Source organism: Rhinoderma darwinii, chromosome 4 (assembly GCF_050947455.1).
Source record: "Rhinoderma darwinii isolate aRhiDar2 chromosome 4, aRhiDar2.hap1, whole genome shotgun sequence".
NCBI lineage: Eukaryota > Metazoa > Chordata > Amphibia > Anura > Rhinodermatidae > Rhinoderma > Rhinoderma darwinii.
The window spans coordinates 340690312-340762400 of NC_134690.1; the positions used below are offsets into that span (position 1 = coordinate 340690312).

The window sequence follows — 72089 nt, forward strand, 5'->3', positions numbered from 1 at the left end:
CAGGGAAACCAATCCAGAAGTTTGTTAGCGCACTTAGTCCATCAGAACACTTCCTCCCCAGCCATTTTGAAAATCAGAAGCCCTAATGGTGTTATTCTCACCGCTACGTCGGATATACTTTCTGCATTTTCTGATTTCTACAAAGACTTATAAGTCTCTAGGTTTACGAAGTCTGCAGAAGAGTTACGGTTATACTGTGAATCTATCACCTGCCCCTCTGTAACTAATGAACAGAGACTCCTACTTGACGGCATGATCACGATAGAAGAGCTAAATGAGGCAGTGAAGGATATGTCTAAGGGGAAAGCCTCGGGGCCGGATGGCATACCTTTGGAGGTTTATTTGAAATACCAAGAGCAGTTACTTCCAAAACTCCTTCATACCTATCATAAATCTTTGGTAGCGGGGTCCCTACCTGACTCATTTTATGAGGCCACAGTAGTGGTGATACTTAAACCGGATAAAGATCCCTTGGATTGTTCATCCTATAGACCCATAGCATTACTTAACGTGGACTATAAAATATTGACCAAGGTATTGGCAAATAGGCTTAATGGTATTATGCCTTCTATTATCCACCCTGACCAGGCTGGGTTTATACAAGGGAGAAGTACGTCAGACAACCTACGCAGAGTCCAAATTGTCTCTCAGATTGCATCGAGACAGGGTGAGGATTGGGCTTTGGCATCTCTGGATGCAGCCAAGGCCTTTGATTCCATTGAGTGGCCATACTTACTCCATATTCTGCGTGGGTTTGGATTTGGTCCTGTGTTTTGTCAGTGGGTCTCCTTATTGTATTTACATCCCAGAGCGGCTGTGTTTTTAAACGGACAGCTCTCTCCATACTTTAATTTAGCTCGGGGCACCAGACAAGGTTGTCCGCTCTCACCTTTATTATTTGCTATTGCTGTGGAACCCCTAGCTATTTTACTTAGATCTGATGTGGTTTACCGGGGCATACCCCTAAGCTCTGCGGAGCACCGAGTGGCATTGTATGCTGATGACCTGTTGCTATTAATTTCATCTCCTGATGAGTCCTTAGATACCGCAATGACCATAATAAGTTTGGAGAATTCTCTGGCCTGTCTATTAATTGGGACAAGTCGTGTCTGATGTACTTTTCCCCGCCCAGAAACGGTATGGTGGGATCCTTGGTGAGTGGCTTGAGGGTGGTCTCTAGGTTTAAATATTTGGGAATTCAAATCACGAGATTGACATGGTACAGGCAAATGTTGCTCCCCTAATTCCGCTGTTTCGGGATAAATGTAAGATTTGGCCGGGGTTGCCTCTTTCCGTAGCAGGTCGTATCAACCTTATCAAGATGGTGGTTCAGCCTAAATGTCTATATATTCTGCAGCACATTTTTGTATATATTCCCAGGTCATTCTTCCAGGAGATGGAGTCGCAACTTATTAAATTCATATGGGGATCTTCTAGATCTAAATTACAACTGGCAAAATCGCAACGACCTAGAGATTTAGGGGGATTGGTCCTTTCTGACTTCTATCTATACTACCTGGCGGGTCAACTCAAGTATATGGCTGCCTGGGTGTCACCTGACGCACCAGAGGGATTGGAACTATGTCTGGCAAGCTATTTGAGCCTTCCTAAATTATGGTCTGTACTAGACCCTTTACTTCCCCTTGGTAGGAGATCCTTACCGATACATAAGGTTGCTCGTAATATCTGGCTGGCAGCACTTAAGATCTCATGGGATGACCAAATAATAGCGGAAACACCCCTATGGCAGAATGCGATACTTGATCAGTTAACTTCCTCACAGGATGATGCATTTTGCTCGATACTGGGGGTGAATACTGTGGGAAATCTATTTGTGAATAATGTGCTGCTTTCCTTTACCCAGGTTGAGGAGAATTATCAGGTTCCGAGACGAGCCTTTTATAAATATCTGCAATTGCGTCGCTCACTGCTGACCCAGTTTAGGGGAAGAGATGTACTTATTTCCACCTATCCCTTGATTGGCATTATTAGATCGCAGGGCTCTGGAGGCTTGATTTCATCCATCTATTCTTACCTTCTCCACGCGAAGGCAAATAAAGCAGCTTTCCCAGCAATGGACAGGTGGCAGTCCTTGATCCCATCCCTAGATGACTCCAGACTCTTTTGGAGTCGCATAGATTCAGATCTCCTGCTATTAACAATAAGCTTATACAGCTTTACATCATACACCAGAGCTATCTTACCCCGATCCGCCTTTATAAAATGGGTAGACGACCTAATCCCAGTTGTCACAGGTATCTCTATGAACCTGCTGATTTTCATCACATGATATGGGAATGTCCGGTGCTTCAAGTTTTCTGGACCGACGTTGCGGACCTGTTATCCCGGGTATAAGAGGTCCCAGTTAGACTGGATCCAGGGGTTTGCTTATTTGGATTAGCGGAAGATGGGATGTATTCTATTCCTACTCGTACGTGCCTTCGGGAGACGTTATTTATGGCTAGGAAGGCTATAGCTATTAGATGGATGAATCCTCGATCTCCTACTAAATCTATGTGGATAGAACGGATTAACTCTATGATACCCTATGAGCGGTTTACATTAATAGAAGATGCCCTGATAAATTTCATTGGGTGTGGGATCGTTGGTGTAATTCTGAGCTCACATCTTACTCTAACAATGCATTATCTATGGCTCTTAGAGCAATCCCTACTTAGGGGCTCTGCAAAAAATGCTGTCTATTTCTCTTTTTGGGTACTTTATGGCTTGGATTGGGATGCGACCCTATTGTCACCTTATGTCACCCGGATGGGCTCGGTATTTTGATGGTTCTATATCTCTTGCATATTCTATAATTACCTCCAAGCGAATACAGAAAGTCATGCACTGTATATGTATGCGATGTTTTATATGCTATGTTTTAGCTTATTTCTTGTATAAGTTTGAGATTTAATGTAATGCCATGCATTGCTGACATGATATTGTAACACGCACTTTTGTATTTCTATTGGGCATGTCCGCTGCACGGGAGCCCAGAAGTTTTTTACCATTTGTGTTTATGTACCTCCTTCAATAAAACGAGTTTAAAAAAATAAATAAAATCATGTGCAACATTTGCCACCCTCCTACCTTAAATAAAATGCCAAAATTGACACTGGTTATTCCAGAGAATGAATGACTTCACCAATTTAACTCCTCACTGCTATTATTTTGAACAAGCCCCTTTCAAATACCCAGAATGAGTGGCATGCATGTCCTAATTGTTGGCTCTGTTTTTTTCTACACTTGCAAGTAAATTCTTTGCTACATAGAAATATCACTTCTACCAAAAACTTTGATTTTTCAGGTTGATGTTGGACCGCTATTTATTTATTTTTTTTAACTCTCCTGCATATCCATATTCTCACAATTTACAGATTTATTCCATATCTTGACCTCTTGCTAGGCAGATAGCGTCGAAAGTAAAAACTCCCTTTGAAGTTAACCAGCGATTTACGGTTAAAATGGGTGATTACAGGCCTTGATTTATATAATCTATCAAAATTGGGATTATTTTTGGGGTGGGCATCTTGTATTCTCATTGTAATGAATACATTTCTTGATGGCTTCAAATCGTATCCTAGCCATGGCTGTACGATACATTGGGGTGTAGTAAAGTACATCTGTACTCCAGTATGCCCCAATAGATTTTTATTTTTTTACAAGTCCTATGCCCTGAAAATTACAGCTCTCCTGTGCATCAGTACGGGGCCCCTTCAGGACCTAAAATGACAGGGTTTTGCGCAATTAACTGGTTAGCACAGAAGTTGGTTTGCTCAACCATCAATGAAATGGAAAAAAATAAATAAAATCTACTTCCCTAAACCCTGTAGTATAAATATGTAACCCTGAATCAGCTCTAAACTTTGGGACCTGGGGTACAGTTATTTGGGGAAATCAAAATTAATTCACTTGATTGGGTCAGTGATACATTGACCCTGGGGCGTCTTCTGGGGGATTCATCCGATTCACTTGAGGCAGATGACAAAACTAAATATATTTCAGACTCCGTGTCTGAACACAATAACGTATGCCTCCTCTGCAGTAAACAGTCTGCGTCGGGCCATATTTTTGCTTTTTAAATTTGAAAGGTGTTATCCTATGGCTCTCTCATAAATGTCCCCAATGGGAAATCTCAAATGTCAGATAGGTGCGGGTCCCAAAAGTGGGACCGCACCGATCTCTAAAACGGGACTCCATTCTACCGCTCTGTGTTCCCGATGAAGCGTGTGATTTCCGACCATGTTAGATGTAAACCGCGTTCTCGCCGAGTTACACGGTTTCCATAAGTCCCATAGTAGTGATGTTATATAAGAAAAATATTAGATATTTCCACCCTGTAAAAATAAGAGTGTGATGGGGTTCACTGGGTCAGTGATTGAAAGTTGCTGGCCAGTAACTGGTTGATGCTGGGGAGGGGCTATATACTATCAAATGTGTGTAGTGCTTGGGGCAACTGTCAGAATCTGACAGGCGCTCTGAGCGACAATGACTCTCTGAATGCTTCTCTGACAGAAATGAAGCGATCAGAGTGAGTGCCGTCACTCCCAAGACCTAGACTCCTACCCTCCCCTGTACTTTGGTTTGTGAATTCACATACAAACGAAAGCAATTGCCAACCCAAGACTGTTCTGATTAGTCCTGAGCTGGTAGGCTGTGATTGGCAGCTGTCACTTTCTATATCAGTGAATAATGCTCCGAAAATTCTCACGGACCAGTCACCGACCCGGGACTGCTATCGTTGTTCCTGGGCCGGCTAGCTGTACCCCTCTGCTGTCTGACAGCACCCGTTCTCCCGCCACCTCATTTAAATAGGACGATGCGGATTGGTCTGTGAGAAATCATGATACGCTCATTGGTCCTGGACTGGCTAGCAGCGATGGTCAGCTGTCTGTCACAATTGGCACCAGTCTGTCACCGTGCACGAAGACAGTGACGGTTTGATGCCATGACGAATATATTAGTCATGGAGCATTAAGTAACACTGCTCCACAACTAACATACTTGTCAAAGCGTTAAGCAGTCAAATTAGAAAAATATTTTGTCATAGTTGTGTTTTGGTCCCTTGGGATTTGCATTATACAGATGCTGCACCCATTTCTATCAGTTTTCAACGGTCCTTGAGAACCATTATAATCTTCAACATATTGTATTCATTCAGGTGGTTTGGTTTTAGGAATGAGCCCGATTCAGAAATATAAGTTTGTAATAATTTATTTAGCTTAGTGCAAATATTGCACACGTAAATATATACATAAGGACATGACAGACATTTAGATACTGTATATACAAAAGCTCATGTGTCAAAATCCATAAAAACACACAAAGTAAATCTTGAAAGTAACTTTTGAAACAGCTCTTAAAATTTTTCAAACACTAAAAATTTAACATTTTCAAAAATACATATCTTTTTTGGTCACCATAAAAGAATGAGAAAATAAAAATGAACTGTAGAACGTGAAGATCCATTAAAACCTTAAAAAAAAAAATAAAAAAAAAATGTATTTGCTATTTTTCCATCATGCTTGTGATGGAAATGTGTGAAGGTAATGCCTATGAGAGATCAACAGTAACTAATTTAAAGGCGGTTGGATGCACAAAACAGAAATCCTGCAGTTTTTACTGTGGAAAATCCACAGCAGTTTGCAGTCCAATCCATGTGGATGAGAAATGAACAAATCTCATCCACGTTTTGCTGAACATTTTCTGAGCAGAAAGCAGAGCATGCAGTGAATAGTCAAATCCTTCATGCGGTTCTGGATTTCACCCTTGTTCATGTAGATGGGCTGAAATGCATGGCAACATCTGCATGTGATACATGCAGGTTTTTACTGCAGGAACCATGCATAAGATCTGCAGCATTTACTCCCGTGTGAATCCAGCCTAACTAGACTGCTCCCAGAATAGGAGTTTGGGAGCGCTGCATACTATGCCCAACTACATTTGGGAGGAGCCCTGAAAGGCAAGACCAATCTGTTGGCAATGCCGATCAGGCGAGAGCAGCTGAGAACGCTCCCCGCAATGGTAACTGGCTGAGAGATGCTGCCTGACAAAGCAGCTCACAATACACGTATCCTTTTCAGCTGCATGCCGGACAGTTTACAGAGCCCCATACAACTCTGCGGTATAGCATGTGTTCTTCGCGCCTGATACATTAAAAGGTACTTCAGTTACCCTTTTACAAATAGGATTAAAAAAAATCAAATTTCTATTTGAAATAAAAAGGTTTGCTTTTGCGATTCCAAAAGGAAATATTTCAGCAGTCCATTTTCTTAAAAGTTATAGCCTTCGCAAATGCTGTTTGCTCTTTTTACTTCCCGGAAGTGGTTCTGATAAGTACCTGTGATTTTGAGCTTTACTGGTTTTACATGCTTTAGAATAATGATATTTACAATTGCAGAGTGGGCAGAAGTCCAGCTGACAGCTTTCCCTGGTGCAAATTGCTCTGTGTTGGTAGGAATCATACTTTGCAGGAGAACCGCAGTCTATACACACTTTTAGGCTTTGATCGTTAGTTAGGGTTTTTGCAACCTATCAAGGAAACAAAGAACACATTGTATTAAACTGGAAACAATTCGACAACTTTAATATTCAAATCACAATGGACTGTAAGAATCAGTTAAATACAGTGTACTATGTGTTCACTTTACAATATAGCCTATACAGCCATTCAATATCCAAGAACAGATCACGGGGACTGTACCGGTTGCCAGCGGAGTTGTACAGGCAGATCGGTTTCTGAAAGTATATATATATATATATATATATATATATATATATATATATCTCTTACAACATGCAGTAAACACAAGTGACCATTTTAGCAAACCCCGGTTGCCAGGATTTCACATTCCGAAAGTCTTACCTCATTAAACTCAGAGTAACGACTGTATGAAGAAGATGGCTTATTGTTTTTATTACTTTTCTTCTTGGAAACACAGAGAGCAGAACTGGCTACTTTCTGAACTGAGGAGAGGGGTACTCGGAACAAAGAAGAGTTTCGTGTAGCAGCGTGTTCAGTCTTCCTTGCCTCTCTTTCCTGTTAAACGCAAAATGGCGTTATATAGTTACTTAGGTCGGGAAAACAAAACGACATGCCCATAAAGTTCAACCTTTAGGCCGGGTCCCCATGTAGCATAAACACTGCGAAATATCTGCAAAGGAAATGTGCGGAAAGTCCGCAGCATTTACAGTAGAAGCTTTAGAAAGTCTCATGCCCATACGGTGGAAAAAAACGCAGCGTAACAGTTAATAATTTGACCTGCGGTGCAGAGTTTAAATCCGCAGCCTGTCAATTTATGCTGCGTTTTCCCCATTGAATTCAATGGGAATGCAAAACGTGCAACAAGCCAAGAGTTGCGACTTTTGCAGTGGAATCGCAGTGATTCCGCCGCAAAAATCACAACTCAGGAGAAAAAAATAAAATATAAAGCTTACCCAGAACTCCTTCTTGCTGCAGGCTGGCTTCCTGGGATGACAGTTCATCCTATGTGACCGAAACAGCCAATCACAGGCTACAGCGCCAAATGGCCTGCAACGTCATCTTAGGAGGCCGGACTACGCGCAGGAGAGGTAGGGGGTTGTAAGCATGAACGTTGTTTTTTCCCAGCGCCGATTTCCGCAGCGAATACACAGTCTGAAAAACCAGACCACAGTGTGGTGCTGTCTTTTGGACGGAAGATGCTGAGAGTTGCAGGTCGGATATGCTGCAAAGTTTTTACGCAGCGTATCCGACCCGTGGGAACCCGGCTTTAAAGAGGTTCTGTCACCACATTATAAAAGTGCCCTATCTCCTATATAAGGAGATCGGCGCTGTAATGTAGGTGACAGTAATACTTTTTATTTCGAAAAACAATCTATTTTTGACCACTTTGAGCGATTTTTCACTTTATGCTAATGAGTTTCTTAATGTTTTACGTTAGACCAAGTGGGTGTTGTACAGAGGAGTGTATAACTCTGACCAATCAACGTCACGCACTCCTCTCCATTCGTTTACACTGAACTAGCAATATAGTTATATCGCTATGTGCAGCTACATACACAAATACTAACTTTACTGCAGTGTCCTGATAATGAATATACATCACTACCAGCCAGGACGTGATGTTTATTCAGAATCCTGACACTTCTGAATCTTTTCTGTGAGATTCCAGCAAGGCAAGCGTAATCTCGTTTGAAATGACAGGTTACATCGTAATCTCGCGAGATTACGTTTGCCTTGCTGTAAATCTCACAGACGCTACAGACATGTCAGGATTCTGAACACACATCACGTTCAGGCTGGTAGTGATGTATATTCATTATCAGGACACTGCAGTAATGTTATAGTGTGTGTATGAGGCTGCACATAGCGATATAACTATATCGCTATCTACAGACTAAATGAACGGAGAGAAGTGTATGACGCTGATTGGTAACTGATTGGTCAGCGTCATACACTCCTACAATAGCTCTCTTTCACATGCTGCTGAACATTTTCCGGATGTAAATCAGAGCATGCGGAAGACTTTCAAATCCAAAGCATACTCCTCCTGTTCTGGATATTCTCTGCAGATTTCACCCTTTTTAATGTCGGTCAAGGGGTTAACCCGTTAATGACCAGCCTATTTTAAACTTTAATGACCAAGCTATTTATTACGTTTTTCGATCGCTGCATTCCAAGAGCTCCAACTTTTTATTTTGGCATCGACATAGCGGTATAACGTCTTTTTGTCTTTCGGGACAAGTTGTATTTTTTAATAGCACCATTTTGGGGTACATCTTATTTATTGATTAACTTTTATTTACTTTTTGGGGGTGGCGATAGAAAAAAGCCCAGAAATGTTGCCACTGTTTTTTGCGTCCTAAATCTACACCGTTTACAGTGTGGTATAAATAACACAATAACTTTATTCACCGGTTGTTACGATACCAAATTTGTATAGATTTTGGATGTTTTACTACTTTTACACAGTAAAAACACTTCTTTCTCAAAATTATTTGTTTTGCGTCTCCATATTTGAAGAGCCATAACTTTTATTTTTCGCCGATGCAGTTGTATGAGGTCTTTTTTTTGCGGGACGACTTGTTTTTATCGGTACCATTTTGGGGGTAGATGCGACTTTTTGATCCCTTTTTTTTTTAAGGCAGGATTCACAGAAAACAGCAATTTTTCCATGGTTTTTTATGGCGTTCACCGTGCGGGTTAAATAATGTAATATCTTTATAGACTGGGTCGTTACGGACGCTGCGATACCAAATGTGTGTAACTTTTTTGCTTTATTTTGTTTTTTTAATAGTAAAGCATTTTGTAAAGGGAAAAAGTGGGTTCTTCATTTTTTTTATTTACTTTATTATACTTTTTTTACTAGCCCCACTAGGGGACTTTAATAGGCAATCCTCCGATCCCATTTATAATACACTGCAATACTTTGCCTCTGGCATGACCTAGTGGGAATTCACTACAGGCAGACCTGGGGGCCTCTATTAGGCCCCCAGCTGCCATCGGAGACAGACACTCAGTGGGATGACAGGGAGCTCTCTCTCTCTATCCAAAAGCACTCAGATGCGGCGCTCGCTATTGAGCGCCCCATCTGAGGGGTTAAACGGGTGAGATCGATACGGATATCGACCAGGGATGCCCCCAGCTACCTCTGGTATCTGAGAGCAGCGAGATTTAACGGCTTCCTGCTCAGTTTATTTATTCTGATGCAGCGCTGTGAAAAGGCGTATGCATCAGAATAAAGCCCATTAGTGGCCGCCGTGAAAAAGCGTATAGGCGGTCACTAACGGGTTAAAGCAACGGAGGCCTGCCAACCCAAACGCCAGTGTGGACAGATACTAACAAAAGCGGTTCAGATAAAACCATTCTTACTTCGACTTAAGTTTTCCATCATTAAAGGGGTTATCCAGTCGCTAAAAATTGATAGCCTATGCTCAGGATGGGCCATCAATAGCCATGGGGTTGGGTCCGACTCGTACGAGCACTGCTTCCCCTTAATTTCTACTTGCTCACTGTAAATAGTCGACACGCATTGATCGGCGATTCACAGATATTGCAGCCATTTCTCCCATTCACTTCAACGGGAGAAGGCGTCTGCAATACCTGTGAATCGCTGCTAAACGCGTGTCGGAGATTCACCGTGAGCAAGTATTAATAAAGGGGGAAGCAGTGCTCGTACGAGCGCTCTGTCCCCTTCAAAACAGTTGATAGGCTGGGGTCCCGGGAGTCGGACCCTAACCCCTCAGCTATTGATGGCCTATCCGGTGGATAAGCCATCAATTTTTAGCAACTGGATGACTCCTTTAACATATTATTGAAGGTTCACCAATATAAAACACTTTACTCGAATGCTCCATTTCAAAACCAGTTAAGTCTCCCAAGACCAGATTATTCCAGTTTCTCTAACTTTAAATAGAATACATTGAAATTATATTAACATACAAAGAATACTTACAAACATTTCTTTCTGACACGGTTTATAAAGACTGTAAGCCAAGTCGTCATTCTGCAAGATCTTCCTCCAAGTTGTACTGACACGGATGACACTAAAAGAATAAAATGAGGTTAACAACTAAAATCACTTCAAGTAGTGCACTTCTTCGTATGTATAAAACCAGCGCCTAGTAAATTCTTTTTTTTCTTTCCCATTTTAAACCATTATAACTTCTCATTGCATAGTGAATATGCATTATATGCTGAAACCCGACAACCCATTTATAGTGCACTTGTCACCTCTATATGCTACCCTAAGGCCGGGTTCCCACAGGACAGAGATGCTGCGTGAAAGCCACGCAGCGAATCTGACCTGGAACCCGCAGTACATTCCGTCAGAAAACAACCACATCGTGGCACGATTTTTTGGATGGAAAATACGCTGCAGAGAATAGTGGTAAAAGCCGCTCATACTTACATAAGACGTTATGGCGACGAGTACCTCCTGTGCAGTCCGGTCTCCTTGGTTGATGCTGCAGCCCATGTGACCGCTGCAGCGCCTGTCACATGGGATGTAACTTCAGCCCAGGAGGCCGGACCATTCCAAGTGACCGCCACTACAGCCTGCGATTGCCTGTTAATTGCGCACTGGTCAATTTATTAACGTTTACGCTGCGCTTTTCTTCTGCAGCGTGGGTATGAGATTTTCTGAATCTCGTTCACTTTGCTGCTACTGTAAAAGGCTACAGAATTTCTGCACAGAATTCCGTTGCAGAAATTCAGCAGCGTTTTCGCTACGTGGGAACCCGGCCTAAAAGGCAGAATATCACAGGGACAGGTCCGTTCAAATTAGGGTTGTCACGATACCAGAAGTTGGACTTCGGAACCTATACTTTGTGTAGTATTGCGATTCCGGGTACCAAAACGATACTTTACAAACAAACAAATATATATATATATATATATATATATATATATATATATATATATACACACACACACACACACATTTTCTGACGTGAGCCACTTGGTGTGATTAATTTTGACCCTCCATGTGCCTCACTTTATTTTTATAGCGTACACAATAAATGACGCTTAAATTTGTTGTGCAGGTTATTAAGGTCGCGACGATACTAAATGTGAAGATTTTATGTATTGAGACTTATTTTAATGTTTATTGTAAAAAAAAAACTTTTTTTTTTTACTTTAGCGTACTGGCATTTATCTATATACCAGTACATTAGCCTGTGTACTGATTGTACACAGGCAGTTGATACGGCATACCCAAGTATGCCCTAACAGGAAATATGGTCAGACAGCTCTGGGGTCCTTCAATGGACCCTGGGGTCCTTCAATGGACCCTGGGGTCCTTCAATGGACCCTGGGCTGTCTGCCCATATATGGTATGTCCCTCAATCGCATCACAGGGATTCCCTGTAACACGATCAAAGGAGTATCCCTCTTCTCATTTTTTTCTTTGAATGCTGCGGTCAGCTACGATCACAGCATTCAAGGGAATAGCGGCGGAATTCAGAGGTTCCTCTGATCTTCTACTTTAGAGCAGAGAAATACAGCCATTGCACCGCCCCTGACAAGAAGTGTGCGGTCAGCATGAGGTTGATGCGGCCGGCGCTGCACTAATGAGCGGCGGCTCTGGCACTGAAGACAGAACATGGGGGTGTTCTGCAGTGTCACCTGCCATGTTCTCGGTCTTCAGTGCCGGCGCTCATTAGTGCAGCGCTGGCCGCATCACATTAAGCTGACCGTGCGCGCACACTTGTCAGGAATGGGGCAATGACTGCATTACACAACCGCAGGCCCCCTCTCTGAATACATTCATGCGTTTCTGATACAGCTTAGTATCGAAATATATTAATGCTATTAAACAGTTTTGGGGTGCACAGCATCGATATTTCGATGCACCGTGCAACCCTAGTTCAAATACAAGAAAAAAAACAACGTGTCTTATGGCCAATAGGAGCGATCAAAGGATACACCGAAATCATAGTTCCAAGTCCACTATGTTCATGAGAAGAATGCTTCCCCCGCCTCTCTCAGCTGCTGTGTATGCAGACACACAACAGCCTGCCATCAATCATTATGAGGGTGGTAAAGCACTCATCAATACTCGGAAGTATGATTTCAGTGTATCCTTTTAATCGCTCTGTTGGCCCAAAAGCACAATATTTTTTGTGCCGTTTTGGTTAAAATAACAGACCTATTCCTGCAATATGCTGCCTTTACAAAGGGAAGAATATAGGTGACCATTCTGCTTAATATATTAAAGATACCACAAGCAAATCTGAAAAATGCAACATTGCAGTAAAAACAAAAACTCACTTGATTAAATCAATTGCCCTAAGATGTTGTAAGATTTCACGGAGCAGATGCTTAAAGTCCTTCTGGAAAAGCTCTCCAAGTATGTCCACTTTTTCCAATCCCATTTTTTTGCCAATAAGCTTATCAAGGCCAAAGGCCTCACAGGAAGCTACTTCTAGATAAGTGTCCCAGCCAACCATTGGAATTCCTTTGCGACTTTTCTTCAAAGTAGAACATACAACTTTCCCAAATTGGAGCACTGGTAATGAGAGGGTACCTGGATGGACTGGAGCATGTTTTTCCAGGCAGGCTTGCTGCTTTGGTGTTTCAAACAAAGGAATGGATGTGATGCTATTGCTAAAATCCTCATCTTGGCCCTGAGAGTCATTGAGCAGCACTGAAGAATAACCACTGTCCTGAAGAGGACTACAGTCCAAGCCATTTGTTTCAACCGCACTTAGCCTACGCAAAAGATTTTCCTTGTTATTCACAGGTCTGTCTACTTGAATGATAGCCACCCGACTAGGAGATAAATGTTCTGCACTCGAATATCCGGCCTTCGGGGACAGCTCATGCTTACTTGGGCTTGTTTCTGGTTCTAATTTTGATGGTGATAACTTGGTTGGTGTCTTAACGCCACACTTCATCTTAAAGCTTGTGTGACAGTACTAGAGACCTGTAAAGAAAAAAATATATTTAATTCAAATTGTATTAAAAAAAAAAAAGGAGACCCTGAAACATGCAAGTCATATCAAAACTACCGAAACAAATTGAACAATATATTTTAACGTGCATCTGAGATATTAAAGGATTTGTCAGCTCTCTGGACGGGTCCGTATTAATACTTTGGAATTGTTATATTATGAGGAATAACGTATAAATAAATATTCATGGACAACTGAGTGCTAACAATATTAGATCAGTGCTCTCAGACTAAGGACACACGCTTTGACAAGGGATGGCAAGACCAATCTGTCAATATATTCATACATTTCCAGGAGGAAAAACAGGGGAATGGCACAATGCAGAGCTCTAAGAAAATATGCTTTTGGTATTTCATGGGGAATACAAGTATTTACTAAAACAGACATGTCAGGAGAGATGGCAGGTTCTCTTTAAATAGAAATGAAAAGATTGTCCACTAATAAACCTAAGAAAATTACTATAAATATGATATGAAGAAAGGGGGAGGGGTATTCAGAAGGAATAGCTGTCGGCCGAACGAGCGTCATTTTAAGTGTATAAGCAGCTTTAGGGGAGATGGCGATCTTCTGCACACTTCCGTATTATGGCTCCATATACCTTATAGTTGCACGGAGCCATGACCAGACACCCATGAAAGGCTATGGGTCCCTAATGTACATTACCTTTTTTTTTTTTGGTCGTCTAAGCTTAAAAAAAAATAAAAATAAAAAAGTGATCAAAAATTCGTATCTATCCAGAATTGTTGCCAATGAAATAAGCCTCATCTGTAAGGACAGGACACTGAGGAGGTGTTAGAGGGTCCTTTCAAAGAGGCTCTGTCACCACATTATAAGTGGCCTATCTTGTACATAATATGATCGGCGCTGTAATGTAGGTAACAGCAGTGTTTTTTTATTTAGAAAAACTATCATTTTTGACGGAGTTATGACCTATATTAGCTTTATGCTAATGAGTTTCTTCATGAACAACTGGTGGGTGTTGTACAGAGGAGTGTATGACACTGACCAATCAGCGTCATACACTTCTCTCCATTCATTTACACAGCACATAGCTATATCACTATGTGCAGCCTCATACACACACTATAACATTACTGCAGTGTCCTGACAATGAATATACATTACCTCCAGCCAGGACGTGATGTTTATTCAGAATCCTGACACTTCACTAACAGAATTCCGAAACTACAGCACAGCAAGCGTAATCTCGCGAGATTACACTGTAAACTGTCCTTTCAAACGAGATTACGCTTGCTGTGCTGTAGTGTTGGGATTATGTTAGCGAAGTGGTCAGGATTCTGAATAAACATCACGTCCTGGCTGGAGGTAATGTATATTCATTGTCAGGACACTGCAGTAATGTTATAGTGTGTTTATGTGGCTGCACATAGTGATATATCTATATCGCCATCTGCCGTGTAAATGAATGGGGAGAAGTGTATGACGCTGATTGGTCAGAGTCATACACTCCTCTGTACAACGGCCACATTGTAAAACACGCCCAGTTGTTCATTAAGAAACTCATTAGCATAAAGCTAATATAGGTCATAACGCCGTCAAAAATGATTGTTTTTCTAAATAAAAAAACACTGCTGTAATCTTCATTACAGCGCCGATCACATCATGCACATTATAGGCCACTTATAATGTGGTGACAGAGCCTCTTTAAGTGGGGGGTGGGGTGATCTCTTGGTCAGGTGCCATCATGATGGGTGAGGGGAGGGTAACCCCGCCCTCAAAAAACCATACCCATCAATTTGGTTGTGTCATAATCCTATTGAACAGCAGAATAAAATTAAAGGGGTTGTACAGTTTAGAGGCCGTTTTGTGTATTGATGACCTATCCACAGGATAGGTCATCAGTATATGATGGACCATATACTGCACGGATCAGCTGTACCGACTACCTCCGGGAGCGAAGCAAGAGTCGGTGCTAGAAGCAGAAGGCGCCGACCACAGTATAGATAGTGGCGCTACAGATCTGCTCCTATTCAAGTGAAAAGGGGCAGAGCTGCAGTAACCCAGCACGTCCGCTATATTGTGGTCAGGGCCTTCTGCTTCCCGGGAACAAACCATGCTAAGCTACAAGCGCCCGGCGGCAGCTGATCGGTGCGGGGACCGGGTGTCAAACCCCCACCGATCATATACTGATCACCTATTCTGTGGGTAGGTCATCAGTATTAAACAAAAATACATGATATGGTACAATAAATGGTTAACAGCTCATCCCGCAAAAAAAAAACTAGCCCTAATACAGATATGTTGACTGAAAAATAAAAAAAGTCGGGGAGGAAAAAACTAAAATGATACGGAAAAATGGCTGCAGTGGCAAGGGATTCAAAATATATTTCCCCCTAGAAGCTTTACGCCATAATCCAGTCATACAGAAGACACTGCTGTGTGCACGAGGCCTTATTATCAGCATTACTGGGGTGGGAAAGTCCCATTAACAGCAATGTATTGAGGTAATGAATACAGCAGAGCGCGCCAGCTTTATTACATCCCCCCCTTTATACTAATAAATTGCTTGGGCAACACTAGAGGAAGTGGGTGAGACTTATCAAGTGTTGCAGGTGCACAAGCCTGAGGCAAAAACTGCGCACTTTTTTTTTCTCTTTTATTAGCCATGCCTCCATTTATAGACATTACTAGTATATATTATTGAACCGGATCTAACCAGAATAGTTTATGAACAGTAAAAGCAAAATAGGTCTTTGCTTTATGTGAGGGTGACAATAATAAAAGCGTTACATTACCCTATACAACAGACACCAGCTAATATACAGTATACACTACTACAATGCAGGGTAAACCCTGAAGTACCAGAGGCTGCCCTCCCCCCCCCCACTAGCGCCATTTTCAGTCCGCCTAAACTTGCTTTTGTCTCAAAATCCCAACGCACATAAGACATGACAAGAACAGACCCCAGTAAGGAACAATTGTCATTCCAACCCTGCGTCTCCATTACAGGTGACATTTTACAATTACTACCCCCTCCCCCACACACAAAATGGTGGGAAGCACCGGTTATGTTTTTGGCGGGTGCCAGTAACCGTATTATAACATGCTCACTTGTCATGCCGTGAGGTCCCTTTAATGCAGGACTATTATACACTCCGTAATATATATATATACATATATCTGCCGCTTAAATGTACAAAGTAGCTTTCCCACCAAAGCAGCCCCCTCCCCTCTCAGCGGTAATACGTTAGATGCCGCCTATAAATTCAACTAAACGACACGTTCCATTATTAGTAGGGCAATACACACGATTACGAGCCCATCGATAAAGGGAAATTAGACACTTACCGGCTCCCGGACCTTCCTTCCAGAGTGAAAAAAAAAAATAAAATCAGATTCCAGGCTGTGTTGCACTCAGCGCTTCACGTGTAGATAGATTATAAAAGTATTTTTTTGTTAAAACGAATCCTGACGAGACGACCCTTGAACTCCGTGCCCAGCATACAAGCGCACAGACTGCCTCTGCCAGTTAAATGGCGCCAGCTGCTGAAGCAAAGAGAAGTGTTTAAGTTTCGAGTTTAAATTTCGCGTCTAAAAGTTCTGTCCAATCAACGCTCACTTCCTGCCTTAGGCTGGGCAACCAGTGAGCGTCTGGCGCCCAAGCGGTCTGACCTTCTCATTGGAGGAGAGGAGGCACGTTATACTCCGGTCGCACACGTCCGCTCCATGTAGGCACAGACGGCCCCATGTCAGTGTCTGGCAGCAGTGTGGTCAGAAGCGAGACTGCTAAAGTTTCGGAGCGTAGTAACGGAATTATCTTATTGTATGGCATAGGGAGCCATGTAGCCACTATAAGAACGGGTATTTGGCAACTTACAAAAAATAGTTTCGGGAATAGATATAGCGCCAAAAAGCGTGCATATCCTGACCCTCCAATACTATACACACCCGTCGTCGTCGCCCCCCCCCCCCTGGATACAACCAAAAAGAAAAAATATATATAAAAACTTTTCGCACATGACTTACTTGCCTATGGAATACCATGTTGCGACCTAAACTCGATCAAACGTGGGTTTTTCGCAATTGGCGCAGTCGCGTTAGGTCACGTCGCTGCGCAACCACATAAACATTAGCTATAACGTTGCAAGCAACATAGCGATTTTCTCTGTCGAGCGACTAAGGCTATATCGAATGAGCGATATTCAATGCACTGACATTTGCCGCAACTCCACAGTACGAAGAAATCCGAACCTGCTGGATTTTTTGCGACTCATTTTGTGGCGACTTGCAGGTTGCAATGTGGCCACATTGACTTTCATTACCTGTAATGCAGGGAGGACGACGCAGCGATTTTTGCCCACGTGGCCGGTGTCACGGCCAAAGTTGCCATGTAGTCCTAAACTAATCAAAAAAATCCAACGCTGTTGGACCTTTTGTGGTCGCAATCACATGTACACATACGAACCCATAGGCATATATTACATGCGATATCGCAATGACAATTAGCTTACGTTTTACTTCTATTTGTCTAGTTCAGGGGTCTCAAACTCGGCCGGGTAAGTGGGCCGCATATAGAAAAAATGGGAAGTTGACAGGCCACATTACTTTCAAATTTGATACAATACAAAATTATTGTTAATAAATTACTTATTTGATTATAACACTATATTACTATAACATTAATACTACATTACTATAACAACACTACATTACTATAATAATACCGCTAGGTTTAAAATTTGAGAGAATTCTCCACGTGCTTATTCAACAATCCAGTTTAAAGGGAATGTGTTAGCAAAAAATGTATTTTTTTTTTGTGGATGATTAAACATTGTTCTAATTTTTTTAATTTTCTTCACGAGTCAGGAAATATTATAAATTGGATTCAATTTATAATATTTCCCATTGCTGGTCACTAGATGGAGCAATTCCCAAAATTGCAGCATTGCATGTGGTAAAGCAACCACATTGCTTTATGCTGCAAAATTGGGTAAAAATCCCTCGCTCTAGTGAGCTGTCAGAATCCCCCCCTCCTTTATCCTGGCTAGTGCCGGGAGAAACGAGGGGATTGAACGGTCTAACCTCCTACACTGTGTGTCGCCATTTTTTGTGCTAACACACAGTGTAGTAGGTTTACATACACTAGTAAAAACACAGTAAAACACGAATATACATAGAAATAACTTACCTGCTCCAATCGCCGCCGCTCCCTCCGGTCCGTCCGCTCCGTCTGCTGCCGCTGCTCCATGTGCACAAGTCCGGAAGCAGTAATCTTACTGTCCGGCCGCGACTTCCGGTCCACAGGAAAATGGCGCCGGACGGCGCGCATTTCAAATTGGACTGTGTGGGACAATTGGACTGTTCCCACACACACACGGCGTACACCATAGTGGATGGAACGGGCCCCGTTCGCATTCCCTATGGGACTGGAGCTGCCGTAATCCATGTCTGTATGTGTCGTTAATCGACACATACAGAAACGGAAAAAAAAATGGCAGCCCCCATAGGGAAGAAAAAGTGTAAAAATAAAAAAAAGGTACACACAAACACACAAATTAATACAAACGTTTTTAATAAAACACTAACATCAAACGGATATAAAAAAATTTTTTTTGGTGACACTGTTCCTTTAAGTGTCGCTAAATGCAGTCCGGCGGCTCGTTTGGCAGACACACATGTCAAGATTGGGCAGCCCCTTTTTTGATAGTGCCACTGTGCCCTCCGTGGATGCTGCCACAGTGATGTCAGGGGCTTGCCCAGAGCTGGAGTCCCAGAGCAGAGCCGCTTCTAGCACTCTGCCTGGGCCGTATATGGACAGAGATGTCAGGGGCAACCCCAGAGCTGGAGTCCCGGGCAGAGCGCTAGTAGGCTCTTCCTGGGACTCCAGCTGTGGTTCTGACATCAATGGGACTCCTGCTCTGGGGAATTCCACAGAGTCCCGGAGCAGAGCCTGTACTAGCACTCTACTCGGGACTCCGCTCTGGCGAAGACCCTGACACGCTGTCCATATATGGACAGCGATGTCAGGGATTTCCACAGAGTCCCGGAGCAGAGCCGATACTAGCGCTCTGCACGGGGCTCTGGGGAAGCCCCAGACATCGCTGTTCATATGTGGACAGCGATGTCAGGGAATTCCAGAGTCTAGCGGCTCTGTGTCCCGTGGGCCGCAGATGACAGCCCCAGGGGCCGCATGCGGCCCGCGTGCTTGAGACCCCTGGTCTAGTTAGATAGGTTAAAGGCAGCGCAGACCGACTAATGATAAAAACTGGATTAGCATAAAAAGCAAAAATTAGCACCAGACTTTATTATATAAATTATTGCATCCGTTTTTTTTCCCTAAATACTTACCATCAAAACAGACTAATGCATTTAACCCCTTAAAGGGGTTTTCCAGGCTGGGGGCTGCTTTTTTTATTGATGACCTGCACACAGGATAGATCATCAGTATATGATCTGTCGGGGTCCGCGCCCAGACCCACACCGATCAGCTGTCTCCGGAAGCTGTGCAGGAAGCAGATGGCTCCAGTCATTGTATAGTGGCCGTGCTGCAGTACTGCTCCTATTCAAGTGAATAAGAGCAGAGCTGCAGTAACCCAGCGCAGCCGATATGAAGTGGTCAGAGCCTTCTGCTTCCAGGACCGGCCACTGCATAACATCCGGAGGCAACTGGAACAGCTAATCGGTGCAGAGTCTGGGTATCGGACTTCCGCCAATCATATACTGATGACCTATCCAATGGATAGGTCATCAGTATGAAAAACAGCCCCATGACCAGACGATCTCTGGATCGGGCCAATTTTGGCCTTTAGGCCGAAAGCAATTTTTTTTTAAAATTCTCTGCATCCTGGTGGTCAGAAGTCTTAAAAAAAATTTGTTCGACGTAGCTATATGAGGCTTCGTTTCTACAGGAGGAGTTGTACTTTACATAGGTGTCGTTCTTGGTACATACGTAAGCGTTTTATTTATATTGTTATTTTGACATGACTCCATAATATGGAACCGTAGGAACTCTGAGCTGTGCAGTCTCTGTGCACAAGGCTTTGACATATGAATGAAGTTGTATTTAAAGCTCTGAAGCTCTTCTTAATACATGGGAAAAAGTCGGGTGAACGAGCGTTCATACAAATGCTCGTTCCCGATCATTACCCTGTGTAAGACTGGGGCTTTGTTTTTTATTGAGTGATACATGGTGGTCCATAGGAATGCATTAGGTGAGAGCAGGGGGTCTCAAACACGTGTGCCGCCCCTGAGACTCATCTACAGTCCTGCGGGGCCCCGAAGCTCCCTCGGAGAGGAGAGGGCAGGACGACGGAGGAGCGTGCCACGACATCATGAAGGCACGCAGTCCCTTTCCTGCGCTGCTGGATTGTTGGTGGTATGGCCACACAGGCCCCTGTAGATAGTGCAACACACACCACCCTGTTGACAGCACTACACCCCCTCACTGAAGTTCGTTCGATTGGGGCTCCATCTATGAGTGGATTCCCCAGCAGAGCGTTGCTGACACTCTGTCCAGGGATTCCTCTGCTGGAGGAGCCCCTGAAGTCAAAAACGTCTCATAAATGCACCCTAAACTGCCCTGTTCATTGGCTGATCACATCTTTTATGCAACCTAAAAAAAAAAAAAATGGTTGTTAGCAGCACATACCTCCATGTAAACAGGGAGAAGTGTTGCCGACATAATGGTGCATGGGGAAGAACAATCGTAATCAGACCGGCGGATTCTATAGTGCTGGCAGCCATTCTGCATACACGAGCTTGGGGTCTGTTCGGCCTTTCTCGGAAAGCCGATGTAACGGTGTACAGACTCAATAGAAAGTCTATGGGCCAGTACACCAACTGCTCGGATTTCAGAGAAAAGCCGAGCAGAAACGAAGCGTCTCAACACTCACCCAATCAAAACTTCTGACATGTCACTAGGACATGTCAGAAGTTTTTGGAAAATTTAGTTACCCTTTAAATTCAAGTCAATAAAATATACGTTTAAATAAACATTGGAAATATGAAACCTTAAAAAAAGTATTTGTTGTAATATTAAAAAAAACAAAACAAAAAACAGACAAATAATACCTACCTAGTTGTGAGATTTATGCCTGTAAAAAGAACTTATCACATTGAACAGGATACTGTATCTGCAGGCAGCATGTTTAAGGGTATGTTCACACAAAGGAATTTTGCCTCCTACTCACTTCAATGGGTAGTCGGACGCTTCTCTTTCCCCAATAGCTGATTTTTTTTCAGCTAGCGGGAAAAAGAAGCATCCTGCTCGATCTCTGGGCGTATTCCGCCCGTATCTCCCATTGAATTAAACGAAAGGAGGAATATTCCAGCTGACGGCAGGAATAATTCCGCGGCAGGACCTGCCGCTCTGTTCATTGCGGGATTCGGAACCCCCGTTCTCTTGATCGTGGGGGTTCCAGCAGTAGGACCCCCAGCGATCAAACACTGTTGTGGTGAGACAACCCCTTTAACCCCTTCAGGACTGAGCCTGTTTTGGCCTTCTGGACGAAGCAGATTTTTCAAATCTGACGTGTCACATTATGTGGTAATAACTTCTGAATGCTTTTACCTATCCAAGCGATTCTGAGACTGTTTTCTCGTGACATATTGTACTTTATGTTAGGGAAAAAATTTGGTCAATAAATTCAATATTTGTAAAAACACACCAAGTTTTGGAAAAAATTAGCAAAAATTAGCATTTTTCTAAATTTAAATGTATCGGATTGTAAAACAGATTGTAATACCACACAAAATAGTTACTAGTTTACATTTCCCATATGTCTACTTTATGTTTGCAGCATTTTTTGAACATTCTTTTATTTTTCTAGGACGTTACAAGGCTTAGTAGAACTTTAGCAGCAATTTCTCATATTTTCAAGAAAATTTCAAAAGGCAATTTTTTCAGGGACCAGTTCAGTTCTGAAGTGGCTTTGGAGGGCCTTATATATTAGAAAGTCCCCATAAATCACCCCATTTTGAAAACGGCACCCCTCAAAGTATGCTAAACAGCAATCAGAAAGTGTTTTAAACCTTTAGGCGTTTCACAGGAATTAAAGCAAAGTAGAGGTGAAATGTACAAATTATTTTTTTTTCTGCCAAAAATTAATTTGGAATAAAAAAAATTCTGTACCACAGAAGGTTTTACCCGAGAAATGCAACTCAATATTTATTGCCCAGATTCTGTAGTTTTTAGAAATATCCCACATGTGGCCCTAGTGTGCTAATGGACTGAAACACAGGCCTCAGAAGCAATGGAGCAAGTAGTGGATTTTGGGGCCTCCTTTTTTTCAAATATATTTTAGGCACCATGTCAGATTTGAAGAAGACTTGTGGTGCCAAAACAGTAAAGACCCCCCAAAAGTGACCCCATTTTGGAAACTACACCCCAAGGAATTTATCTAGGGGTATAGTTAGCATTTTGAACTTAGCTTTTTTGCGAAATTTATTTGAAGTAGTATGTGAGAATGAAAATCTACTTTTTTTTTTTTTTTTTTTTTACACGGAATAAAAGGAGAATAAATATGTAAAGTAATTTCTCCCGATTATAGCAATACCCCACATGTGGTAATAAACTGCTGTTTGGACCCACAGCAGGGCTCAGAAGAGAAGGAGCACCATTTGGATTTCTGATTTTGCTGGAATAGTTTTCAGTGCAGTGTCAAGTTTGCAATGCACTGGAGGGACCAAAACAGTGGAAACCCCCCAAAAGTCACCCCAGTTTGGAAACTACAGCCCTCAAGGAAATTTTCTAGGGATAAAGTTAGCATTTTGACTCCACAGTTTTGCTGAATTCATTGTAATTAGTCTGTAAAGGTAAAAATCTACTTTTTTTTCTGAATAAAAACTTAACCTTTTTAATTTTTACAAGGAATAAAGGAGAAAAAGCACCCCAACATTTGTAAAACAATTTCTCCCGACTACTTAAATACGCCATATGTGGAAATAAACTGCTGTTTGGACCCACAGCGGGGCTTAAAATTGAAGGAGCGCTATTTGGCTTTTGAAGCTCAAATTTAGCGGAAATGGTTTTCGGGTGTCATGTCGAATTTGCAAAACCCCTGGAGAGACCGAAACCGTGGAAACCACGCAAAAGTGACCCTATTAAGGAATTGATATTGGGAATTGGGTATAGTGAGCATTTAGACCCCACAGGTCTATTGCAGAATTTATTAGAATTAGGCCGTGAAAATGAATATCAAAATTTTTTCCGCTAAAATTTTGAATTTTCTCAATTTCACAAAGGATAAAAGAGAAAATGCTGCCCAACATTTGTAAAGCAATTTCTCCCAAGTACGGCAATACCCCACTTGTGGTCATAAATGTTTTTTCATTAGAAAGTAATTAACCCTTTCCGGACTGAACCATTTTTGCCTTTTCCCCTCCCCGCTTTCCAAGAGCCATAACTTTTTTATTTTTCCGTGGTATTTTTCTGGTGTGAGGGCTTGATTTTTGCAGAACGAGCTGTAGTTTTTATTGGTACCATTTTTTTTGGTACATACAACTTTTTGAGCACTTATTAAATTAAGTTTTAAATTCTTTATTTTTCAATAGTTTGGACCTTTACACATACCGCGATACCAATTTTGTGTATTTTTTAAAAAAATTTTTACATTACTTTAGAGACAAAAATGTGAAAAGGTTTTTTTTTTTTCCCCCACTAATAATTTACTTTTGTTTTTACACATTTTATTAGTCCCCCTAGGGGAGTTGAACCAGCAATCAGTAGATAGCTACTACAATACTAATGTATTACAGTATAGTCATTTTTACAAGCTCCTGTAACAGCGCAATCACTGTTCCTGTCCGTTAGTCCCGGGTGTCAGTTGTAATACACAGCTGACACCCGCAGCGTATGGCGCGGGCTCAGCGCGTGAGCCCGCTCCATACATCACCTCCCACCACGACATGTTATTAAGTAGTGGTGCGCAAAGGAGTTAATGAAAATTTTCCACTGATGTGCCATTTTAGTGCATTATATGTTATGCCCACTTTGTGCCACTGAAGACAAATACCTCATAAAATATTAACCGGGTTCTCCCGGGTATGGTGATGCCATATCTGTGGAAATAACTGCTGTTTGGGCACGCTGTAGGTTTCAGAAGGGGGGGGGGGAGCGGCATTTGGCTTCTGGAGCACAAATTTTGCTTGGTAGTAGTTCTGTTTGGCGTTTTGCTGGATTTCAGTTTATAATGTTGGGGTACATGTAAGCTGGACAGAGAACATCAGGGCATAATAAGAGGATATAATAATGGGGTAAATAAATAATACATAGATATGTGGCCAGCGTCGCACTGATAAATGGTGCACAATCTTATCCGCTTTTGAAACACTCTGCACATTTTGCATCGAGAGACAGAACTTTTTTATTTTTACTCCACTGGAGCAGTGTGAGGGCTTATTCGTTGCGGGACAATCTGTAGATTTCATTGGTACCATTTTGGGGTACATGTGATTTTTTGGTCACTTTTTATTTCATTTTTTGGCAAGCAAGATGACCAAAAAACAGCAATTCTGATGTTTTTTTACGGCGTTAGTCGTGCACTATGAATGACTATTTTACTTTATTCTGCGGGTGGATAGGATTACGGAGATACCATATGTATATCGTTTTTTTTTTATGTTTTGCTGCGTCTGCACAATAAAATCACTTTTGTTTCAAATAATTAATTTTTTTGTGTCACCATATTCTGAGAGCCATAACTTTTTTATTTTTCCGTCAAAAAAGCTGTGGGAGGGCTTGTTTTTTGCGTAACGGGTTGGAGTTTTTAATGTTATAATTTTGGGGTACATGCAACTTTTGGATCACTTTTTTATTCTGTTTTGGGTGGGGTAGTGACTAAAAAAACAGCGATTCTGGAATTGTTTATTTTATTACGGTGTTCACCGTGCAGGTAAAATAGCGTGATATTTTTATAGTTAGTGTCGTTACGGACGCGGTGATAACACATGTACTTTTTTTTATGTTTTCCGTTTTTTCCTATAATAAAAGACATGTGAAAAAAGGCTGTTAGTTTTTTTTAACGGGACTGACCAATTACAGCGATAGCCGGCCGGGGACTGCAGTGATTGGTCCCCTGCCATCTTACTGTGCCGCTCAACTGTCATAAACAGTTGATGGCACAGTGCTGTCACCCTGTCCTTTTAAGTCCCGGGGCCTTAAAGCACTGCAATACAGGACGTACCGGTGCGTCCAGGGGTTAAATATGTGAAAATATTTCTAAATATCTTCTATGTTGAGATAGAAATCTAGTAATTTCAAGAAATCCTGTCAGAGGCAGTTTTGTCATGGAGATCATGTGGAGATCTAAATCCCCAAGTACATCATCTAAATCCTAACTGGCTTGAACAGTGGCAAATTTGTGTTTGTGTGAATTTTGACTTGAATGATTTGAATCCACAGAACGTCATCAGAATCTCTTAAAGGGGTTGTCCATGACTATACAACTGATTGCCTATCCACCAGATAGGTCATCAGTATATGATCGGTGCGGGTCTGACACCCAGACCCGCACCGATCAGCTGCTGGATGTTTTTAACGGTATGCAGTAGTTAGAGCTGGAAGCAGATGGCTCAGGTCACGGAATAGCGACCGACCTGAAGTACTGCTATGCTCTGGCTGATTAAGGAGAAGTTTCAAGCGGGGAGACCCTCCTCTATAAATGTCCATATGCCCTAATAGAACATATGGAAAGGGGTTGTCTTGATGAGAAAACCCTTTCAGGCCCATTTACACATTACAATACTCTAACACCATATATTAGCGGTAGCAGATTCCTGAAATAGTTACAAGCAAACTTGCGTTGAAATTACAAAAAAAAAAAACTATCTCACAACTCTTAAAATTACGTTTAAAAAAGTACAAAGTCAGGAGCCTAAGGAATACAAAAGTTACTATCAGCACCTTTATTTACAAATGTTTGCATATTCAATTATTTCCATGAGATTTTCACAATCAGAAAATTCACTTAGAGCCTGAATCATCTCATCTAAAAGTTCATCACCAAATAAGAATCCTTCAATGTTATGCAAAGACATGCCAATCCGATGGTCTGTAACACGGTCCTGAGGGAAGTTGTAAGTTCGAATTTTTTCTGACCTTCCTTTTGTACCAACCTAGAGAAAGCCATTGATAATATATGAGAACATACAGGTCAAACATGCAAGACAAGCAGCAATTACATACACTACGTGGGCAAAAAGTATTGCCACACCCCTTAATCATGAAATTCAGGTGTTTTATTCAGTCCCATTGCTACGGGTGTATAAAATCAAGCTCCTAGCCATGCAGTCTGCCTTTACAAATATTTGTTAAAGAATAGATTGTTCTACAGAACTCACTGAATTGGAGCGTGGCACTGTAATAGGAGGGCACCGTTGCAACAAGTCAGTTTGTGAAATTTGTTCCCTCCTAGATCTCAGACGATCAACTGAGTGGTATTATTGCAAAGTTGAAGCGTTTAGGCACCACAGCAACTCAGCCACGAAGTGGTAGACCACGTAAACTTAGTGTGGGGTTGCGGAGTGCTGAGGCGCAAAGCACATAAAAGTCACTAACGCTCTGCTCGCTCTAAAGCTGTAGAGTTCCAAACCTCTGGCATTAATATTCACACAAAAGCTGTGCGTCGGGAGCTTCATGGCATGGGCGTCCATGGCCGAGCAGCTGCATGCAAGCCGTATATCACCAAGCAAAATGCCAAGCGTCAGATGGAGTGGTGTAAAACATGCCACCACCGGACTCTGGAGCAGCGGAAAAGTGTTCTGTGCAGTGACGAATCACGCTTCTCTATGTGGCAGTCTGATGGACGAGTCTGGGTTTGGCGAATGCCAGGAGAACGTTACTTGCCTGACTGCATTGCGCCAACTGTAAAATTTGGTGGAGGAAGGACAATCCTATGGGGTTGTTTTTCAGAGGTTGGCCTAGTCCCCTCCCAGTGATGGGACATCTTAATGCTTCAGCATACTAAGACATTTTGGACAATTGTATACTTTTAACTTAGAGGGAACAGTTTGGGGAAGGCCCTTTTCTGTTCCAGCACGACTAGGCCCTAGTGCACAAAGCAAGATCCATAAAGACATGGTTGGGTAAGTTTGATGTGGAAGAACTTGACTGGCCCACACAAAGCCCTGACCTCAACCCTATCGAACACCTTTGGGATAAACTAGAACGGAGCATGTGAGCCAGGCCCTCTCGTCCAAACATCAGTGTCTGACTTCACAAATGATCTTCCGGATGAATGGGCAAAAATTCCCACAGACACTCCAACATCTTGTAAAAAGCCTTCCCAGAAGAGTGGAAGCGGTTTTAGCTGGAAAGGTGAGGGGAGGGGGAACCAACTACATATTAATACCTATGGATTCAGAATAGGTCATAAAAGCTGCTATAGGTGTAAAGTTTCTGATACTTTTGTCCACATAGTGTATATGATTTAAATAAAGTTTAAAGCACCTATTAAAAGAGGGCTGATCTCACCTTACTGTGCTCCATTCTACTTTGTCTGTGTTCATCTGTGTAGCCATAGCAAGTCCCAGCTTCAGACGTGTAAAATCTTTAGTAAGGTCTACCTAGGGTCTGTATGCAGGTGACATGGAGCTTACTGTAGGGCACCTATTTCCCGAGATACAGTCAAACTACATATGGACCCTACGCAGAGACAAGAATACAGTACTGAAGATTTTACAAGTTGGTAAAGCTGGGATCTGCCAAGGGTTATCCCAGAGAAGGCACCATGGAGCTTACTAAACTATACCCAGCATGATATCTTTTAAAACAACTTTAAAAAGTTGTCCGGTCCCAAAAAATTCATGACTATCCTCAGGATAGGACATCAATAACTGATCGGTCAGGGGCTGAATCCCGGCACCCCCCGCCGATCAACTGCTTTGAAGGGGCCGCAGCGCTCATATGAGAGCTGCATCCCCTTCATTTCCTTTACTGCTCACACTGAATCGTCGACCCACTTGTAGCGGTGGTTCATAGTATTACAGCATTCTCCCATTGAAGTGATTGTAGCCCGAGCGTACGAGCCCTGCGGTCCCTTCAAAACAGCTGATCAGCGGGGGTGCCGGGAGTCGGACCCCAACCGATAAGATATGAATGGCCTATCCTAGGAGAAGACCACTGCTCTAAGAAATACAATCCATGAGGTAATCCTCCTGTTCAGGGCGCCAATGAAAACAATGCCCTATATGTTGTTTAGCATCCCATTATGCAGACTCGCTAAGCGGGACCACAAATCCAGGACACTTGAGTTTGAAATGGGGCTTCATGGGTGGGGGGGGGGGGGGGGTAAGTTCTCATAACAGATTCCCTTTAGGTTGGTCAGGCTATTCACCATTCAAAGGTCCTACCATCATTCACTATGGAAGGACGCTTGGAAAAGGAATATGTTGGCAGACTGCAGCAGTGGAGGGACGTACAACAGATTTCTTAAAGTTCTAGACTCCACTTTCAACACCTTTATTCCGAATATACCTCTATTTTAGGAATCCCTTCCTTTAGGAGTGATCTGATAATCAAATAGGGCAGTGACAGAGAAATCATATTGCCCACTGTTGCCTTCTGAGTCCACCACAACAATACAGGACAGCATTTTAGGCTTTTAGGATGGGTTCCTAAAATAACGTGTCTGTTGATTAGTTGCAAGGAAGCGGAGGGGAATTTAATTTCTTTGCTCTATTATTGGATTGCTCCTGCTTATTAGGGGATGGACTCCAATAATACAATAATAAAATATTAGGGAATTGCTATATATGAATTTGCATAAGCAAGTGCAGATACGCTTTTACCTCACTATTGGTGAACCTATTTGTCTGACCTGTGGTCTTGTCTACAAAGTGACTGAATGGGGGAGATTCACTATTAAAATTGAGCCAGTATTCTGCACGCTATATTTATTTATTTAATGGTTTTAGACACTTTTCGCATATTGCTCAAAAAGGGTGTGTGAATTAGCGGAAAGTCAAAATTTTGGCACAAAAATCATGTAAACTTAGCCAACTAAGAGGTAGTATAAGGAAGCGAAGACAAGAGTGTCTAACACGGCTAGCAAGATGTGCCAAATTTGCTGCATTTTCTGACTGCCTGATCTAAGTTTACACGGTCTAAAACAGGATTGGTAAATCTTCCCCAACCTCTGAATAGTTTCAGAATGGTAGTCCAATATCTTGTAGGTTCACCCTGTGCCTGGGTGGAGTTCAGCTGCCAGCTCCTTCTGAATAGCGGACTACTGTCCGTGACTGCACAGGCATTGAAATATTGCAAGTTGGTTTACTGGGGTGTCATCTAGATCATTATTCTCTTTCAACTAACCAATAATGGACTCTTATCCTAAGCCACACATTTTTCTTTCTGGTTCATTTACCTGGATCTTTCTTGCGTTCTGTCTCCTATTAACCTGTTCTTCTAATTTCACGTTGTATAGCTTTGCACGGAGAACTTTCATGGCAGTGTCTTTGTTTTTGATTTGAGATCTTTCTTGCTGGCATTCAGAAACCATGCCTGCAATACAAAAGGAGATCACTATCTATTACTAATTCCACCAAGGTACATATAAATCACTTTATGCACAGTAAGCACAAGCGCATCAAATCAGAAAAACATCATATTACAATTTACTTTGTATTTTTTTTTTTTTTTTTTTTAAGATGTAAATCAATCTTAACACCCCAAAATGTCATAACTAGATAAAACGGTGGTTTATTAAAATAAAAATAAAGTATTACATCAAATTGGCAACAATACAAAAATGCAATAGGAATCATACTGCAGTACCCTCCTATAGCCTTACACCCATATGTGTTTTCATGATGCACGGTCTCTCTTACTCCCTGTATGAATATGTCCTAAAGCTGGATTCAGTTTTATTTGATTTTTATTATAGCTAAAAACCAAGCGTGGATCCTAAAGAGAAGAAAGGAATATAGCAAAACGTGGATCCAAATGAAATCCACTTCTTAGGATCAAACCTTGGTTTTGCCTTAGAGTTTTTCCAGATTTTGACATTTATTTCCAGTTGCCTGCGTAGAGCCAACATACTTGAAGTGCAATCACATATGTAAAACAAAAGGAAGTCAATAGGTTGGCACTACTCACAGTCCTCGCTTTGTTCTAGGAGCGGGTATCATTCTCCCTTACACCTGGTCTATAGACATTTTATGAGCAGAAATAAAAAGGAATTTTATGCAGGATGGCGATTTGCCACCTTTTCTTTTAAGCTCTTCTTTGGATTGATGTATACGCTGAAGTGCTGTACAAAAATGGTCATCATTCACCTCAGTCTCTGTCCCCAATGGGGCTCACAATCTAAATTTAACCTACTTCAGACACAAGAGCGAATTTTAGGGGAGGCAAATTAATCTATCAGTACATTTTGGGATTGCGAGAGGAAACCAAGTGAAACACAGTGGGAATAAAACTCCATTCAGGCGATGGCCTTAGTAAGATTCAAACCTAGTGCCGCAAGGTAACAGTGCCAGCCACTGATGGCAGATTGTGCAATAGGTACAACCCCTAAGAACCTAATTGTACAGCAGAACGAAGGGACTAGGTCTTCTTCACTGTAGTCGTAGTCCACGTGCGTGCTGGCTGTTTCTTCCACTGATGTGGTAGAGCTCCGGAAGCAGGCACAGCCACATGGACCAAAGCATTGCTGTGTCACTACTGCAGTGAAGCCCCTTAGGATAGGCCATCAATGTTAAAACTTTGATAAACCCTTGAGGAGGATCGGTCACTCGGTCATATAATGCAAACTGTTTATCGGACCCGAATCCCAATGTCCACCTGATTCCAGTGCCATTTTTTTTACATTTATTTATGAGATATGCCCCCCCCCCCCCCATTGGGTTGTGTTGGAGCCCTATATGCGGATACCTTTTAGTTCGGCAACAGTGCGTGAACTACAGTGATTCTCCCAAAGTGGAGCCAGCTCACAGCCCCTGACGCTGTCCAATCAGTGTGAGGCAGCTTCAGACCCGCTGTGAAGTCTTCACCCAGCGTGTTCTCACGAGATAAGGTTCTAGCAAGAGCTGTGCCTGCCCAGTTTAAAGCTGTTTGGACAGCGTCAGAGGCTGTGAAGTTGGCTCCACATCTGGAGAATCCCTGTAGGTCACGCCCTGTTGGCTAACCACAGGAAATTAGCATATAGGTCGCCAATACAACAGGGGGGCCATATCGCAGGACTGCGTAGGCCCTGGAACAAACAAAAAAAAAAACCTGTGCTGGAGTCACGGAGACAGCGGAATTTAGGTCAGATAAACAGTTTGCATTATACAACCTAGTGACAGGTCCTCTTTTTCAAAATCAAACAAAAAAACATACAGGTAAATGACTTTTGTATTCCGATTTACTAATAAAAATCAGCGGATGACATATTGTAATGCTGAAAAAATAAAGTATAAAACCAAATAAACAACTATCTAGTATGACATGAATCACCTACCAGTTGGTATGTGAACAATCCTTACTGCGCTGTCAGTAGTATTTACGTGTTGTCCTCCAGCACCACTTGCTCTTTTTGTTTCAATACGTAAATCCTTGGGATTAATCACTAAATGAATCTGCAGAAAGAGAACAGAAAGACTTTTGTTTTATTACGTTGACAATTAAGCAGCTGCAGCCGCAGCCTTTTTCTCATACTCTCTCTTTGTTGCTAAAAATGTTATTCGTGCTTTTTAATTTAGCTAATAAAACAAATTGTCATCATTTATATTTTTCTTGCAGGTCATAAAAAGCATGGTTTGCAGTAGGCTTTCAATCTGGCGGACCGTCAAGCACTCACCTTCTGGCCTGGGTAACCCCTCAATCAGTACTGTAATGGTTTTGTACAAATACAGTTTATTCACCAACATAAAAGGTTATTCAGCTTTCTAATATACACTTTGCTTCAATTACTTATCGGTTTCGAAATCTTTGCTGACAGAAAACGAAAATATTTCAGGCTGAACTAGCAGTGACCACATTCTGCTCACACAGCTGCTGGGGTTGCTACAATGTATCAGAGCTGGGAGAGAGGTTTGCAATTATGATTGCCTACAAAGATATAGAAGTGTTATAGCGTAGAAATCAATAGGCATTCTCTGCAACAAATGTTCAAATCACTGACGAATGATTGGTGGTTTGTAATACCATTGCCGAGGATGTAATGGACATTTCCATCATTACTATCCTTTATTGCTGGTGGGGAGACGTTTACTTCAGGCCGTAGAGACCGCTAATGCGAGAGCAGTGCGCTGGGTAAAAAGAGCAGTTGTAAATGTCGCTGATAAGGATTTTAATAGTTCTTTTCCCCTGGACAATTATCATTACTATTGTTAGGAAACAAGCGAATCGTGAATAGAATTGGCCAGGTTAAACAGGCCTATAATGTCTGTTGGTCCACTAATATTCAGTGAATGCTTAGCAGTCGTCCAGAGGAATGAATCCCTAGTAAGGTTCCCCTCCCCATAAGCAACATACGAACAAATAAGACAAGGAGCTGTCTATAAGTAGTACAAAAGGCAAGCAAATTGAAACCCTGATTTTAAGTCTAAATCTGGGCTCTCAAACACGTGGGCCGCATGCGGCCCCTGAGGCTGTCAATTGCGGCCCGCGGGGAACTGAAACTCCCTCGAGAGAGGAGAGGGCAGGCCAGTGCTCCTTCATGAAGGAGCGCAGTACCATTTCCGTGCTGCTAGATCGCTGGTGGTAGGTGAGCAATGGCCACACAGCCCCCTGTAGATAGCGCCCCACACACCCCATGCTGTGGACAGCGCTACACCCCCCTTCACTGTAGTTAGCTAGAGCTTTGCAGACGCTAGGGCCGGGGATTCCTCTGCTGGAGGAGCTCCTGAAGTCACTATCCATATACTTCAGGGGCTCCTCCAGGAGAGGAATCCCCAGCCCGAGCGTCGGCAGAGCTCTGTCCGGGGAATCTGGTCCAGGAGGATCCACGGACGTCACGGTCCATATATGCACAGTGACTTCAGGGGCTCTTCCAGCAGGAGTCCCCGGTTCGAGCATCGGCAAAGCTCTAGCTGGGGATTCCACTCCAAGAGGGAGCCCCAATGGAGCCATCTATAGGGGGGGGGGGGGGTGGCACCATCTACATGTGGGCCTGTGTGTGACGCCATCTATGTGTGGGTATCTACAGAGGGCACCGGGGCATTATCTAAAAAGGGGCTGCCCAATCTTGACATTCTTGTGTCTGCCAAACGTTGCCAACTGAGAAGCCAGACTGCATTTAGCGACACTTAGGGCTTGTCCACACAACGGAATTGCTGCAGAATACTTCTGCAACAATTCTGCAGAAGCTAGCAGAAATTCTGCTGCGGAAAAACCGCACCATTTCCTGCAAAAAATGGTGCGGATTTTGCAGTGTTTCTTTCAATATTGGGAGATGGTGATATCTCCTCTGAAAACTCAGTCCACTTTCTGCAGCAGGAATTGACATGCTGCAGTATGAAAAATACACAGGTGAATGTTTGCTTGCAAATTTTAAGTAGCGTTTGAATGAGATTTGTTAAATCCTCACCCACTTTGTTACTACTGTATTTTGCTGCGTATTTTCCGTCCGCAATTCCAGACGGAAAATACCCAGCAATTCCGCTACGTGTGGACATGCCCTTAACCCCTTAATGACCAGCCTATTTTGGACCTTAATGACCAAGCCATTTTTTAAGTTTTTCCATCGTCGCATTCCAAGAGCTATAACCTTTTTATTTTTGCGTCGACATAGCTGTATAAGGTCTTGGTTTTTGCAGGACAAGTTGTATTTTTTAATAGCACCATTTTGAGGTACATATTATTTATTGATTAACTTTTATTTGGGGGGAAATAGAAAAACACGTGAAATTTCGCCACTCTTTCGCGTCTTAAATCTACGCCGTTTACCGTGTGATATAAATAACAATAACTTTATTCAGCGGGTTGTTACGATTGCAACGATACCAAATTTGTATAGTTTTTGTATGTTTTACTACTTTTACACAGTAAAAACGCTTTTTTTTCTAAATGATTTGTTTTTGTGTCTCCATATTTGAAGAGCCGTAACGTTTTTATTTTTTCGCCGATGCAGTTACATGAGGGCTTTTTTTTGCGGGAAGACTTGTAGTTTTTATTGGTACCATTTTGGAGTAGATGCGACTTTTTGATCACTTTTTATCACATTTTTTTAAAGTCAGGATTTACAGAAAACAGCAATTTTTCCATAGTTTTTTATTACATTTTTTACGGCGTTCACCGTGCGGGTTAAGTAATGTAATAGATTTATAGTCGGGGTCGTTACGGACGCTGCGATACCAAATATGTGTAACTTTTTAACTTTATTTTTTTTTTTAATAGTAAAGCATTTTGTAAGGGGAAAAGCTGGGTTTTTCATTTTTTTCACATTTCACAGCTCCCTCCCTCTCTCCAAAACCACTCAGATGCGGTGCTCGCTATTGTGCACCGCATCTGAGGGGTTAAACGGGTGAGATCGATACTAATATCGATCTCACCCGGCAGAGCAGGGACGCCCCCAGCTGCCTCTGGCAGCTGAGAGCAGGGAGATTTGACAGCTCCCTGCTCTGTTTACTTATTCCGATGCCGCGACGTAAAAAGTCTATCGGCCGGTCACTAACGGGTTCAACTAGAAAACTGGATTGTTAAAATAAACACGTGGAGTAAACTCGCAAATTTCCGGTAAGTTTAAACCTAGCGCTATTATTATAGTAATGTAGTATTGTTATAGTAATGTAATATTATTATAGTAGTTCAAAGAGCTAATTCATTAACAATAATTTTGTATTGTATCATATTTGAAAGTAATGCGGCCCGTCAACTTCAATTTTCTTCTTTGTGCGGCCCCATTTACCCCTTGTCTAAACGGAACAGAGCATGAACTTAATCTGGCAGATTATGATGTTGCCCTGTCTGAGGGCAGGATAATGTATCGCAGACACGCTGATTTCAGTGGTCTGTCACTTATTTGTTAATGTTTAGTAGTTTCTGAGAATTTATGTTGTATTTGTGACGCACAGTCAGCGCTGCAGACCAATGAAGTCCAATGATACGCATGCTCCCCCCCTCCAGCTGCTTATCAACAATTTTCTCTCTATTTACAGTAAGGTTTTGCTCACACAGTGCAGATTTGATGCAGATTTTGCATGTATTTTTGAAGCCAAAAACAGGAATGGAACCTAACCAGAAGAACTATACAAAAGGAAGGCCTTCAATTGTCTCCTCTCCTGCATTCAATCCTGATTTTGGCTTAAATAAAGAAAAAAACTGCATGCAAACTCTGCACTTTGTGAACAAGGCCTAATAGGGAAAAACGTTAATCAGCTGCTGGAGGGCGGAAGGTGGGAACGTGCATATCATTGGACACCAAGCGTGCAGTGCAGGCCGCACACCACAAATATAGCAAAATCATTACTCAGACAGGGCAGCATAGAAATCGGACATGTCCTCTTTACATTTTCATTCACAAAAAAACTTACCTCACTTGGTTGTGGTAGAATAGCAACAGTCATGGTGCTTGTATGAATTCTTCCTTGCTTCTCAGTCTTGGGTACTCTCTGAACCCTGTGCACACCACCTTCATATTTCAAGTGTTTATAAGCATCAAAACCACCCACACTTGCAGTAGCATGCCGCACTCCTCCTGCAATACACACAATATTCATTAGAAAGTGGCCAACAAAAAACTAAACTCCTTCCTACCCACGCCAGAAGCTGGTTCATTTATAAGAGGTCTGTAATAGCACTGTGCGCGCTTGCACGTACCGCCATTGGCAGGAACGGGCTGTTCCATTGAATTGTAAGCTCTTGCGCGCAGGGCCCTCACTCCTCTTGGTTGGATTGTTAATTAGTTTTGTCACTATGTAATGTCTGATATGGTCTGTATATGTTCCCTCTGAATTGTAAAGTGCTGCAGAATACGTTGGCGCAAAATAAAGATTATTATTATTCTGACTCCCCAATCCTCTAGTGACAGGGAACTGAAATAATCAGTTCCCTGTGATTAAAAACCCCTGAACACATGGTTCATATGGAGCGCTGTGTTCCCGAATGGAGTAGCGCGGCTTCTGTATTTGGGAGGTTGCTAGCAAACCACATGACATTATTAGAGAGACAGGGATTCCCTGTGCAGAGGGGGCTCTGAGGCACGCAGAGAAATCACGATCTGCATCATCAGTCACTGGTAACAGTGATATATTGGGCTGTTACCATTAGATCACTGTATATGGGGAGAAAAGGAAGCACATTATGTGTCCCACGGTAACCTATGCCCCATAATAAAAAAAGAAAAATTTAATATAGTAAAATGTAAAAAAATAAGAATAAACTACCCCTCCCCGAAAAAGACATACACCTCTCCGATCCCACAAGCACCAATATATGAGACATCCGCCAAGTGTTCAGGCATTATGTTCCGATCACGCAGAATGTACGTCATCCCAAATATGCAATAATTACCCCCGGTCAACAATTTTTGTCTGTTCTAACCCGACCATATATGTTTTTTTTGCCTTCACTAAAAAAAATAATTCTCTGCTTGGATGATTATCATCCATGTACAGAAATTGTGTCTAAAGTTTAAGGGAGGGAGACACTTCTGTTTTTGGTGCTATATTGATGTTGCACGTTACAAGTACACATATTTGCCATCGCCATGCATAGGAGAAGAAAAGATTTCATTTTGGGGTAAACATAATTTATTCAGTAAATTACCTTAAAACAAAAAAAATGAAAGATTAGAAAATGATTTTTTTCCCTTACAGAGACCCACAAAATGTACTGATATTAGACCTAAACGTAAATGAAAACAGCCCAATGCGTCCCGCACAAAAAAAGATTAAAAAATAATTTGGGGTAGGCAAAAAAAAATTACATCATCTTTAGAATGCAAGAATCCAAAAGGTAACATTTTGCTCTGGGCATCAAGGCCCAAAACATTGCCGGTCATGAAAGTGTTAAACATGTACTGCTCTATTTACCTAAGTCACTGCGAAAATATTGCAGTATGTCAAAGCTCCAGTTTTTATTGGTGGCGTAATATTGATACATATCAAACATCTCAGCAGTGAAAAGCATTGCCTCTTGTCCTCCGACACCAGCGGTCACCTCTAATATAAGATTACAGTCGTCAGCTTCTTCTTTGGAAATTAAAAGCCAAGCCATCTGTACAATAAAAATGGTAAAGTAATGTAAAACGCAAGGAACATTAAGGGATGTGCAATAACATTCTAAATGGTGGAGGTCTGACTTCTGCCACCCCCACCAATCCCAAAAGCAAAGAGACAGTTTTTTCTCCTGCACAACGGCACCCGCTGTGCAGGAAACCCCAAGAGTAAGGCCGGGTTCCCACAGGACGGATACGCGGCGTAAAAATCACGCAGCGTGTCAGACCTGGAACCTGCAGGACATGCCGCTGCGGAGAAAAGCAGTTAATACTTACCCCCTCCCCAGACGTCCGCTCCGGCCTCCCTGGATGTTTCAAGCCATGTGATGGTGCAGCCTGTGATTGGCTACAGCGGTCACATGGGACGCAACGTCTCCCCAGGAGGCCGAACTGCATGAAGGATGGCGTTCTGGATAAGTATGATAATTTATTTCTTCCGGCGTTGCAATTTTTGCGGCGTAAACCCTGTGATTATGCCAAAAAAACGCAACGCTTGGCTTTCTGTTGTGGGTTTTGCATCCCCATTGAATTCAACGGAAAATGAACAAAAACGCACCATAAATTAAATTTCGCACCACAGGTCAAGTTATTAACGTTTATGTTGCGTTATTTTTCCGCAGCGTGGGCATGAGATTTTCTAAATCTCATCCACTTTGCTGCTACTGTAAACGCTGCAGAATTTCCACACAGAATTCTGCAGCGTTTACGCTACGTGGGAACCTGGCCTAAGGCTGGGTTCCCACAGTGCAGATTTTGCAAGCTAAAACCACAATTGGATCCAGGAGAGCAGACCTACAAGGCCTTTCTTTATATATTTCTTCTGTTTAGGTTCCATTCCTGGTTTTGACTTAAAAAAACGCATGCAAAATCTGCAGCAAATTGCACTGTGGGAACCCAACCTAATGGAGCCATTTGTTGTTCCCTGCACAGTGGGTGGCCAGTAGCATCACTGTGTAGGGAACATTTTTGGGATCCATGGGGGGCCGGGCAGTCGGACCCCCACTGATAAGCAAGTGATGGCATATCCTAGCGATACGCCGCAACTTCCGACAACGGAAAACAACTTTAAATACTAGTACAATACAAGCTAAATTAAATACAAACCACTGTACTTATACTTGTATGACCAACCCTGTTTTAAAAGGGAAGCTTCATCAAATACTGATTTCCGATATTTTATATTATATTAAATCTTTTTTAAAAAAAATTATCGATAATGTCTGCTTTGCATATATACACTATATAGACAAAAGTATTGGGACACCTACAGAAGCTTTTATGATAATCCATGGGCATTAATATGGAGTTAGTCGACCCTAAAACAGCTTACACTCTTCGGGCTGATTCAGACGAACGTTGCATTTTTGCGCGTGCAAAAAACGCGGCGTTTTGTGCGCGCAAAAACCACTTGACAGCTCCGTGTGTCATCCGTGTATGATGCGCGGCTGCGTGATTTTCGCGCAGCCGCCATCATAGAGAGGAGTCTAGTCGACGTCAGTCACTGTCCAGGGTGCTGAAAGAGCTAACTGATCGGCAGTAACTCTTTCAGCACCCTCGACAGTGAATGCCGAACACAATATCGAGAAACCTGTTAAAAAAAAAAGAAAAAGTTCGTACTTACCGAGAACTTCCCTCCTGGCCGTTGCCTTGGTGACGCGTCTTTGGTGACGCGCCTCTCTTGACATCGGGCCCTACCTCCCTGGATGACGCCGCAGTCCATGTGACCGCTGCAGCCTGTGCTTGGCCTGTGATTGGCTGGAGCTGTCACTTGGACTGAATTGTCATCCCGGGAGGTCAGACTGGAGGAAGAAGCCGGGAGTTATCGGTAAGTCAGAACTTCTTTTTTTTTTTACACATTCATGTATATTGTGATCGGAAGTCACTGTCCAGGGTGCTGAAACAGTTTAACTCTTTCAGCACCCTGGACAGTGACTATCTCCTGACGTCGCGTACCGGAAATTTTTTTGCCGGGTTCGGCCAAAACTAGTTCGGCCGAAACCGGTGAAGTTCGGTTGTCCGGGTTCGCTCATCTCAAAGACACTCCGTTTGGATGTTTGTAAACTGAAAAGCACGTGATGCTTTTCTGTTTACATTCATCCTTTTGACAGCTGGTGCGCGAAACAGGCAGTTCGCACGGAAGTGCTTCCGTGCGACCTGCGTGGTTTTCACGCACCCATTGACTTCAATGGGTGCGTGATGCGCGAAATACGCGGAGATATTGAACATGTCGCGCTTTTTGCGCAGCGGACAAACGCTGCGCAAAAAGCACGGACTGTCTGTACTGCCCCATAGACTTGTATTGGTCTGTGCGTGGCGCGTGAAAACCACGCGGCCCGCACGGACCCAATACACGTTCGTGTGAATTCCCCCTTCTGGGAAGGCTTTGTACAAGATTTTGGAGAGAGTCTGTGGGAATTTTAGCCCATTCATCCAGAAGAGCATTTGTGAGGTCAGACACGGATGTTGGATCAGAGGGTCTGGCTCACAATCGTCATTGTAGTTCATTCCAAAGGTGTTTGATGGGGTTGAGGTCAGGGCTGTGTGCGGCAGGTAAGTCTTTGTGCACTGGGGCACAGTCAGGCAGGAACAAAATTCGATAAATGCTTTTTTTTTAAATTTCATATCCGTTCTAACAACTCGCTATTTACCCTTCATTTATAGTATTGTTGTCCTCTTACAAGTACCACAGCCCAGTCAAACATCAACCTATGCACCACCTATAGCTACACCACTTCACTAACATTCCCATGTGGCATAGATCTTAACCCCTTAACGACCAGGCCTATTGTGCCCTTAAAGGGTAACTAAACTTTCAAAAAACTTGGAATGTCATAGCGACAGGTCACAAGTTTTGACCGATGGGGGGGGTCCAAGGAAAGCCGATCAGCACTCACCCGAGCGCTTCTGCAGCTTCATTTCAGAGATCGGTGGGGGTCTTCGTGCTCGGACCCCACCGATCAAAACTTCTGACCTATCACTAGAACATGTCAAAAGCTTTTTGAAAGTTTAGTTACCCTTTAATGACCAAGCATTCTTTTTCGTTTTTTTTCATTTTCTGATTCCAAGAGTCATTACTTTTTTTCATCGACATTGCCGTATGAGGGCTTGTTTTTTTTTTTGGCACAAATTTTTGGTACATATAATAAATAAAGGATTAAACTTAACTTATATACCAGCATTGGTTTTTGTGTTTTCAATTTACGCCGTTCACTATGTGGTGTAAATAACAGCTGAGCTACGCAGTTTCCGTAACTCCCATAGAACTGAATAGTAGTTACGGAAACAGTGTAGCTCGCATGCTATGCTGATTCTGTAACTGCCATTCACTGCTATGGGAGTTACAGAAACCGCATAGCTCAGCAGTTTCCGTAACTCATCCATGTATTGATCTAATGATCGCTGGTTCAAGTCCCCTAGGGGAACTAATAAAATGTGTAAAAAAAAAAAAAAAGTTAGATACATTTTCAGGAGTGTAAAAATGTAAAAAACCCCTTTCCCATTTTTCCTCAAGCACAATATAAGAATAAAAAAAATTAAAAGTCCATAAAAGTCCGAAACGATTAAAATATATCATTATTTGACTCACACAATGAATGGTATAAAAAAAAAAAAATGTAAAACCCCAGAAACTTTGTCTTTTGGTCACCATAGCGCTAAAAAGAGTGAAATAAAAAAAGTGATAAAAAAATCGTATGTGCCAAAATAATGGTGCGAATAAAAACGACAGCTCGTGCCGCAAAAAATAAGCCCTCACACCGCTCAAACGATGGAAAAATATAAGTTATGGCTCTCAGAATGTGGTGAAACTGAAAAAATTATTTCGTTTTTTCTAGTTGTTGTCTAAAGCCTGCGTGCGTCTTATAGTCCGAAAAATACGGTAGTTGTATGAGGGCTTAATTTTTGCGGGACAAGGTGCAGTTTTCATTGGCACTATTTTGGCGTACATTTGACTTATTAACTTCTATTATATTTTTTTGGGGGGGGATGGAAACAAAAAGTTTTTTAATCATAGTTATGTACGATGCTAGGAGTCCCTGCCTCGCTGCAGGACAGCTGTCCCGTACTGTAATCATGTTTTCAGTACGGGACAGTTGTCCTGAGGTGAGGCAGGGACTCTTAGCATCGTACAGAACTATGATGCTAGGAGCCCGACTCCCTGCAGTGTGTTCAGTCCGGGACTTGCGGCCGAAATACGTTCCGTCCATTACGGACGTAATGTGCTCGTGTGAATCCAGCCTTACTGCCTGTAGGTCTGGCACGGCATATTAGGCCCCGACTGCCAAGGCAAACCATTGGCAGCCAGCGTTTGCGGGATGCCAATGGTTGACAGGGTGAGCCCCCTTCCTCTGTCAAACCACATTAATGTGACTGCGGCATTTATCGGGTTAAACGACCGAGATTGGAGGCTTCAATAATCCCAGACATTGCAGCTGGAGACCAGCTGTCAATCACAGCCAGGCTCCCGCAGTGACCATACGGGCACAGAAGCTGTGCCCTCACGATCACGTACATGCACATAACAATACGGGAAAACGACCCTTCCAATGATGTGCATGTACATGATGATGCGGGAAGGGGTTAAAGGGTACATAGACCTTTGAAATCTTTATTTTTTTTTAAAATAAAAATGTCTATCAGTGGGTTTGATGCAACTTCCAAAATACTTTTTATTAAAAATGATTTTTACTTTTTGAGATACAGCTGCTTTGTAACCTGTATACAGAGCAGCTGTATCTAGTGCTGAAACCTGTATCTGTCAGGTCCGCGACACAGACGGTTCCGTGTCAGCGGGTTCTGCGTGTCTCTGACACACAGGATCGAGCAGTTACCGACCACATCGTAGTCCATACCTTAGATGTGATCGATTGCAGGTGGATCCTGCGTGACCCCCTTTAACTGAACCCGTCAGTCCCTGACGGATTCAGGTTTTAGGGCACCATACAGCTGCTCTGTATACAAAATACAAAGCAGCTGTATCTCAAAAAGTAAAAATAATTTTTAACCCCTTCCCGACATCCGCCGTATATATACGGCGCTGTCGGGAGATGCTTCCCGCAAAGCGCCGTATATATGTACGGCGCAGTGATGGTGCGGGCTCAGAAGCAGAGCCGGCACCATCACCGCGGGGTGACAGCTGTATTATACAGCTGGCACCCTCCTGTAACTGCCAGGACCGGTGCTATTCTCCGATTCGGCAGATTAACTCCTCAGATGCTGCACTCAATAGAGCGCAGCATCTGATAGGTTTTCACCCTATCGGCAACCCAGTGACGCAATCGCTGGGTTGCTGTGGCAATCGGACGCCAGAAAATGGCGTCCGAGTCTGCCTTGTACGGGAGCCGATGAGGACCCGCCTGCGGCGTGTCCTCATAGGCTTGCTGTCAGTGAATAACTGACAGCGCTAATACATTGCACTACGTATGTAGTGCAGTGTATTAGAGTAGCGATCGGGCATCAGGCCCTCATGTCCCCTAGTGGGACAAGTAAAAAAAAGTAAATAAAAATGTGGTAAAACAATAAAAACCACACACATTTCAAATAAAAATAAAGCTAAACTGACTTTTTTCCCATAGTAAGTCTTTTATTATGGGAAAAACCGTAAAAATCAAAAAAACTATACATAATTGGTATCGCCGCGTCCGTAACGACCCAAACTACAAAACTATTATGTAATTTATCCCGCACGGTGAACGCGGTAAAAAAAAACATGAAAAACAGCGCCAGAATCTTTGTTTTTAGGTCACATCTCCTTCCAAAAAATGCTATAAAAAGTGATCAAAAAGTCACATTTACTCCAAAATAGTACTAATAAAAACGACAATCCGTCCCGCAAAAAATAATCCCTGACACCGTCTCGTGCACGCAAAAATAAAAAAATTATGGGTCTTAGAATATGGCGACACAGAAAACAAATGATTTTATAAAAAGTGATTTTATTGTGCAAAAGCCGCAATACATAAAAAAAACTATATAAATTTGGTATCACCGTAATCGTATAGACACGCAGAATAAAGCTAACATGTAATTTAGGGTGCACTGTGGATGCCGAGAAAAAACCAATAAAAAACTATTCCAGAATTGCTTGTTTTTGGTAATTTCCTTTACCAAAAAATGAAATAAAAAGTGATCAAAAAGTCGTATGTGTTCCAAAATGGTACCAATAAAATCTACAGCCCGTCTCGCAAGAAAACAAGCCCGCACACCGCTCAATCAACTGAAAAACAAAAAAGTTATGGCACTAGTAATGCGGTGATGAAAAAACATCTCAATGCGCAGGCCGGAGGGGAACATTCCTTCAGTTTCAGGGCCCTAGTATTTAGGAACTAGGAAAGGGAATGGACATAGCACATAAGCTGGAAGCGAGGGCGCCCGTATTATACCAGCGCAAAACTTTCCCAGCAATATTTCCCAAACTATGAACGAGAAAAAGTCCCCAAAAGGTGCAGAACGTTACAAAAGGGGGATAAGAAAGAAAACCGTTTATCAGTGTGACACCGGCCTGTGCATAACGGATCGCTTCACAGCGTAACACACATCTATGGAGAATTGTATTATTTACCCCATTATTATACCCTCTTATTATGCCCTGATGTACTCCGCACAGATTACATATACCTCTGATATACTCTGCACAGATTACATATGCCACCACATTATAAACGGAAATACCAGCAAAACACCAAACAGAACTATTACCAAGCAAAATCCATGCTCAAAATGGCGGTCTTTCCCTTCTTAGCCCTACAGTGTGCCCAAACAGCAATTTATGGCCACAAGTAAGGCATTACCATACCCGGGAGAACCCGCTTAACAATTTATGGGGTAAGATTCTCTAGGGGCACAACATCTTGTGCGGTGAATGGGCAGATCAGTGGAGAAATTGCAATTTTCACTTTGCACAATCCACTGCGTATTCATTTCTGAAAAACACCTGTGGAGTCTAAATTCTCACTACATCCCTTGATAAATGCCTTTAGGGGTGTAGTTTCTAAAACGGGGTCACTTTTGTTTGGTACAGCAGTGGTTTTGCAAATGCAACATGGCGTCCGCAAACCATTCCAGAAAAATCTACGCTCCAAAAGATAAATACCGCTCCTTTTCTTCTGAATGCTCCCATATACGTAAACAGCTGATTATAACCACATATGGGGTGTTACCGTACTCGGGAGAAATTACTTTACAAATGTTGGGGTGCTTTTTCTTCTCTATTCCTTGTAAAAAATAAAAAATGTGTATCTAAAACTACATCTTGTTGGAAAAAAATAATATTTTTCATTTTCATGGCTTAATTCTAATTAATTCAGCAAAAAACCTTTGGGATCAAAATTTTCACTATACCTCTAGATGATTCCTCAGGGGGTGCAGTTTCCCAAATGGAGTCACTTTTGGGGTGTTTCCACTGTACTAGTACTACAGGGGCTCAGCAAATATGACATGACACCCAGAAACCATTCCAAAATCCAAATGGTGCTCCTTCCATTCTGAGCCCTACCGTGTGTCCAAACAGATATTTGTGACCACATGTGGGGTATTGTTTTACTCAGGAGAAGTTGCTTTACAAATGTCGCAGTGCTTTTTCTCCTTCAGTCCTTGTAGGTTTAGGTATTTTTTTTTTCATTTCCACATTTTCTTTGAAAAAAATGTAGATTTTCATTTTTACGGCCTACTTACAATAAGTTCTGTAAAGCACCTGTGGGGTCAAACTGCTCACTGTACCCCTAGATAATTTCCTCATGGGGTGTAGTTTCCAAAATGGGTTCACTTGTTGGGGGTTTCCACTGTTTTGTCCCCTCAGGGGCGTTGCAAATGCGACATGGCCTCCACAAACCATTCCTGCTAAATTTGAGTTCCAAAAGCCAAATGGCGCTCTTTCCCTTCTCAGCCTCGCCGTGTGTCCAAACAGCCGTTTATTACCACATGTGGGGTATTGTTTTACTCGGGAGAAATTTCTTTACAAATTGTATGGTGCTTTTTCTCCTTTAGTCCTTGTGGAAATGAAAAAAAATTAGATAAACCTACATTTTATTTGAAAAAATGTAGATTTTCATTTTCATGGCCTAATTCCAAAAATTTTTGCAAAAAAACTGGCCGGTCAAAATGCTTGCTACACCCCTAGATAAATTCCTCGAGGGGTGTAGTTTCCCAAATGGGTTTACTTTTGGGGGGTTTCCACTGTTTTAGTTCCACTAGACCTGTTCAAAGCTGACATGGTGCCTAAAATATATTCTAATAAAAAGGAGGCCCAAAATCCACCAGGTGCCCCTTTGAATCGGAGGCCGGTGTTTCAGTCCATTAGCGCACTAGGGCCATATGTGGGATATTTCCTAAAACTGCAGAACCTGGGCAATAAATATTGAGTTGCATTTCTTGGGTAAAACATTCTGTGGTACAAAAAAAATGGATTCAAAATTAATTTCTGGAAAAAAATAATGAACTTTGTAAATTTCACCTCTACTTTGCCTTAATTCCTGCGCAATGTCTAAAGGGTTAAGAAACTTTCTAAATGCTGTTTTGAATACTTTGAGGGGTGCAGTTTTTAAAATGGGGTGACTTATTGGGGGTTTCTAATATCTAAGGACCTCAAAGCCACTTCACAACTAAACTGGCCCCTGTAAAAATAGCATTTTGAAATGTTCTTGAAAATGTGAGAAATTGCTGCTAAAGTTCTAAGCCTTGTAACGTCCTAGAAAAATAAAATGATGATCAAAAAACGATGCCAATCTAAAGTAGACATATGGGGGATGTTAGTTAGCAACATTTTTGTGTGGTATAACTGCCTGTCTTACAAGCAGATACATTTAAATTGAGAAAAATGCTAATTTTTGAAATTTTTCGCTAAATTTTGGTGTTTTTCACAATTAAATACTGAATGTATCGGGCAAATTTTGCCAGTAACATAAAGTCCAATGTGTCACGAGAAAACAATCTCAGAATCGCTTGGATAGGTAAAAGCATTCCGGAGTTATTACCACATAAAGTGAAACATGTCAGATTTGAAAAATGAGGCTCTGTCAGGAAGGTCAAAAGCGGCCAAAGAGGGAAGGGGTTAATAAAAAATGTAAATACATAATGCCACTACTTCTCCATCCCCTACTGAGCTTTGGGACAGAAGAGTCAAGAGTAAATTAGAAAAATGTCTATTAGAAGAAAAGTAATGATTTTTTTTGAACCTCACACTTTTCTGCCCACCAGATCATTCAAATATTTAGGTAAACTTATAAAAACAAGATACACAAAAATGAAGGCGCTGCTCGTGTCAACCAATGACATCGCAGCTCTCAATTTTCAGAGGCCCTCTGGAAAGTGAAAGCATAGATCTGATTGGTTTCTAGTTTGTGTAAATCTCACTAATGTTGTTGTAAAATTGACCCCATTGTGCTGTAAAAAATTTAACTATTTCTTGGCATACTTCACCTTGTATTTCAAATGGTTTATCTCCTCCTCGCAGGACGCGATGTCTGTTGTTGCCAGAGATTTTAAATCGTCACTTTCCTCTGTAAACAAGAAAAAGCACAGGAACAATAAGAAAATGGAAATGATGACTTTGAGGAGTAAATGACTTTTTACCTTTGCACTATTTCCGGCCTTTGCCCATTATAGTTACTTGCACCTACGAGATGGGTTGTGCCCCTTTATGTGTTCTAGGCCACTGGATGATGTTCTTATAAACATGTGAATCTGCGCCATTACAGGGACATATCAGAAGATAATATCGAGGGGGACTGTGAACTCAGACCCCCACCATTTCCCTAATTGGAGGGACCACAGTGCCCTATAGAGCATCACCGACCCGAATAACTTACGGCGCCCATACACATTAGATGAACGTTAGCCGAACCTACCGATTGCACGACCGACCATCTAATGTTGCTGGTCATGCTATGCCACGGGGCACTGACCGTCAGTTCCATGTTTCGGGGTAACCGGCCGGCGGTGCCATGTTACGGGCTAACCAACCAGCAGTGCCATGCTACGGGGTAACCGACCAACGGTGCCATGCTATAGGACTTGCAGTATTAGATAATGCATCATTTTGGGTTAGTGCCCACCTGCCAGAATTTGCTGTAGCTCCTGCAGTTCGGTCTCCTTGACCCTCAGTTCCCGCAGTACAGGTAGCACCCGCTTCACCTCTGCCACATGACTCCCGTCTGAACCAGATGCAGGTACCACGGCTCCCATGTCATTCGCTGCCCCCCATTCTTCCAGACGCCTCAGGTAACTCGCCCAGGCATCACTCCTTATCAGCTCCTGGAGTGGGGGATGGCCGTTATCAGATACCGTCCGACTCCCCAGGATTCGCTGTCCCACTACAGAGCACTTATTTATCACATTTTTGCAATTTCCCCAAACGTTCCGTGGGCCGGTACGAACTCCGCATAGAACACACCGGGCGACACTGAAAAGCATGACTAGCTCGCACTTTCACCTCTAACCCGCACGTCAATGACGCGCCGCCATGTTGTGGTTGGCAAAACGCAGTGTGTTGTTCACATGTGTGCCACCGTGTGGCAATCTTTGGGTAATGCAGAAGTATTTGCACACATGAACTAATATTTACTTCGTTTGAAGTTAGTAAATGAATATAATGTCATAGTACCAAAAGAAATGTTTTGCAGAGTCCATCTTTTTGTCCCTGGATGTGACCTCATTAACCTCATATCATTTTTCATTTCTGCTTTTTCCTCCTTTTTTCTGTCCATATAGCAGTATGAGGGCTTGTGTTTGCAGGACTAGTTGTAGTTTATTACAGCACCATTTATTGTCCCGTATAACGTACTGGGAAACTGGTAAAAAAAAATTATTGTGGGGTGAAATGGGTAAAAAAATCTGATTCCGTCATTGCTTTTTGGGTTTAGTTTTACAGCGTTCATTGTGCGGTAAAACAACATGTTAAAGAGACTCTGTCACCACATTATAAGTGCCCTATCTTCTACATAAGGAGATCGGCGCAGTAATGTAGGTGACAGCAGTGCTTTTTCTTTAGAAAAACGATCTATTTTCACCAGGTTAGGAGCGATTTTAGCTTTATGCTAATTAATTTCTTAATGCCCAACTGGGCGTGTTTTTACTTTTCACCAAGTGGGCGTTGTGGAGAGAAGTGTATGACGCTGACCAATCAGTGACCAATCAGCATCATACACTTCTCTCCATTCACTTAATCAGCGCATAGTGATCCTGCTAGATCAGTATGTGCAGTCACTTACTTACACATTTACGTTACTGAAGTGTCTCGACAGTGAATAGACATTCCTTCCAGCCAGGACGCGATGTCTTTCACAATCCCGTCACAACGGTAACGTTTGTGTGGGACTTACAGCAGAGCAAAGCGTAATCTCGCTGTAGCCTGTCATTTAGAGTGTGATCTCGCGAGATTACGCTTGCTATGCTGTAAATCCCACACAAACGTTACCGTTGTGATGGGATTGTGAATAGACATCCCGTCCTTTGCTGGAAGGAATGTCTATTCACTGTCAAGACACTTCAGTAGCGTAAATGTGTAAGTAAGTGACTGCACATACTGATCTAGCAGGATCACTATGCGCTGACTAAATGAATGGAGAGAAGTGTATGATGCTGATTGGTCAGTGTCATACACTCCTCTGTACAACGCCCACTTGGTCAAAAGTAAAAACACGCCCAATTTGGCATGAAGAAAGTAATTAGCATAAAGCTAAAAACGCTCCTAACGTTGTGAAAATAGATTGTTTTTCTAAATAAAAAGCACTGCTGTCACCTATGACATTGTAGATTACAGCAGTGTTTTTTTATTTAGAAAAACGATCATTTTTTACGGAGCTATGACCTATATTAGCTTTATGCTAATGAGTTTCTTCATGGACAACTGACCGTGTTTTACTTTTTGATCAAGTGGCATTGTACAGAGGAGTGTATGACGCTGACCAATCAGTGACCAATCAGCGTCATACACTTCTCCCCATTCATTTACACAGCAGCATCGTGTTCTTGCTTGAACACGATGTGCAGCCACATACACACACACTAACGTTACTCAAGTGTCCTGACAATTAATACAGATTACCTCCAGCCAGGACGTGATGTCTATTCAGAATTCCGACACTTCTGTAGCATTTCTGTGAGATTTACAGCAAGGCAAGCGTAATCTCGCGAGATTATGATGTAACCTGTTATTTAAAACGAGATTACGCTTGCCTTGCTGTAAATCTCACACAGACGCTACAGAAGTGTCAGGATTAAATAGACATCACGTCCTGGCTGGAGGTAATGTGTATTCATTGTCAGGACACTTGAGTAACGTTATAGTGTGTTTATGTGGCTGCACATAGTGATGTAATAAGATCACTATAACCTGTGTAAATGAATGGGGAGATGTAATGACGGGGGTGGGGAGACAGACAAGTGAGCCCTAATCTACCCGCCACTCAGTCCCTGCCTACTTGCAACGACCCGCCCTAGGCGACGGGGTACAACTGGGCGACGGTCCCTTCGCTCAATAAGTGCACGACAGACAAACAGACAAGGGTACACAGAGCTAGGGGGAGAAAGGGGCAGTTGCCCACGGAAACACCGTGAGCAACAAGAGAAGTGAACAAGCCGAGTCAAACCAGGAGAGTACGAGGTGCCAAACGCAGAGCAGAAGAGTAGTAAACAAGCCGAGTCAAACCAGGAGTGTACGAGGTACCAAACGCAGAGCAGGAGAGTAGTCAGCAAGCCGGGGTCAATATGAAGCAAGGACAATGGTACAAGAAGCTGCAGCAGGGCCAGGAAACCAAACGAGAAGAATCACAAGCAAAGGAGGAACAGGAAAGGCAGGTATAAATAGACAGAGGGCGGGAGCTAGCTCCGTCTGGCCAGGCTGTGATAGGTTCTCCCACTCCTAAGCCTGCCACCCTGAGTGGTGGAAGATGGAGTCAATCTCACAGACATAGAAGCAGGTGCAGACTGATTATCTATGGGCATTAACCCCGAAGCTGTGCCTGGCAGATCCTTTACAGGAGAAGTGTATGACGCTGATTGGTCACTGAATGGTCAGCGTCATACACTTCTCTCCACAACGCCCACTTGGTCAAAAAGTAAAACACGCCCAGTTGTCCATTAAGAAACTCATTAGCATAAAGCTAATATAGGTCATAACTCAAAAATGATCGTTTTTCTAAATAAATACACGCCTGTAATCTACATTACAGCGCCGATCATATTATGTACAAGATAGGCCACTTATAATGTGGTGATAGAGCCTCTTTAAATAGAAAATATCAAGATCAGAGTATAGTTTATAAATACAAATCGCTGTATATGCAGTTCCAGTATTTATTATTTCCTTTTTTCCACTCGCTTTTCTTTCTATTTCTCTCCCTCTCCTAGACGCTGTATTTTATGTGACTTTGTTACAGGGATTACATATAAAGCCGTAAAATAGCAATATATACGACCTGGTCAGATGCGTGTCTGCATTCCGCTTTTCGCATAGCGATGGTTTTACTTTTAGCTTTAACTTTTGTTCAATTTGAACATTTGCTGTGTAATACTTTCCTCAGACATATCTGTAGTTTTTTTTCTCCAGGAGAGAAAGAAAAGGGAACCATTCGCAGTGCTTCCGCTCGGTGTCCAGCGAGATATCATAGCTTACACTTGTTCTCAGAGAGAGCATCGGATAAGTAAATAAATAGGCAGGAGTGTGAAGGTCAGAGGCCCACAGCAAATTCTTCTGGATGTATCCTCACTACGGGCGCGAGGACTGCATCCCCATCACCCTCTCGTAGAGTCAATCGGCTACAGGTCAGCCACAGGTCCCGGATAGAGCTTCTCCTTCAGAACATCATAGACCGCGCGTGCTACGCCATCGGGCGTTTTCATTTTTTTTTATAATAAATGACTTTTCTATTATTTGGAACTTTTACTTTTTTATTTTTGTACAACAGTTTTTTTTTTACTTTTTTTTAATGTTCTTTTCTTTTGTTCCACTAGGGACTTGAAGATCCAACTATTTGATTATTTTTATAATACCCTGCAATACTTTCACACTGACAGGCATCATATTAGGTCCTGCCTCTGGCCTTTGTTAAGCCTCCAGTTGTCATAGCAACCATCGGCAACCCGCAATCGCTACGGGACTTGAACCAGTGATCGTTGAATCGCTTGCACTATATATTGCAATACCAGGGCCATAGCTGTGTTATATCAAGTCCAGAGTCAGCGCAGCCGTCTACCATGATTTTAGAGCACTTTATGCTTCCCTCTGCTGACAAGCTTTATGGAGATGCTAATTTCATTTTCCAGCAGGACTTGGCACCTGCCCACATTGCCAAAAGTACCAATACCTGGTGTAATAACCACAGTATGACTGTGCTTGATTGGCCAGCAAACTCGCCTGACCTAAACCCCATAGAGAATCGATGGGGTATTGTCAAGAAGAAGATGAGAGACACCAGACCCAACAATGCAGACGAGATGAAGCCCGCTATCACAGCAACCTGGGCTTCCATAGCACCTCAGCAGTGCCACAGGCTGATCGCCTCCATGCCACGCCGCATTGATGCAGTAATTCATGCAAAAGGAGCCCCGACCAAGTATTGAGGGAATATACTGAACATACTTCTCAGTAGGCCAACAGTTCAGTATTAAAAATCATTTTTGAAATTGTGCTTATATAATATTCAAATTTTCTGAGAGACTAAATTTTGGGTTCTCATTAACTGTTACCATAATCATCAACATTAAAAGAAAAAAATGATGGAAATAGATCACTCTGTGTGTAATGAATCTATATAATATGAGTTTCACTTTTTGAATGGAATTACTAAAATAAATTAACTTTTTGATGATATTCTTATTCGTTGAGAAGGCACACACACACACACACACACACACACACACACACACACACACACACACACACACACACACACACACACACACACACACACACACACACACACACACACACACACACACACTTGGGGGTTTCCACTGTCTTGTCCACTCAGGGGCTTTGCAAATGTGACATGGCCACCGCAAACCATTCCTGCTAAATTTGAGCTCCAAGATCCAAATGGCGCTCTTTCCCTTCTCAGCCTCGCCGTGTGTCCAAACAGCCGTTCATGACCACATGTGGGCTATTGTTTTACTCGGGAGAAATTGTTCTACAAATGTTGTGGTGCTTTTTCTACTTTAGTCCTTTTGGAAATGAAAAAAATTAGCTAAACCTACATTTTATTTGAAAAATGTAGATGGCGAGTCAAAATGCTTGCTACACCCCTAAATAAATTCCTCGATCGGTGCAGTTTCCCAAATTGGGTCACTTTTGGGGGGTATCCACTGTTTTAGTACCCCAAGACCTCTTCAAAGCTGACATGGTGCCTAAAATATATTCTAATAAAAAGAAAGGCCAAAATCCACTAGGTGCTTCTTTGCTTCGGAGGCCGGTGTTTCAGTCCATTAGCGCACTAGGGCCACATGTGGGATATTTCCTAAAACTGCAGAACCTGGGCAATAAATATTGAGTTGCATTTCTTGGGTAAAACATTCTGTGGTACAAAAAAAATTGATTCAAAATGAATTTCTGGAAAAAAAAATGAACTTTGTAAATTTCACCTCTACTTTGCTTTAATTCCTGCGAAATGTCTAAAGGGTTAAGAAACTTTCTAAATGCTGTTTTGAATACTTTGAGGGTTGCAGTTTTTAAACTGGGGTGACTTATTGGGGATTTCTAGTATATAAGGTCCTAAAAGCCACTTCACAACTGAACTGGTCCCTGAAAAAATAGCCTTTTGAAATTTTCTTGAAAATTTGAGAAATTGCAGCTAAAGTTCTAAGCCTTGTAACGTCCTAGAAAAATAAAAGGATGTTCAAAAAATATGCAAACATAAAGTAGACATATGGGATATGTGAAATAGTTACTATTTTATGTAGTATTACTATCTGTGGTACAAGCTGATACATTTAAATTGAGAAAAATGCTAATTTTTGCAATTTTTCGCTACATTTTGGTGTTTTTCACAATTAAATACTGAATGTATCAACCAAATTTTACCACTAACTTAAAGTCCAATGGTCACGAGAAAACACTCTCAGAATCGCTTGGATAGGTAAAAGCAATCCGACGTTATTACCACATAAAGTGAAACATGTCAGATATGAAAAATGAGGCTCTGTCAGGAAGGTCAAAAGTGGCCAAAACGGGAAGGGGTTAACACCAAAAAGATAAACAAGTTAAAAACGTTGTATACACGTGGAGCTGGTCTCTGTTTTTTAGTGAGCAGCCCCCCTTCAGGACTCTACTAAATGTTACATTTTTGTGATGCTTTTGGCTATGTGTTACTGTATTGTATATCACGTTTTTGAAATGGTCTTGTCCTATTTTAGGAATTATTATATGTTCTGATGTTCTTATCCTATTTTAGATATTTTTGTGCACATTGAAGTGGGGCTCTTAGATGAGCTTCACAGATTATCTGGCAGGTCTGATTCAGTTTGGGGTTGGTGCACTTCACAGTGTATCCTATTGTGGATCACTGTTTGTTATCCTTGTATACAACGTTTATAACTTGTTTGTCTTTATGGTTTTTAATAAACATTTTTGGCTATTTTTTATATCTTTTAGATGTACGTGCCTCTCTTCTTTCTATGGTAGTTTCATAGGGATCAGGCCGTTCAAACCTAAGGCCCTATTCACACGACAGGGATTCTTGGCCGTGTGACGGCCGGTCTTTGAAATGGGGCTATTCACACGGCCGATTTTTTGACGGCCCAGTTCACCCGGCCACACGGCTCCTATAGAAGTTTATGGGGCCGTGTAAAGCACGGCCGTCACTAGGACGTGATCTGAGTGACGGCCGTGCATTCTGCCGATCGCTCTCTTCCCCTCCTCACAGTGCGAAGTGCATGGGAGGAGGAGGAGGGTATTTTGTTGCTCCCTGTAGGAGCAGAATCCCTAATCCCCGGCCACAGCTTTGGCCGAAGCTGTGGCCAGGGATTCCGCTCCAGGAGAAGTCCGACTTCAATGTTCATATATGGACAGTGACGTCAGGGACTTCTGAAGCGGAATTCCTGGCACTGTTGCCGGTGATTCCAAGCCAGGTGAAGTCAGGGACTTCTCCTGATGCGGTCCCCTACAGGAAGGTAGGGGGGTGCCATCTATGGAGGGTGGTTATGCACAAGGGTGCTATGTAGCACTACCTACAGGGGGGCTGTGTGGCATTACCTACAAGGAGGCTTTGTGGCGTTAACTACAGGGGGGCTGTGTGGCATTACCTAAAGGACAGCTGTGTGGCACTACCTATAAGGGGGGCTGTGTGGCACTATCTACAGAGGGCAGAGTGTGGCATTATCTACAGAGGGCAGAGTGTGGCATTATCTACCGAGGGCATAGTGTGGCATTATCTACAGAGGGCAGAGTGTGGCATTATCTACAGAGGGCAGTGTGTGGCATTATCTACCTAGGGCAGGGTGTGGCATTATCTACAGAGGGAAGTGTGTGGCAGAAAATGTACAAATGAAATTCATCCGTTTTTAAAACAGACAGGGAAAAAAGTATGCAAAACAGGTCAAAATCGTCCGTTAAAAACGGAAACTCGGCCTGGAACAGAAACAGATGCAAAACAACCTGAGAAAAACAGACCAAAACAGAAGTTTTGGTCCGCTTTTTTCAGCCGTTTTGCATCCGTTCCGTTTCCTCTTTTAACGGCCGATTCCGTCCCGTTTTACATCAGTTTTTTTCCCTGTCCATTTTAAAAATGGATGAATTTAGTTTGCCAATTTTTTGCCACACGCTTCCCTATGTAGATAATGCCACACACTGCCCTATGTAGATACTGTCACAGTCATCCTGTAGATATTACCACAGTCCCCCTGTAGATAATGCCACACACTGCCCTCTGTGGATACTGCCACACAGTCCCCTGTAGATAATACTACACACTGCCCTATGTAGATAATGCACACAGCCCCCTGCAAATACTGCCACAGCCCCCTGTAGTTACTGCCACAACCCACTTTAGTTACTGCCACACACTGTACGCTGTAGAAAATGCCACACAGCCCCTCTCTAGGTAGTACGACACAGCCCCCTTGTACATAGCACCCCCGTATATGGCACACCCCCCGTAGGTGGCACCCCAATTTCCTGTAAACCACTATAGGGGACCGCTCGAGGAGAAGTCCCAGACGTCACTGTCCATATATGGACAGTGACGTTAGGGACTTCTCCCTAAGCGGAATCCCCGGCCACAGCGGAGTAAAAAGACACTGTTTGAAGGCATTTTGCTAGTGCTTTTCAAGGCGTATTTCGGGGCATTTACTATGTGTGAACATACCCATATTCTGGAATCCAGGACAGGAGTGGTTTGTGTGTGGACAATATGATTTACCAGCACCTCTACTCAATGAGATTGATAATGCAAGAGCATGGAGATTAATAGCCAGCATGTACAAAAGGGTCACTTACATATTATCTACAGCTGTAATATATAGATGTAGCAGAGCTGAATTTATCATTTAACTGTTCATTTTATAGACAGTGATAACGGTTAATATAACTCTAAGTTTTACCTGCAGTCCTATGTAAAACCACAGATGTGATATCACCTGTGACATCTGTATGTGACTGTTAACATAATCAATGTTACCTTCTATTATATTCTCATTGTTGCATTCAGGTACATGACATCTATTACAGTTTATCATGTCCTGTTGCGCTATTATCCAGGAAATTTTAATGCCCTGCCAACATTTGAAGACGGGTTATGTCACAGCTGGCAAAGAGAAGTATGGAGCAGGCTCACGGGCATACTAAGCGGTTTTCAGCTGTATGTTACTGCTGGCACTTCACTGCAATCCCTTTTTACACTGCAACCTCTGTTTAACCCCTTCCCGCTCCTTGACGTACTATTACGTCATGGCAGCTGTATCGTTCGCGCTCCATGCCGTAATAGTACGTCTCGGGAGTAACGGCCGTTTCGGCCGTCCTCCCGACACATACAGGAGCTGTGACGCTGCTGTCTTGTTCAGCAGCTGTCACAGCTCCTACAGCGGGGACCGATCGCTGTGTCCCCGCTGATTAACCCCTTAAAAGCCGCGTTCTATAGAGATCGCGGCTTTTTAGGGGTTAAGCTGCCATCGCCGGCCTGCTACGCGATAGCGGCCGGCGATGGTGACTATGGCAACCGGACACCAAACAATGGCGTCCGGCTATGCCATAGACGGAAGCCTAGTGGGTCCTGACAACGTCAGGACCCACTATGCTTGCTGTCAGTGAGTAGCTGACAGTTCTAATACACTGCACTACGCATGTAGTGCAGTGTATTAGAATAGCGATCAGAGCCTCCTGCCCTCATGTCCCCTAGTGGGACAAAGTAATAAAGTGAAAAAAAAGTTAAAAAAAGATGTGTAAAAATAAGAAAATAAAAGATTTAAAAGTAATAAAAGTAAAAATCCCCCCTTTTCCCTTATCAGTCCTTTATTATTAATAAAAATATATAAACAAACAAATAAACTATACATAATTGGTATCGCCGCGTCCGTAACGGCCTGAACTACAAAATTATTTCATTATTTATCCCGCACGGTGAACGCCGTAAAATAAAATAATAATAAACCGAACCACAATCACAATTCTTTGGTCACTTCACCTCCCAAAAAATGGAATAAAAAGAGATCAAAAAGTCGCATGTACCTAAAAATGGTACTGATCGAAACTACAGTTCGTTACGCAAAAAATAAGTCCTCGCACGACTTTATTGATTGAAAAATAAAAACGTTATGGCTCTTAGAATAAGGTAACACAAAAAGTGAATGATTGTTTACAAAACGTATTTTATTATGCAAACGCCATAAGACATAAAAAAAAACTATAAACATCTGGTATCGCCGTAATCGTATCGCCACGCAGAATAAAGTGAATATGTCATTTATAGCGCACGGTGAACGCTGTAAAAAAAAAACGAAAAAAAACCAATAGTAGAATTGCTGTTTTTTAGTCACCACGCCACCTAAAAATAGAATAAAAACTGATCAAAAAGCCGCATGCACCCCAAGAAAACTACAATGGATTCCTCAAGGGGTCTAGTTTCCAAATTGGGGTCACTTTTGGGGGGTTCCCAATGTTTTGGCACCACAAGACCTCTTCAAACCGGACATGGTGCCTAATAAAAAAGAGGCCTCAAAATCCACTGGGTGCTCCTTTGCTTCTGAGGCCGGTGCTTCAGTCCATTACCGCCCGAGGGCCACATGTGGGATATTTCTCAAAACTGCAGAATCTGGGCAATACGTATTAAGTTGCGTTTCTGTGATAAATCCTTTTGTGTTATAAAAAAAATGGTATAAAGAGGATTTTCTGACAAAAAAAAATGTAAATTTCACCTCTACTTTACTCTAAATTTTTGTGAAACACCTAAAGGGTTCATAAACTTTCTACATGCTGTTGTGAATACTTTGAGGGGTCTAGTTTCTAAAATGGGGTATTTGATAGGGGTTTCTAATATATGGGCCCCTCAAAGCAACTTCAGAACTGAACTGGAACCTAAAAAAATAAATAAATGAGGCAATACTTCGCTTCTTACATTATACTGATAATGAGCCGTGCCCACCCCGAGATGACCCCAGTTTTGACCGTTTGTATAAACAGAGACCCCTATTAGACCGTTCCAGTGCCCGGTTTTCCCAAGCATACACCCCCGAGAAGTGTATTTCTATTGATGAGTCCCTGGTACATTTTAAAGGGAGGGTTCAATTCCGCGAGTACCTGCCGGGTAAGAGGGCAAGGTATGGCGTGAAGATGTATAAGCTGTGAGAGTGCATCAGGGTATACCTACAGGTTTAGGATATATGAAGGAAAGGCCACCCCCAAACCAGACTGCATCCTGGACTACAATAGGTACATGGGAGGGATGGACTTGTAAGATCAAGCCCTGAAGCCCTACAGCGCCATGCGGTGTGGTATAAGAAGCTGGCCGGGAACATCATATAGATGGCTTTGTACAATGCGTACATGCTACGTCGATGTGCAGGCCAGACGGGAACTTTCCTGGAATTTCAAGAGGTGATTATCAAGAACCTAATCTTTAGGGACCAAGAAGGGGGGGCACCCAGTACTTCTGGAAGCGAGCCCACACGCATCGTACCAGGGCAACACTTTCCAGGGGAAGTTCCCCAAACTGGCAAGAAGGGAAAAAGTCAAAAGAGGTGCAAAGTCTGCTATAAGAGGGGGATAAGGGAGGACACAATATATCAATGTGACACGTGTCCCGAATAACCAGAGCTCTGTATGAAAGTGTTTTAAAATTTATCATACATCCCTTGGTTTATAATTTACCCCAATTTTACTTACCCTGATGCACTCCGCACAGCTTATCCCCCCTCGTCTTTCCCCTCTGGGCCCTGCTGTGTGTCCAGGCAGCTGATAACAGCCACATGTAGGGTATTGCCATACCCGGGAGAACCCACATTACAGTTTATGGGGTGTAGGTCTCCGGTCAAAATGGTCACTACACCTCTAGATGAATGCCTTAAGGGTGTAGTTTTTAAAACGGGGTCACTTCTTGCGGGTTTCAACTGTACTGGTACCTCAGGGGCTTCTGCATACATGACTTCGCACTAGAAAATCCCGAGTAGGCCAAATTGTGGTCCTTTCCTTCTGAGCCCTCCCATGGGCCCAAACGGCAGTTTATCACAACAAATGGGGTATTGCGGCACTCAGAACAAATTGCGCAACAGAATGGGGTATTTTGTTTCTTGTGAAAATAAGAAATTTTCAGCCAAAACTAAATATTATTTGACAAAAATAATTTTGTTTTCATGCCCAGCCCAATTCAAATAAGTTCTGTGAAGAAACTATGGGGTCTAAATGGTCACATTACCCATAAATGAATTCCTTGAGGGGTGTAGTTTCCAAAATGGGGTCACTTCTGGTGGGTTTCCATTGCTTTGATACCTCTGGGGCTCTGCAAATGCGACATGGCACACGAAAACCAAACCAGCAAAATCTGTACTCCAAAGAACACACAGCGCTCCTTCCCTTCTGAGGCCTCCCATGGGCCCAAACGGCAGTTTATTGCCACAAATGGGGTATTGATGCACTCAGGAGAAATTGGGCAACAAAATTGAGTATTTTGTTCCCTGTGAAAATAAGAAATTTTGGTAAAAAATTACATCTTATTGGAAAAAATGACATTTTTTTAATGTCACAGCCCAATTGAAATAGGTGCTGTGAAAAAACTGTGCGGTCAAAATGCTAACAACAACCATAAATGAATTCCTTGAGGGGTGTAGTTTCCAAAATGGGGTCACTTTTGGTGGGTTTCCATTGCTTTGATACCTCTGAGGCTCTGCAAATGCGACATGGCACCCGAAAACCAATCCAACAAAATCTGGACTCCAACAAACATATAGCGCTCCTTTCCTTCTGAGCCCTCCCATGGGCCCAAACGGCAGTTTATCACCACAAATGGGGTACTGCCACACTAAGGACAAATTGGGCAACAAAATGGGGTATTTTGTTCCCTGTGAAAATAAGAAATTTTGATCACAAATGACATTTTATTGGAAAAAATGACATTTTTTTCATTTCAGAGCCCAATTCAAATACGTGCTGTGAAAAAAATGTGCGGTCAAAATGGTAACAACAACCCTAAATGAATTCCTTGAGGGGTGTAGTTTACAAAATGGGGTCACTATTGGGGGATTCCTACTGTTTTGACACCTCAACACCTCTTCAAACCTGGCATGCTGCCTAAAATATATTCTAATAAAAAAGAGGACTCAAAATGCACTAGGTGCTTCTTTGCTTCTAGGCCTTGTCTTTTAGTCCACGAGCGCAGTAGGGCCACATGTGGGACATTTCTAAAAACTGCAGAATCTGGAAAATACATATTTAGTAGTGTTTCTCTGGTAAAACCTTCTGTGTTACAGAAAAAAAAATGAATAAAATTGAAATTCAGCAAGAAAAATTAAATTTGCAAATTTCACCTCCACTTTGCTTTAATTCCTGTGAAATGCCTGAAGGGTTAAAAAAATTTATAACTGCTGTTTTGAATACTTTGAGGGGTCTAGTTTTTAAAATGGGGTGTTTTATCAGGGTTTCTAATACATAGGCCCCACAAAGCCACTTCAGAACTCAAGAGGTACCTTAAAAAAAAGGCTTTTGAAATTTTCTTAAAAATATGAGAAATTGCTGTTTATGTTCTAAGCCTTGTAACGTCCAAGAAAAATAAAAGAATGTTCAAAAAACGATGCCAATCTAAAGTAGACATATGGGAAATGTGAACTAGTAACTATTTTGGGTGGTATAAACGTCTGTTTTACAAGCAGATGCATTTAAATTCTGAAAAATGCAATTTTTTCAAAATTTTCTCTAAATTTTGCAATTTTTCACCAATAAACACTGAATATATCGACCAAATTTTACCACGAACATGAAGCCCAATGTGTCACGAGAAAACAATCTCAGAATCGCTTGGGTAGGTTTAAGCATTCCGACGTTATTACCACATAAAGTGAAATATGTCAGATTTGAAAAATGGGCTCTGAGCCTTAAGGCCAAAACTAGGCTGCGTCCTTAAGGGGTTAACCTCTTAAATGTTGTGGTCAAAAGCCATTAGAAAGAGGTGCGGCCCCCTCTGACAGCCCATCGGCCTCCCACGATGCGATTACGGAGTGCCAATGGTTGTCATAGCAACCTGGGGCCTAATGAAGGCCCCCAGGACTGCCATATTTCTACCCTTATTAATCTCTGACAGATGGAGTAAAAAAAAAATCTAAATTCAAAATGCCAGAATTGCTGTTTTTTGTTCACCTCATATCCCACCAAAAAAATGTAATAAAAAGTAATCAAAGTCTCATGTACCCCAAACTTAGTATTCATAAAAATTAAAGCTCACCCTTTCTAGTTTCCCAGTACATTATATGGTACAATAAATGGTGCAGTGAAAGAGCTACAACTACTTCCGCAAAAAACAAGCCCTCATATTGTTATATCAACGGAAAAATAAAAAAGTTATGGCTTTTGGAAAGTGGGAAGAAAAAAACTAGGGGTCAAGGGGTTAATTAAGCTCAAATTAGTCTAAGGGGGGATTCACACGAGCGTGATTTGCGCGCGCGCAGTCCGCGTTTTTTCCGCGCGCCACGCACTGCACTATAGAAGTCAATGAGGCAGTTCAAACAGTGCGTGTTTTTTGCGCAGCGTTTGTTCGCTGCGTACTATACGCGACAGGTTCAATAACTCAGCGTATTTCGAGAATCACGCACCCGTTGAAGTCAATGGGTGCGTGAAAATCACGCATGTCATACGGTGGCAGCAGCTCCGAACGCGCGTTTTTCACGCAGTACACGTTGTCTCTATGCTAAGGAGTTTGAACTAACTAGTTGAAACTAGCAGAAAAGCAGGAAGTAGCTTAGACAGCAGGTTTTCAAAAAGAGGCCAAACCGTTTGCTCCAGCACCACAAGCACCTTGCAGGCATGCCTCGGCAGATGGATGTGGCGAAGCTCATCAAGTTAGTTCAGGAGCGTCCGGAGGTCTGGAACACCCATGCGGAGGCCTACCATGACCGCACAGTGAAGGAGGCAGCATGGGAGCATATAGCAGAGGCGCTGTTCGAGCAGGAGTGGGCAGACAGCCGCACCCGTGACCGCCAACGCATTGGTGAGTGGATATCTGTGTGTCGACATTGATGTGTATAATGACATCCATATTGGCTATTGCGTCCCTGGTGAATCAATGCCTGTCATTGGCAACGTTTCCGTTCAGTGGCATCTTTATATAGTATCATCAAGTTAGGTTTGTTCTTGTGTAGACGTGTGGTACAGTAGTTTATATGCACTGTCTGTGTGCGCAGTAACATCTGGTGCGTTTATTGAATGATGTGTTCTTTATTAATCATACAGTGGACGATGTAAAGAGACGGTGGCGCAGCTCAAGGGACCAGTTCCGTAGAGAATATGGATCCGGCGGCCGCAGCGGAGAAGGTGGAACCAGAAAACGCTGCTACATTTATTATGAGCAGCTGTTGTTCCTGCGGGAAATAATGGACATGCGACCGTAAGTACTCGTTGTTGGCCCTTTATGCAAACGTCACCTACCAAAAATGTCAGATACGCCAAAGCAGCTTTGTGTTTGCACAGTAAATTGGGTTCCTCAACTGACATGTCCCCTATATTCTAGAACTAGCGACACTCTGGATGCGTATGAAGAGGAGGCACGGCCCGAGTGTAGCCAGGCGTCCGAATCCGCCGCTCCCCTGGTCACCCTAACCCCGGAGCCCACCAGAGAGGATCCTGGCCCAGTCGCATCAGCGCCTGAAGCAGGGCAACCGGACCAAGTGGCACCTAGCCATGCAGCACCCCGCCGCAGACGCCCTGTCAACCCACCCACAGGTGCACTTGTGGACGCCCGTGTTCTGGAGTACCTGCGCCGTGCTGCTGATGAGGACAATCACGACTTTTTTTGTCGCAGCATGGCACCTTTGATGCGGCGGGTAACAGTGGATAGGCTGGTGCGGCTGCAATCGAATATGCTGTCGCTAATCGACAGTGCTACACCCCCGCTAAGTCCAGGGCGATGCTTTACATCTATCGAGCACTGGCGTAGTGTCTTTATGCCCTCAGCGGGGGGCCATTTGCCAAGGCCCTCCCAACCTGCCCCTGTGTTATCGCAGATGGCGCAATACCCTCCTGTCCCAAGATACCTCTCCCCTGCCCCAATGCCTGGCCCTGTCCGTCACTTCCCTCCATACTCCCTACCTGCCCCAAGTTTACAGGCTCCCATGCAGCCTCACGGCTACCAAACGCAGTATCACCCCCACTATGCTGTGCAGGAACATCCTCATCAGGGCCGGGGACAGCATAGTGTTGCAGAAATGTCTGCTTACAGCTCGCCGCCCCATGCCTATCAGAATCTGTAGGGGCGAGTGTGTTCTAAGGCCACATGTTAAAAACCCATGACAGCCTAGGAATCCTTCCATGTTTCTTTAGGATATGCATCATGTTGGTGGCAATTTTTGTTGGGGTATGTTCTCCCGTGTGTGTATTTTTCTGTTATGGCGTGTATGTGCCACAAACATAAACGCAAAAGTTTTATATATTTCACTTCCGTGTGGACAATCCTTCTGTTACCTAGCTCACCATTTCTACAGCCCTCTACCGCTATGAAGTGCCATGTTGTAAGAGGTTGGGACGGTATGACATTTCTCCAGCACATCGTTGAGGTCTTCGTTGGTCGGAAGGGGTTTGGAATACCAGGAACTGAGGTGTTATTAGTATAGTTATTGTTTGCCCATACCTACCTTTACTCACCCAGAAAGGGGCGCTGACATATAGGGCAGGAAATCCATTGTCTACACAAGAGGATGTTATGTCCATGAATTATTGGCTTCTAAAAAGGGTATTCCAAGCGCCTACCGAGCTTTAAGCTCGCAACCCACGTCAAGGGGCCTCAAGTTTTGCGAGTCCCTAACCCTCCCCCCCCCAAAACAAAAAAGGACTAGAGGGATAAACAGACGTTCGAGAAAATAATACTAACTTCACCACACCTCAAATGGCTACGTTCTGCCAGGTTACATCTCAAGGCTGGCTGTCAAAATACTCCGCAAATTGGTGGCGCACTCGCTGGCCACATGTCGGTGGCCGCCCAGGCCGAGCAGCCTGGCCGAGGCTGGTGGTGGGTGCAGATGTTACCATATATTCCCCATCATGAGCGGCATCATGGATGCGGGTAAAGTTGTGCAGCACAACACAGGCTTTGATCACACATGTCACATTTGACGGCGACATTTGCATTGCTGTCATCAGGACCCTCCACTTGCTGGTCATGATGCCAAAGGCGCATTCCACGACTTTCCGTGCTCTGCATAGGCGTTGATTGAAAATACGCCTACGGTTATCCATGCCCCTCCGCGCATATGGACGCATGACTTGTCTGCTGAGGGCAAAACCTTCATCTGCAACCATAACATAAGGAACGGGTGGACCGCTGGTGCCAGGGAGGATGCTAGGCTCGGGTACATCAAGTTGGTTAGACATTAGACGCTGGCCCATTCTGGACGAGCGAAAAATGCGGGCATCCGCAGAGCTTCCATAGGACCCGATGTCCACGATGGTAAAGCACAAATTACAGTCCGACAAGGCCAGCAAGACTATGGAAAAAAACTGCTTGTAGTTGAAGTATCCAGACCCAAAGTGGGGCGGTTTCTGCACACGGATGTGCTTCCCATCGAGTGCACCAATACAGTGGGGAAATTGGGTGTCGGTTTCAAACTGCTGCACTATTCGAAGCCAGTGTTGGGCCGTAGGCTGAGGGATCACGCTGCTCTTCAATCTCAGCCACAGGACCACACAGGTTGCTGGGACAATGCCGGAAATAGTGGACACTCCAAGAAGGAATTCAAAATGAAGGGAATGGTAGCTATTGCCGGTCGCCAAAAATCTACAGGAAATCATAAAAGCAAACCACAAAGCAAACATGTTAGGTAGGACATGAAGCACCTAAAAGAGTGTGTAACCTGGATAACAAAACAGCACATACCGTAAGGTGACAAGGAGACGCTCCTCTGGGGAAATACAGCGTCGCATGTTGGTGTCCTGATAGGTTATTCCAGGCCGAACCAGCTCCAGCAGCATATCAAAGGCAGGCACAGACAGGCGGCAAAAGGCGCGAAATTTTTCAGGGTGACGACGGAGGTCAGCAAAGAGGGTATGAAAATGCCCTTTAGAGGTGCGTTGGGCCACTATTGGGTGAACCCACATCCTACATGATCTCCGCCGGTGTGGCCGTAGAATGCTACCGCGTTGGCCAAACCTCCGGGATAGCATCCATGCTAATAGGACACGGGCCAGAGAGCTAGGTGGCATCAATGCAGTGTGGCATACAAAGTAACCGCAAATACTGGTTGGAACACTGGGTTGCACCCAAAGCACACAAATGAATAAACACAGGTGCACACATCAAGCAGGGGTGTTGCATTCTTGGCCTTTTTTGAGGCTGGCGTCAACAGAACAGCTGCGTGCGTTTTTTACACGCGCAGGAAAAACATATGTCTTACGCGCGTATTACACGCATACATGGTTAAGATACGCATTGCACACGCTGCTGACACGCGCGCAAAACCGCAACGTCCGTCTGTATCTGCCCTAAGCGTTGTGTCTATGTCTGAATAAGTCTGGGCGGTAGAGCTCGTAGACTCGTTCTGAGAGGCTTTGACCAAACACATTCCCTGTTACTCAACACATTACATGATAGGCCAGTCAAGTGCAAGTACATAGTGGAATATACTATATTATACATTCTAGGTTGAACGGAAGGGGTGTGGACTCTTATGAATATTTATGAGAAGTCATTTTAATTTGGTGAAAATGAAGAGAATATATAATTATCATATCTTGATTGGTTTTAAAACATCCAACAGTATTTTGATGACAAGGGCTCTTTAACCCCTTCAGGACACAGCCTGTTTTGGCCTTGTGGACGCAGGCGATTTTTTCAAATCTGACATGTGTCACTTTATGTGGTAATAACTCCAGATTGCTTTTACCTATCCAAGCGATTCTGAGATTGTTTTCTCGTGACATATTGTACTTTATGTCTGTAAAAAAATTTGGTCGATAAATTCAATATTTATTTGTGAAAAACACCAAAATTTACAGAAAATTTGCAAAAAATTGCATTTTTCTAAATTTGAATGTATCTGCTTGCAAAACAGATATTAATACCGCACACAATAGTTACTAGTTAACATTCCCCATATGTCTACTTTATGTTGGCATCATTTTTTGAACATCCTTTTATTTTTCTAGGACGTTACAAGTCTTAGATCTTTAGCAGCAATTTCTCACATTTTCAAGAAATTTCCAAAACCTATTTTTTCAGGGACCAGTTCACTTCTGAAGTGGCTTTGAGGGCCTTATATATTAGAAACTCCCCATAATTCACCCCATTTTAAAAACTTCACCCCTCAAAGTATTCAAAACAGCATTCAGGAAGTTTCTTAACCCTTTAGAAATTTCACAGGAACTAAAGCAATGTAGAGGTGAAATTTACAAATGTAATTTTTTTTGCAGAAATTCATTTGTAATAGAAAAAATTCTGTAACACAGAAGGTTTTACCAGAGAAACGCAACTCAATATTTATTGCCCAGATTCTGCAGTTTTTAGAAATATCCCACATGTGGCCCTAGTGTCCCAATGGACTGAAACACCGGCCTCAGAAGCAAAGGAGCACCTAGTGGATTTTGAGGCCTCCTTTTTATTACAATATATTTTAGGCTCCATGTCTGGTTTGAAGAGGTCTTGTGGCGCCTAAACAATGGAAACCCCCAAAAAGTGAACCCATTTTGGAAACTAGACCCCTCAAGGAATTTATCTAGTTGTATAGTGAGCATTTTAACCCCACAGGTTTTTTGCTGAATTTATTGGCGTTAGTCTGTGAAAATGAAAATCGACATTTCTTCTGAAGAAACATAGACATTTTTTAATTTTTGCAAGGAATAAAGGAGAAAAAGCACCCCAACATTTGTAAAGAAATTTATCCTGATTACGGCAATACCCCATATGTGGTCATAAACTTATATTTGAACACATTACAGCCCTCAGAAGGGAAGGAGCGCCATTTGGGTTTTGGAGCTCAAATTTTGCTATAATGGTTTTCGGTGCCATGTCCCATTTGCAACGCCCTCGAGGGACCAAAACAGCAGAAACCCCCCAAAAGTGACCCCATTCACTATCAGAATCCAAGAGAGCAAATACCTCTTAAGTGGTATATAACTTGCGTGCCATTTTTTACGTATTTTTTTTTAAACTTATTTTTTGTAACAGTTTTAATAAAAGTAACAAAGAAAAAGTCCACTAATCCATTGATCAATACATTTATGAACAACCCTAAGGCCCTGTTCACACAGAGTTTTTTTTACAAGTTTTTCGGCGCGGAAACCGCTCCGCAAAACTCGTCAAAAACCGCCCGAAAATGTCTCCCATTGATTTCAATGGGAGTTGGATGAGCTTTTTTACCGTGAGCAAAAAAAACGCATCGCGGTAAAAAGAAGCGACATGACCTATCTTGAGGCGGTTTCCGCCTCCAAAACCCCATTTCAATCAGTCAGAAGGGTAAAAAAAACACCTCGACGGGTGTTTTGACGAGTTTTTGGCAAACCACTGTGCAAAAAACGTCCGGAGCAGTTTTTGCAGGAGGAATTTTCCTCCTGCAAAAAATTCCGTGTGAACACAGCCTAACAATGAATCAATGTATTTAGAATTTACAGACGTGTAAAATATATGAAGAGATTTATATAAGTATATGTGTGTATACGTATATATTACATGTACGTATATATCTATATGATGATATAGATATATAACATCCCTAATTTCTATTTTTAGTATTAACAAATTTCAAATATATGTCTATATATAATATATATTACGTGTGTGTCTGTATATATATATATATATATATATATAATATAGACGTGTATGTATATATATATATATATATATATATATATATATACATACACACACAGTATATAAATATATATCTATATCATTTTATAGATGTAAATATATAGAGAGGCAGATATATATCTGTCTCTCTCTCTCTCTCTATATATCTATATAAAATTATATAGATATATATATATATAATGTGTGTGTATGTGTATATATATATATATATATATATATATATATACACACACATTATAAGCCCTAATTGATTATTAATTAACTAATTAATTGTCCTAGTCTGAGTACTATCTACCTAAACTATAACTAGCTGCCTACACTAAACTATGTGGAGGTGTTATTTGTGTGTGTTTTTCACAGTTGGTGTGTCTTTATAGGAGACACACAGCAGCTGCTCGGCACAGCTTCTTCTCCCCCACTGTCTCAGAACAATCTGACAGGGAGGGAGGAGAAACAGTGTAACAAAAAGCACAAAAGTTTGTTGCTGCAACAAACTTTGCTGTGATCACCATGATAGATTTATCATGGTGATCATGTCATCAGGACCGACACCAATCCGGTCCTGATGTCTTCTCTCAGCACTTAGGCTGCTAGTAGCAGCATGTGCTGAGAGATTCAGAGCACAGGGAGAGCGCTGTACACTCTGTTCTGACAGCACGTGAATTAACGGGCTGCAGGAGAAAAGCCCAGCACGGCAGCCCGTTAATCTACGTGGGCTGGTCGTGAAGGGGTTAAATAAGAGAATACATCCCTGCAGAAAGTAGTTCTGGCTAGTAAGCGATGACATTACAAACAGTCTCTATGATGTAACTTTCTAAAAGTTCTATCTCTATGGAAACTAAACATTCCGCCAGTAACCAATATACTTACATAGTGACAGTTTAATATAGCATCACTTCATTTTTACGTCACTGTGAAGTGAGGAGCCAAAGACCTCCAGTCGCGATAATGACCGGACGTAGAACTGCCAGACCTAACAAGGGGGCCAGATACCAGGAGCCTGTATCCGATGGTTTATTGACCCTTTTATTGGAGAAGGAAAAAAAACGTAAGTGTAAAACATTTTTTAATCAGGTATGAATAGGACCAAAAGCGTAGCTGGCAGGGGGCCGGTGACCCTGGGGCCCTTTATATGGTAATGCCCACCCACCAAGGCTCTGAATAGCAATCAAATTGCCTTCCAATTGCAACAAATAGTTCTGCCTTGTCGCCCTTAGTAACTACCACCGCCGTCTCGTTGTTGCTTTACGACAAAAAAAATTGTCCCTGCATCTAGCAGGCGCACGGCACACTAGGCACATCTGCTAGAAGACGTGGACCTGAGGCGCGCGCTACCTGCCAGAGAGGAGCAGGAGACGAGTGGGGGAATGCCCCCATGTGTTGAACCCTTAGCTGTGCCTTTGTGTGGAACTTAATATGTCTCAGATTATCAGATAATACGGACTACCAGGTGGTTATAGAAAAGTATATAGAACTCACTTATTAGGGTAGAGAAGACTTTCCTAATACTCTACATTTTTTCCACTATTAGCTGCTCATCCTTATAATCTAAAATTCATAAAGAGAAGACGGAGGCTAAAGTATTATTTAGAAAGAGCCGCCATACATCCAGAGATCGGGGAGCCAGGGCTAGACATAGAATGCCTCTACACATTATAATTCCCCAATAGTTGCCCGCCACACAGTATAATGCCCCCATAGCTGCCTCTACATAGTATAATGCCCCCATAACTGCCTCCACGCTGTATAATGTCTCATAAAATAATAATATACATATTCACTTAAGCCCGTTCCAAAGACGAGAAGAGGAGACCCCTATACTCCTCTGGTCTGTGTGGCACGGCCAAGATAGGCGCGATGACATCACTGCCTAGTGTCTTGCGATACATAGTGAACGAGCATAGGAACCTTTCGGCTCCCTGCTCTATCATTGGATTCGACTGTTTCTGCGTCCTGAAGATGCAGATACAGTTTAAACCAGGAAAAAATAATTGATAAAACCGAAATTCGCAAGATGACGTCGATTAATTGCGCTGAATTTTTTTCGTTTAATTGCCCAGCCCTATTTCACACTATAACATAACAAGGTCCTGAAATCCTATTTCTTGGCTATTATTCCTATAGAACATAAGGGTATTTTCTTTTTCAGGCCTGAAAACCAAAAAGGAGAGAAAAAAGAGCCAGGGAGAGCAGCAAGTACCACCAGCGAGCTGCCCCCTGAGAAGAGGACAAAACGCCACTATTAATGATGAGGTGATACAGAGCACTAATAATGTCTTCACTTCTGTGCGGGGGAGGGGAGATGTCGACCCCACTGTAACAGCCCACCTGGACAATTACTTGAGAGGATGTAGTCAGGAAACATTCACAAACAGCTCAGTGTATATATCAATGGGAGGAGAACGTCTCTTTAACCCCTTAAGGACTGAGTCATTTGTTTATTTTTCATTTCCGTTTTTTCACTCCCGCCTTCCAAGACCAATAACTTTTTTATTTTTCCTTCAATAGAATGGTGTGAGGGCTTATTTTTTTGCGAGAGGAGTTGCAATTTCTAATGGCACCATTTAAAGTACCATATAATGTATTGAAAAAACTGTCTTTGGGGGCTGAAATTAGAAAAAAAACTGCTGTTTCTAACATTTTTTTGTTATTCTGCAGCTCAATACGATTACGGTGATATCAAATTTATATATATATTATATATGGTTTATTTTATAACTTTTTTTTTAAACTTTTTGTTTCATCACATTCCGAGAGTCATAACTTTTTTGTTTTTCCGTGGATTGAGTAGCGTGAGGGCTTATTTTTTGAACATAGGACATTTTGATCACTTTTTATTACATTTTTGTTACAGTTAAAAACAGCGATTTTGGCGGTTTAAATTTTTTGTTTGTTACCGCATTCACCGTGCGAGTAAAATAATGGTATAATGTAACAGTTCGGACTTTTACGGACACATCGATACCAATTTTGTTTATTTTTTACATTACCTTAGAAGAAAAATGGAAAAAGGAGTTCTTTTTGAATTTTTAATAGTTTTATTTTTTTTCACTACTAAATAACTTTATTTTACACATTTCATTAGTCCCCCCAAGGGACTTGAACCAGCGATTGTGAGATCACTGGTACAATACACTGCAATACTAATGTATAATTGTCATTTGTACAGGCTTCTGTTAAGCCGTGCCAGAGGCAGGGGTTAACAGTGGCAAACAAAAGGCAGTCCTGGAGGCCTTCATTAGGCACCTCGGCTGCCATAACAACCAACGATCGCATTGTGGGGGGGGGGGGGGGGCGATCAGCGCAACATTTGAGCGATCGCTATTCCTTCCCGTTAGTACCGGGTGTGAGCTGTAAGGGTATGTTCACACGCAAACTAAAAAACGTCTGAAAATACGGAGCTGTTTTCAAGGGAAAACAGCTCCTGATTTTCAGACGTTTTTTAAGCCACTCACGATTTTCGCAGCGTTTTTTACGGCCGTTTTTGGAGCCGTTTTCAATAGAGTCAATGAAAAACAGCTCGAAAAACGACCCAAAATGGCCGTGTAAAAAAACAGCCCATCGGAACAGAACGCCGTTTGTCCCATTGAAATCAATGGACAGATGTTTGGAGGCGTACTGCTTCCGATTTTTCGGCTATTTTTCGGACGTTTACAGCCCGAGAAATGGCTGAAAATTGGCCATGTGAACATACCCTAATACACAGCGGACACCTGCTGAGTATGGATCGTGCTCAGCCTGTGGGCACGCTCCATACTTCCCTGTGACGCTTATCACGTACATGTACGTGATAATGCATCAAGGGGTTAATAACAGGTTGTGTCTGATTGGATAAACATAAGACAGTGACATCTTATGCTGCATAGGTTAACAATGGCCGACATCAGAGGGGTCAGGATAGACAATCATCAATATAGATCTGCAGGGAATAAAGGTTTAAGTAAATTGTCTGTAATATGTTTTCTTGTTCCAGGTGGTGACCTCCCCGGAACATCAGGGGAGAAAATCCAAAGTCACCTTAAGTCATACAAACCACCACCTATCACAATCAAAAACTACCAGATGCCACCAATTATCACCACCACTCAACATCAACTACCACCAAATGCCACCAATTGCAACCGGTCACCAT

General features: G+C 42.5%; 3 protein-coding genes across 4 annotated transcripts in view; 1 reads left to right on the forward strand and 2 right to left on the reverse strand.

Moving 5' to 3' along the window:
- Positions 1 to 5563: 5563 nt before the first annotated feature.
- FBXO5 (F-box protein 5) lies at positions 5564 to 17292 on the reverse strand. 2 transcript variants are annotated; one of them, XM_075862882.1, is made up of 5 exons: positions 16747 to 17292; positions 12755 to 13409; positions 10437 to 10527; positions 6866 to 7039; positions 5564 to 6531 (listed from the first exon to the last, which is right to left on the reverse strand). In XM_075862882.1, the coding sequence occupies exons 2-5, from the start codon at positions 13378 to 13380 to the stop codon at positions 6280 to 6282; spliced, it is 1143 nt and encodes a 380-aa protein (XP_075718997.1). In that variant the 5' UTR covers positions 13381 to 13409; positions 16747 to 17292; the 3' UTR covers positions 5564 to 6279. The 2 variants fall into 2 exon arrangements, with proteins under 2 accessions (XP_075718997.1, XP_075718998.1); XM_075862883.1 differs by lacking the exon at positions 16747 to 17292 and adding an exon at positions 16362 to 16453.
- Positions 17293 to 26278: 8986 nt separating this feature from the next.
- Positions 26279 to 47999, reverse strand: MTRF1L (mitochondrial translation release factor 1 like). The gene is made up of 7 exons (XM_075864450.1): positions 47585 to 47999; positions 46950 to 47029; positions 37351 to 37534; positions 35851 to 36014; positions 31836 to 31953; positions 29760 to 29896; positions 26279 to 26511 (listed from the first exon to the last, which is right to left on the reverse strand). The coding sequence occupies exons 1-7, from the start codon at positions 47940 to 47942 to the stop codon at positions 26302 to 26304; spliced, it is 1251 nt and encodes a 416-aa protein (XP_075720565.1). The 5' UTR covers positions 47943 to 47999; the 3' UTR covers positions 26279 to 26301.
- A 20851-nt stretch (positions 48000 to 68850) lies between these two features.
- The window catches only part of LOC142761269 (uncharacterized), a 3789-nt gene continuing 550 nt past the window's right edge, over positions 68851 to 72089 (forward strand). The window contains exons 1-3 of the mRNA XM_075864451.1: positions 68851 to 69005; positions 70107 to 70210; positions 71931 to 72089. The exon at positions 71931 to 72089 is cut by the window's right edge and continues 550 nt beyond it. Of these exons, the coding sequence (XP_075720566.1) occupies positions 68906 to 69005; positions 70107 to 70210; positions 71931 to 72089 (363 nt within the window). The 5' untranslated portion in view covers positions 68851 to 68905. The remainder of the gene's footprint in view (positions 69006 to 70106; positions 70211 to 71930) is intronic.

What these genes read in the sequence shown, in the direction of transcription:
- FBXO5 (XM_075862882.1), bottom strand. Translation starts at nt 13,380, where the DNA reads ATGAAGTGTGGCGTTAAGACACCAACCAAGTTATCACCATCAAAATTA. An exon ending in AGGGCAATTGATTTAATCAA is followed by an intron (nt 10,528 to 12,754) that starts GTGAGTTTTTGT and finishes TTATTCTTTTAG; the next exon opens with TGTCATCCGTGTCAGTACAA. An exon ending in GTTACTCTGAGTTTAATGAG is followed by an intron (nt 6,532 to 6,865) that starts GTAAGACTTTCG and finishes TTTCCTTGATAG; the next exon opens with GTTGCAAAAACCCTAACTAA.
- MTRF1L (XM_075864450.1), bottom strand. Translation starts at nt 47,942, where the DNA reads ATGCTTTTCAGTGTCGCCCGGTGTGTTCTATGCGGAGTTCGTACCGGC. An exon ending in TAAACCATTTGAAATACAAG is followed by an intron (nt 37,535 to 46,949) that starts GTGAAGTATGCC and finishes TTTATTGTACAG; the next exon opens with ATGGCTTGGCTTTTAATTTC. An exon ending in ATATTTTCGCAGTGACTTAG is followed by an intron (nt 36,015 to 37,350) that starts GTAAATAGAGCA and finishes TGTGTATTGCAG; the next exon opens with GAGGAGTGCGGCATGCTACT.